General features: G+C 50.1%; 3 protein-coding genes and 1 long non-coding RNA gene across 10 annotated transcripts; 3 read left to right on the top strand and 1 right to left on the bottom strand.

Moving 5' to 3' along the window:
• Positions 1–10,184: 10,184 nt before the first annotated feature.
• Positions 10,185–12,702, top strand: Fth1 (ferritin heavy chain 1). Its single transcript, XM_059261088.1, has 4 exons — positions 10,185–10,482; positions 11,775–11,921; positions 12,166–12,291; positions 12,388–12,702. Exons 1-4 carry the CDS (start codon positions 10,369–10,371, stop codon positions 12,547–12,549), a joined length of 549 nt encoding a protein of 182 aa, XP_059117071.1. The 5' UTR covers positions 10,185–10,368; the 3' UTR covers positions 12,550–12,702.
• Positions 12,703–12,787: 85 nt separating this feature from the next.
• On the bottom strand, positions 12,788–27,938 carry Best1 (bestrophin 1). 2 transcript variants are annotated; one of them, XM_059261071.1, is made up of 12 exons: positions 27,788–27,938; positions 23,201–23,388; positions 20,571–20,665; positions 20,103–20,336; positions 19,341–19,495; positions 18,906–18,983; positions 17,932–18,084; positions 16,833–16,913; positions 16,354–16,505; positions 14,319–14,665; positions 13,838–14,012; positions 12,788–13,032 (listed from the first exon to the last, which is right to left on the bottom strand). In XM_059261071.1, the coding sequence occupies exons 2-12, from the start codon at positions 23,350–23,352 to the stop codon at positions 13,014–13,016; spliced, it is 1,641 nt and encodes a 546-aa protein (XP_059117054.1). In that variant the 5' UTR covers positions 23,353–23,388; positions 27,788–27,938; the 3' UTR covers positions 12,788–13,013. The 2 variants fall into 2 exon arrangements, with proteins under 2 accessions (XP_059117054.1, XP_059117060.1); XM_059261077.1 differs by lacking the exon at positions 20,571–20,665.
• On the top strand, positions 20,350–25,592 carry LOC131909458 (uncharacterized). Of its 2 annotated transcripts, none has more exons than XR_009378852.1 (4): positions 20,350–20,675; positions 21,596–21,652; positions 23,127–23,337; positions 23,882–25,592. It is a non-coding gene; the product is annotated as an uncharacterized LOC131909458 (long non-coding RNA). The 2 variants fall into 2 exon arrangements; XR_009378853.1 differs by lacking the exon at positions 20,350–20,675 and adding an exon at positions 20,682–20,794.
• A 59-nt stretch (positions 27,939–27,997) lies between the features above and the next one.
• Rab3il1 (RAB3A interacting protein like 1) lies at positions 27,998–67,604 on the top strand. 5 transcript variants are annotated; one of them, XM_059261041.1, is made up of 12 exons: positions 27,998–28,555; positions 44,119–44,173; positions 55,707–55,853; positions 55,943–56,198; positions 56,609–56,704; positions 56,795–56,872; positions 57,507–57,725; positions 59,231–59,359; positions 59,458–59,570; positions 61,494–61,593; positions 65,913–65,979; positions 66,586–67,604. In XM_059261041.1, exons 4-12 carry the CDS (start codon positions 56,139–56,141, stop codon positions 66,666–66,668), a joined length of 945 nt encoding a protein of 314 aa, XP_059117024.1. In that variant the 5' UTR covers positions 27,998–28,555; positions 44,119–44,173; positions 55,707–55,853; positions 55,943–56,138; the 3' UTR covers positions 66,669–67,604. The 5 variants fall into 5 exon arrangements, with proteins under 5 accessions (XP_059117024.1, XP_059117033.1, XP_059117015.1 ...); XM_059261050.1 differs by lacking the exon at positions 44,119–44,173; XM_059261059.1 differs by lacking the exon at positions 55,707–55,853 and having other exon boundaries at positions 28,521–28,555.
• The last annotated feature ends 1,439 nt before the right edge of the window (positions 67,605–69,043 follow it).

Genomic DNA, 69,043 nt, shown 5'->3' with positions numbered 1-69,043 from the left:
AAAAATAACCCCTTATAGCAAACCCAACATCTTCGCTGTTGGCACCGTCACAGTGAGCTCGGGAGTGGCAGCTTCTGGCTCCAAGTCTCGAAGCTGGTCCAGAGGGCCCTGACTCACTACCGCCTGGGGATCAGGCTACAGGAACTGCTGTGCACCTATGGTACAGATACAGAAGGTCCTCCGCTCTAGCCGCTACCTTCTAGAAAACCAAACTGTAACAATGACTATTATTGAATAATAATTAGAGAAAAAGAGCCATAATGTTGAGAGGTGGTGGGGGCACAGAGGTCCTTCTGCTCACAGAGAAGCACTAAGAGAACCAGAAATGTTAATCACACAGAGGTGTCTCCTCAGCGGAGGAGATAAAAATCAAATGCCTGTATTCCATCCAGAAAGCTGAGAGTGGAGGTTGTTAATGACCTAGTGACCGTTTTGCTATCTGTAGGGACAGACCTCACCCTGATTCCCCAGAATGATTATCCCAGACTCTTCCCTCCCTAGACCATTACCCATCCTTAGGGGAGACATCACGAGTATTTTGTGGCCTGCTGACCTCTGTGCTATTGGTCAGAGACCACACTGGATTCTAGGTCTTTTAGCTATGGAACCCACCCTCACAGTCACATGTACTTTGTAAGGGAGTCTCTATGTAGTCACACCATAAGCTTTATTGTGCATCTGGAATTGGACTGCTTGTTGCCTGGAAACCTTTTCCAATTTTTACTGTGTTTTAACTGTGCCAACAACAAACCACCTTGTATTAGACTCCCGGAAGTCTGGTCCAGGTGGATGAAGTCGGTCTACACTGGGTTTTCATTCTCATCTCTTCGAATGGTTCACTTCCCGGTATGACACCTGCAGGGGTCCCCTCAGAGAGGGATGGGGGGCAAGAAAGGGGTCGGAGGGAGGAGAGGGTAAATGATGTCACTGTATTTTAAACTTTCTGAAAAGAGGTGGGATGAAGAGATGGACCAGTGGATGAACTGAATTGTCTGCCAAGTAAACATGAGGATGTAAGTTGCATCCCCAGCACCCATGTAAGACTCCGGCATGGTGGAGTTTCATAACCCCGTGCTGCAGGGGCAGACAGCAGACCCCAGAGCTCACTGAGCAGTCTAACCAAACAGTGAGGACCCAGGTTCCAGGCAGGGCCTCGTCTCCTGCCGGCTGCACAACCTTAGGCCAGGCAGTCAGTGACTTCACCTCTCTGTCCTCAGCTTCCTCATCTGAGGACAGGACTCTGCCCATAGCCCTGGGGTCTGCCCAGCCTTCTCAACAGGGGTGTTGTCAGTTCCAGCCACAGGTGTCAACAGCTTTGTGTAAGCTCTCTGGCACAGTGCCCAGCACCACACTCACAGAGTGACAAAGATCTCAAGAACGTTCTAGTCCATCACCAGGAAGCATGTGGGATTTCCTAGTTGTGAACTTGGTAGAGAAATTCTTCACTTCCTCCCCTGGCCTCTGTGACACCCCATGATTCCTTCTAATTGAGGAAACATCTACATCCACGGGGCAGCAAAGGGGCTTACTTGGCCCTCAGAGCAGTGGAGCCCGTGACCATGTGTCATCCCACTATCCCCATAGCCCAACTGGTCCTGTCCGCCCTCCCATGCCTTTTTTACATCCTGGGGTCTGTGCCAGGGCATAAACCCTCAACCCCAGAAAGACCAGCCTATTCTCTGTATCTCGAATGTGGGAGGAGAAAGATCTGGTCTTAATTAGGTGAAGAGGGGAAAACCAAACCTCTGAGGCAAAGGGTGGGGTGACTGAGCTCCTCAATAACTAAAGTAAACAGTGAGCTAAGGCCCAGGTCAAGTCAACCTGTATTTCTCAGCAATCTAGGCTGCTATTTTGCTGGGTTCTGAGGTGAAGGGCAGGAAAAGCACTGCCATGATGAACAGGGCAGGCCTCCTTCCAATGGCGAGGGCTGGGAAGTGACAGCCGCTGCAGCAAGGCGTGGTACTGGAGACACTAGAGAGCAGGAAGCATAGAAATTCTCCCCTTGGCAAGGAGGGAAGCCACATGGGATATCCGAGCTGGGGATTGTTGAAAGCTAGGCCGTTTTTCTCAAATAAAGGCCAGAGGTAGGCAGTCTAGGCTGAGCAAAAGAGGTGTGAGGAGATCTTTGAAGGGAGAAGGCCCGAGGAGTGAGCAGTCCACAGAGAGAAAGGGGTTACAATGTATTTCTGGGGCAGGGGTGAGCTGTGCAGGGGTTTTAATCTGAAAAAGGAAATGCTTGCCTTTGCTTTCATAAGACGGGAATGAGGAGCACAGAGGATCCTGGGACACTATAGTGGCCCCACGATGACTGAGAACCCTTATGTACAAGCTGGTGAAGCCTTTGGGATCCTGATTCCTTCATGGGACTCTCAAATTCCTGTCTGCTGACCATCTGCTGGTCCACCTAGACACGCTAGTTCTTTAGAATGGCACCAAAGGGACCTTCATCAGCAAGGGAAAATCTCCTGGTTGTTCACCGGTGAAACCTGTTGACTTCCCACTTGGTCAGTCCTAGGTTTGTCCTTTGTATCCAACACCGTGCCCCAGGCTGCCAACTAGACTCCACTGAGTTTCTGTGTCTGAGAGGGCAGAGTAGATGCCATAACAGGCTGCTCAGTCTTCTGTCAGAGATCAGGCCTCAGTTTCGGTTTCCTGAGACTGAGCAAGCAGTTTCTCAAAGAGCCACGAACAATGGACGATCAATCTCTAATGCCCCCAACAAGGACCAGGGGAACTGCAGGTACCAGACCTGAGCTAGCTCCTACAGTAGCTCAAGGAAATAACCAAATAAGGACAGAGCCTGGGACTTGTAAAAAATTGAAAAACTGTAACCCTAGCCAGTCCCTGCTATCCCTAACCAATTGTTTAAGCCAATCGTAGATAGGGTGACCTATCTGCTTTAGAATTCCTTTAGCTGTGTATAAAAGAGCCTGCAAGCTTCTCTCGGGGTCACCATTTTGTCTTTGTGTTGGATGTTCAGCCCCAGCATGCTGGTACCTACTCTCGAGATAATAAATGATCTTGTTGATTGTATGCGTGGATGGTGGTCTTTTGTGGGACTTCTCCAGAACCCTAACAGTGTCCATTCCTTTTTCTTGCAGACCACTGCAAGTGAATCTAGAATTCCCACCCCCGGGCTCCGCAGCCAGACTACCAACTCAGGCCTCCTCCGTCAACTCCTCAACTTTGACCTGTTGTAGTGTATTTGTTTCACTGTGTGAAGGTGTGTCATTGTGACTGGTCTAATAAGAAGCTGAATAGCCAACAGCTAGGCAGGAGAGAATAGATGGGACTCTGGGAAGGAGAAAGGTGGAGAGACAGCAAGGAGATGTGGAGCAAGCCGAATGTACAGGATGGGAGAGAGGCAAAAGCCACGAGGCAGAACATAGATGAATAAAAACAGGTTAATTTAAGTTATAAGAGCTAGTTGGGAACAAGCCTAGCTAAGGCTAAGCTTTCATAATTAGTAATAAGTCTCTGTGTCATTATTTGGGGGCTGGCAGTTGACAGTAGATTTGCATAGCCTCCTCTGAATGGGCTGGCATCTCCTTGATGACAGACCAAGGCATCCAGAACCCCCATTTCCTCAAGGAGGTGTTTCCAGGCCCAGGAGGCTGAGGCCTTTGCCATGGCTTAGAAGTCATGTTTCTTCTCTTCCCACTACTGAAGCTGCTAGCTGTCACTTCTGCTGATCTGGGCCTCCCTGACTCGGCCAGGGTGGGCCCAGCCGAGCCTTGACTAGGTAAAGTAGGCACAGCACGTGGCTAGGTAACAGCTGATACAGCTGATAGCCTGTGACACGAACTGTAGTGTAGAGGGAACTGTGAACAAGGGCAGCCATAGAGAAGCTGCGCTTGTCGTTAGAGCCGGTGGACTGCCTAGAACCTCAGTGATTCGGCAAAGATTGGACTGTTGCCAGTCTAGAGCCTCACTGCAGAGCATCTTGAGCTCTCTTTAGCCCTCTTAAGTGGCCATTGATTGTACACCTTTGAATGCGGCCTAACAACCTCGTTAGTGTTAGATAAATCCTGGCAACATACAAACAGACCCCGTAGCTTCCCCCAACTCAAAACTGAAGAATGTCATCAGACAGCATCTGAGGCCTTTCTCGTTTTTTTTTACTGTAACTCACCTGTCACTGCTGTACTCACAAATATACTGGAAAAATCTGATATGACTTTCATTTGTTCTGTTATTATGAAAACTTCACAAAATGACTGCCATGCTGGAATGTCCTATTTAGGGTACCCTAAGTCTGAACTACCAGTTACCATTCTCATTTGGCTCCATGAGGAAAGATGGGGAGAAGGGTGGGGGAGACTGGGCTTCAGATACCATACCTCAAAACAGGAACAGAGCTCAGAGAGGCCACATGGCCTTTTGGAAGCTTCTGGGCTGTGGGTGGTGTCCAAGGGGGTCACTGGGAAGGACAGAGTAGAGCCCCGGCCTCCAAGGACACACAGGTCAAAGTAGGAACCGGACATTCCGTAGGTAGGATGACCAGAGGGAAGTTAATAAGCCGGAACCCGCTGGAGTGGAAGAGCCTCTGGCAGGGCTACCGTCTGGGGACAAAGTCCAAGTCCGGAGGGAAGGTGACCAAGCAAACAAACTGCCAGGGTCCAAGTGATATGGTCTCTGATAGAGACCACGGTGGCTCCCCAGACACAACCTGGGGAGGTTCCCGAGGCAGGAAGGCCTGAACTACTTTCTTTTTTAATTTAATTTTTTTTTTTTTTTTTTTTTTTTTTTTTTTTGTCTTTCGAGACAGGGTTTCTCTGTGTAGCTTTGCACCTCTCCTGGAACTCACTTGGTAGCCCAGGCTGGCCTCGAACTCACAGAGATCCGCCTGGCTCTGCCTCCCGAGTGCTGGGATTAAAGGCGTGTGCCACCACCGCCCGGCCTTTAATTTAATTTTTTGAGAATTTCATTTGTAAATACTATATGTACATTTCCACTCCTTCCCTACACTGTTTTTTAAATTTTGTATTTAGTGGGAAGGGTGTGCAACTTGCAGGAATAGGCTCAGTCCTTCAAGATTGAACTCACGTCAACCATCTTTCCAGCCCTGAATTACATTTTTTTTTTTTTAAGGGAGGCAGGGCTTCCATTACAGTTGTCCTCTAACATTCCAGGCTGTGAATCTCAACCTTAACATTCCAGAGGGATCTAGACTTTTAAGTCTACATGGCCTCATGAATTTTCAAGAAATGATTTAAGGACATACTCTCTGAATGACAGTTGCTTCATCTAGAATGTACCAGAATCTAGCTGAGTGGTGCTTTTGCAAGTGTCAGAATTTCCTGCACAACTCTCAGGGAATCCCATACTTTTGCAACATTGGCTGCTCAGTCTGGAAAGTCCTCAGCCCATTATCACCCGGCCTTTACCTGTTTCCAGTCCTGAAGTTCCTCCCCGGTAACTGACTTGCAGGGATTCTTTTGGACTCTGCTTTCTCACTTGACATTAGTTCATTTGCACACTCTGGCCACACACTCACCACACATTTGATGATCACATGACGTTTAGTGACGGCCTGGTGTTCCACTGCATACTCTGCTCCACATTTCACATCATGATCACATGACGTTGAGTGATCGTCCTGGTGTTCCATAGAATACTCTGCTCCACATTTTTAGACGGTGACTATTTCCCTGAGGAAGCCTCACCTTCTGCCCTACAAAGTAAAGTGATTTGTGAACTCTAGTGTCCCCTGGACCCTAATGTACCAAATGTCTAAGACTTATTGGATGTGGCGTCCTCAGCAGCTGTAACTGCACAGGGACCATCACTAGAAGGGAAAGAGTCCCACTATCTGGGGAGAAGTCCCCACAAGTGACAGAAGGGCACTTTGCCTTTCTGGTAAAAACATCATGCAAGCCTGGCAGGGTGATCCAGACTTCTTTATTCTTTTTTATTCTCAGTGCAGCTTCTGTGTCCCATGGGGAGATGGGGAGCCCTCACACATTCCCCCCTGCTCCTCTCCCTCTCCCCACTTCCTTTCTCCCACAGCAAAACCGCCGCCTTCCAGACTGCCCTGCCCCTCCATGACAAAGCAGTTTTGGAGCTCAACCCCTCAGGAGGCGCAGAGTGCTGAGTCACGGTGGAACAACAGCCCTCCACCACAAGGTTCCTCCACCCCCACCTCCTCCTCTGAACCAAGCTAGTATTCCACAGAACAGAGGGGCCTGCCTCTCTTCCGGCCTGCGTTTGCTCTGTGGCTCCTGGCTCTAGGAGGCCACTGTTCAGCCTGTTCTGGGCAGCTAGCCAAACTCCCTCCTCAAAGTCACGAGGAGTAGAGGCAGCATGGGGGTGGGGGAAGCCGAAGCCTAGTCAACAAAGGCCCAAAGACCCGGCCACAGCTGCAGAATCTGGAGGCTCGGATACCGCAGTTCTGGAACCCACTGCTTCCCAAAGGTGGGAACCGGACCCGAGCAAGGGTGCTCACACACTCCCCATTTCCCTTCAAGCCCTCCTCCTCCCTTAGTGACCTTCCACAGAACACCCTGTTCCTGGTCTGCTGTGCTGTTTACTGAAACTACCACTGAAGTACTTAACAAGCATGGAGCCAATACTGATTCACACAACTTGCTTGATGTGGCAGGCCAAACTTCCTTTCAGTGAGTCTAACTTTATACTGTTTCTGTTCACCTGGGACCCAGCACACCCAGTCCAAAACCAAGCTGACCTTTCCCAACAGCCTTCCCCCAAACTTGTGCTTCTCCTGTGTTTCTCTGGTACCATGCAGGGCTGTGGCAACCCAGCTGGCCAGGCCTGAGAACTGGAGGGCCTGGTCCCCACTCCCCACCTCCCAACCCACACAATATCCAACCATTCACCTCATCCTGTCTTCTCCATAATCTCTCTTCTGCTTTCTGTTTCCTACTCTCATGAAAAACCGTGGCAGCTGTCTCCCAACTGGTACCCAGCCCTCTTGTTTGACTGGAATCCAAACTCCACACAAAATGCATTCATTTGTTCAAGAGACAAATATCAAGCACCGAATCACAAGCACCTTGCAAAAGACTGGGTGTGCTAAAAATGCCTTCCTGCCTGGAGCTTTCAATCCACAGTAGTAGGGAAGTCAACCAAACAGTCCGTCTAAAAAGGAATGATTAATACAGATATTGCATAACCTGGTGCAGTGATACAATGGAGTCTGGGCACTAGAGAAGCTGAATTAAAGAGGGCCTCTTGAGCTTAGGCTTTCAAGAGTAGCCTAGACAATACAGTGAGAGCATCTTTATTATTATTATTATTATTATTATTATTTTGGTTTTTTCGAGACAAGGTTTCTCTGTGTAGCTTTGCGCCTTTCCTGGAACTCCCTTTGTAGACCAGGCTGGCCTCGAACTCACAGAGATCCCCCTGCCTCTGCCTCCTGAGTGCTGGGATTAAAGGCATGCACCACCACCGCCCGGCGAGATCATCTTTAAATAAAAAGAAACAACAGACTGCAACATGAGTACTTCAGTGGTAGAGCGCCTGGTTATTCTGCCCCAGGCCCTAGGTTCCATCCCTAAGACAGAAAAAAGCGTATATTACACAAGTGTACATAGATGTTTTGGCTCTTGACCTTCATCCTTTCTATAAATACCACCAGCCTAACACACCATTTCTATGTTAACCTCGTTTAAAATATCTTTATCTAAATCCTTTTCATTTTTAAGCATTTCAAACCTGCCAACTTTTGACAGACTCAAAAGAACATTCCCTACTCCAAATTTGGATAATCTTCTTAACAGTTTTCTTAAAACTTTATAGATTTCAACTTTAAGGATTGTATTTTTAATTCATCTGGAAGGTATTTTTAAATACAGAATGATTCATTTTTTCCACATGACAACTGTGTCGATATTATTGGTTAAACCCATTCTTCCCTAATTTGAAAGGCATGGCTTTAACTTATATCCAGTTCCCATACACATGTGGGTGGGCATAGTTAGATGTTGATCTCATCTTTCTGTGCCAGTACCATACTTTAGTGTAATATAACAAGAGTGTGTGTGTGTGTGTGTGTGTGTGTGTGTGGGTGGGTGGGTGTGTGTGTATCACAATAGATATCTCAAGCAAAGCTTCCCTGATAGCCTTTGTTTTCCTCAAAGGTTTACCAGCTAGTCCACTGACTCCATATGAATTTCAGAATCATACCCTACCATGGAAACACTGCCTTTTTCACACTTCGGACTGTGCTGAATTACAGGGTTAGAGCTGACTATCGTGATATGGAGGTTGACCCTTCAGGAAGATAGCACCTCCTTATCACAGTAACTGCTTTGTTCTGTCTCATGTTGTTGTTAATATTATTACTTGGTACTTGGAGTATATACTGCTGATGTAAGTGAAAATGTTTGATATCATCTCCCCCCACACCACACCATCATTCATCACATTTCGTGACGGTGGCTAAAAACAAATGGATATGGTATCTCCATGTTGCCTGCAGCGTAAAGTTTAATGACTTTTTATGGCACACCAATCTGACTGTATTCTTTCCAGCACTTTCCAACATGTACTTTGTTTTCCAGGCCAACAAACATACTTTCCTTAAGGTTCCTGGAATAGGTCAAGCATTTCCACACCTGCGCATAAGCTATTCCCTCCACTTTTTTGTTTGTTTGTTTGTTTTTGTTTTTTGAGTCAGGGTTTCTATGTTTAGTGAGTCAGGGTTTCTCTGTTTAGTTTTGGTGCCTGTCCTGGATCTCGCTCTGTAGACCAGGCTGGCCTAGAACTCACAGAGATTCCCCCTGCCTCTGCCTCCTGAGTGCTGGGATTAAAGGCGTGTGCCACCACCGCCCGGCTCAAATTTATATCAGTATCACTATCTTAAGGTCTTCTTGAAATTTGACGCTAGGTTATTTATTCAGCAGTATACTGTAGCTAGAGTACCACTGAAATCTTGCCTGATTTCAGCAACACACGTTTGTTTCAAAAGAATAAATACTATTAGTAATGCAGTATTTCAGTACACTATTTTAAAAGGGGAGAGGGGGTGTAATCCCAGCTCTCTGGAAACTGTGGCAGGAGAATCAGGAATCAGCCTGGGTTACATAGTGAGTCCCCGGCCAGTCTGGGCTGTACAGTAACCTTGTTAACATAGTCTCAAAAATGGTAATAACAAAATGTTTGAAAGTCCAGCTTCCAGGTTTGAGTATCTGGAAAAGCTTCTGCGGGGCTCCCACCTGTTCAAAAGACTAGACTGAGGGTAGCAGACATAAATGGTAGGGCCTAGCTAGATGCAGTGGCTAACCTCTAGTTCTATTACCTAAGAATTCACACCCATTTTGAAGCTGGGTCACAACTCCAGACACACAGTTGGCTTGTCCTTCCAATGTTTCATGCACCTGTCACCCGCCATTCAGCCCCACCAGCTTTTCTCCAAGGACAAACCCAAGGTTACTGAGAAAGATAAAGGAGACCATTTTGAAATAGACACACGCAGGTCGCTTCTCCTTTTCTTTTCTAATTCAGAGACCTCTCTTAATTTTAAGCATCACCAGGGACTTTCTCAGAAACCTAGATCGTTTGGCTCCAGGATTCCCCCATAGAAGGCTGTCCCTGCTCTCAGGAGAAAACGCCCGCCCAGCCTTTGTTTTTTCCAACTGTCCAGAGAGCCATGTTTGCTATCAGCAAAAGGCCTTGAGTGATTGAATCAGAATGACGGGGCAGACCCGAACTCCCTCCTCCCCAGTAGGCCCCCCACTCCTCCTTTACGCTTCTCTGCATAGACTCTGGAGGAGAGAAAGCTGGTCTTTCCCAGTCCAACTTATAACTCGTTCGCCACCTACAGCACCACGCTTCCATTTTCCTATTTGTAAGACGAAGTCACTGCCTGACGTATGTCACGATTTAACAACTCGTACTGAGCTAAGGGATGTCCTATGGGACTTGAAAATCACCCTCCTCGGCACCCTCTGTCCCCATGGATTCCGAGGGCCCAGATGCCACTGCAGTAGGGCTGGAGCCAACTACCGCCCGCCCCGGGGCACAGGAACAGCCTGCTTGTTGCCAGGCACTGCTCTTGGCAGAGAGGATCAGTGCCCACTGCGCAGCCTCACACACATAGATCCTCCCCGCCCGCGCCTGAGGGTCTGGGCAACACGCCCACCGGAAGAGGCGGGTCTCGGCGGCCCGCGACGCTGATTGGCCAGGACGCGCCTGACGCGGACTCCCGCTATAAGTACTGCTCGCTGGCCATCTGCGCCAGACGTTCTCGCCCAGAGTCGCCGCGGTTTCCTGCTTCAACAGTGCTTGAACGGAACCCGGCGCTCGACCCTTCCGACCCCAGCCGGCTGCTCCGATCCAGAACCCTTTGCAACTTCGTCGCTTCGCCGCTCCAGCGTCGCCACCGCGCCTCGCCCAGCCGCTGCCATGACCACCGCGTCTCCCTCGCAAGTGCGCCAGAACTACCACCAGGACTCAGAGGCTGCCATCAACCGCCAGATCAACCTGGAACTGTATGCCTCCTACGTCTATCTGTCTATGGTGAGCGCGGCCTGGCCTTTGGCGGGGCGGGAGTCGGGCGTGGCTTCACCCCGGGGCCACTAGGGGAGCAGATGGGGCACGGGTTGGGGCGTGGCCAGCTGCAGGCCTCCCAGCGCCCTTCTGGAAAATGGAGTTTGCTCCGGCTCTCTCCCAGGGCAGCCCTGGCGTGGCAAGTCTGAGCTATTAGCCCCTTGTGACTCTTGCGTAGACCAGGCGCGTCGTTCCACACCCTCCTGTACCTTGAGGTCTTAAGGCTGCACAATTGTCAATCCGTCCAATCAAATCTGCAGTTAGATGCATTTTTTTTTGCCCGCTCCTCTCCGATCACGTGACCTGCAGACTACTCTGCTTCGGTGTGCATCCAGCTCCAGTTCCCCTTGAGTATGGCGGGTCTGCTTGGTCATGGTGTCGAATGGCAGCGTTGGGACCCGGTGCAAAGAGGCTTATCTCTTGTGAACTTACCCTGACCCTATCTTAAGCAGCGGTCTCCACCTCTCTGCTCTGCTTATCACAGAGCCTCACTTGTATTGAAACATTATCTCTAGAAATCTTTCCTTCTGCAGGCATCAGCATCACCCGACCTTGCCCCTTCAAGGCATCCAGAGTACTGTGTCGGTTTTTGCATTAGAGAGTTGTGGCTTACTAATAGAAGCAATAGATAGTTGTTGGATAAAGCCCACCATCAGTTGCTGGGCAAGGAAGTTTTCCGTGCACTAATCTGTTTCTGAAAAAACAGGTTTGGGGCAGTGTAGAGAGAATCACCCTTTGATTGCCTTGTGATTGTGCAAATTACCCAAAAATAAGTGTGTTCCAAATAGATTTGAGATAGGCCTATGTTAGCTGGTTTTTTACGTGATTTGTGGAGGAGGAGGAGAAAAATGGCTTCCCAGTGCAGGGTACTTTAGCACTCTCCTCAGACGAGTAGATTTAATTTAAGCCTTGGCTTAAATTTTTTTACTCGACAGGCGGTAGTGGCGCACGCCTTTAATCTCATCGCCGGGGAGGCGGAGGCAGGCGGATCTCTGAGTTGAGGCCAGCCTGGTCTAGAGTGAGATTCAGGACAGGAACCAAAACTACACAGAGAAACCCTGTCTCGGGGGGAAAAAATTTTTTTTTTCCTCTGCACTAATACAGAACCATAGGACATTTGCTGAAGCCAAGTCCCAAAGTCCTCCCCTCCTCCTGTACTTTAAAAAAAAAGGCCGAGTGGGGTTGCAAATAGCCCTGCCACCTACAGCCCTTCAGCTGCCTTGCTGTGGGAACCCCATAACACGTACTCTTTCTGCTTTCAGTCTTGCTACTTCGACCGGGATGATGTAGCTCTGAGGAACTTTGCCAAATACTTTCTCCACCAATCTCACGAGGAGAGGGAGCATGCTGAGAAACTGATGAAGCTGCAGAACCAACGAGGTGGCCGAATCTTCCTGCAGGATATCAAGGTGAGCAGAAGATCTAGGGGTGCCTCAAATGAGCAGTTAACCCTTATGAGGCTACTCTGGGCTTTTGCCCTTGTCCCCTTTTTAGGGGACTGACACCAGAGTTGGCACACAGCAGTGAGCAAGCATGTTACGGGGAAAACTTGTCAGAGGAAACTCAGGGCAAAGAATGGTGGTTAGGTGTGAGGTGTTTACTACGGGTTGATTGGTAGAGACTGCAGATGAATTGACCTAATGTTCTGTTCAGAAACCAGACCGTGATGACTGGGAGAACGGGCTGAATGCGATGGAGTGTGCACTGCACTTGGAGAAGAGTGTGAATCAGTCACTACTGGAACTGCACAAACTGGCTACTGACAAGAATGACCCCCACGTGAGTATGGGAAACACGGGGCATGAATGGAGGTAGTCATTGCCACGGGGCTTGGGAGAGCTGGCCAATAACCTTCTCCCGTGTTCTCTTTCCTAGTTGTGTGACTTCATTGAGACCCATTACCTGAACGAGCAGGTGAAATCCATCAAGGAACTGGGTGACCACGTGACCAACCTCCGCAAGATGGGAGCCCCTGAAGCCGGCCTGGCAGAATATCTCTTTGACAAGCACACCCTGGGACACAGTGATGAGAGCTGAGCTGACTTCCCCAAAGCCACGAGTGACTTTACTGGTCACTGAGGCCGTGCATGCATGTCGGGCTGCCTTTATCTTTTCTAAAAGTCGCACCAAAACATCCGCTTAAGTTCTTTAATTTGTACCATTTCTTCAAATAAAGAATTTTGGTACCCAGCCGCAGTCCTTGAGATTGAAGGTGTGTCAGCTTCCAGCTGTGTCGCTATTGGTGTCACTGTTACTCTAATGACACTGAAACAACTAAAAAGAACACTTATATTTATTAAACTCCTTAGTTTGGGAAAGACCGTAAGACACAGGTGTGTTCAGACAGGACTCAGCACCCCTGGTTCTGAATTACTTGCCAGACTGTCATGGGAACATACTCTCGGGTGTCTCACACACTGTGTGCCTCTGACTGGGTCAGTGTCCTGCTGGCATTCGTGCAGGTGAGGACCAGGCCGTGAAGCATCAGTCTTAGGAACAGGTTAGGTGCCAGCTTCATCCCTGTGGAAGATTGGAGAAAGTTCCCAGCATGAGTTGGGAAGGTGCTTGATTTATGAGGACAAAGGTTGAAGCTGGTCTTAAACATACCCAGGTGATCTATAAAAGTTAATGTCCAGCCCCAGAAGCAAGATAGGAATTGTTGTTGCCCTTTTTTTTTTTGTTTCCTTTTACAAAAAAAGGGATGTTCTGATCACAAATGAAACCAAGAATGGGAAAGTGTGGGAAGTTAGGACTCCCCATGGAATGTTTCTAACTGGGCAAAAGTGTCCAAGAAATTTAAAAGAGAAATAACCATAGCTTTTAGGCTTTTTTGGAAGTATTAAATGAGGCCCCAAAGCCCTGAGAAGGTATCCCAGGAGACCTTATGGCCAGTGCCTTGAAAAGAAGTACAAGTGCTTGGGTATGGGCTATAGGCAAGTGTTGGCCATCCAGCTGATAGAGCAGTAAGGCTGGTCCTTGGGCTACAGCCTATCTAGAGTCTCAGGTCTGTCTCAAGGCTCTGTGGTACCATCCATCCATCCCCGCAAAAACTAAACAGTGTGGCCAACTGCCCCCTTCCCCAAGATAGCGCTCCCTTCAGCATTCTGTTAGCGCAGTTTTACTTTTCTGGAAGTGTTTCTGCTGATGTCAAGCTCTTAGGTGAAGTGGGCAAAAGGCCTCCCATCACATGGTTCTTGCAAGGTGGCTGTTAATAACACCCCCTAGTGTAGGGACATAAGTTCCCCCACCCATCAGCAATAATGGAATCTTGGGAAACTGGGGTCACAGGCATGGGGGATACAGCTCCTGGTCCAGGTGGACAGACCTGTTTTCCAAGGTGGGATGGGGCTCTACGTGCTCCTTCCGTGTAGTGTGTGTGTTGGTTGGCCCCTGGTCCAAATGGTGTTTTCTAGTACGTTCTGTGGGGCTCTTCTTCGGAATGTTCAAGTTAAACTCCACAGTTTTCCTCTTTGTTTGGTGCTCTCGGGAATGCCCATCACCTAGGAGCAATTCAAACGTGTTCTTGATGGGGCTGGAGGCATAGCTCAGCAGTCAAGAGCACTTCCTGCTCTTCCAGAGGACCTGAGTTTGGTTCCCAGCACCTGCATCCGGCAGCTCACAGCTGCCTATAACTCCAGCTCCAGCAGATCAAACACCCTCTTCTGGCCTCTGAGGGTTACCAGCACACATGTGGCATATACTCAAAGACTCACACAACGTACATAAAGTAAAAATAAACCTATAAAAGAAAGTGTTCTTGGTCTCAGAAGCCATGGGTGTTAGGTTTTTGTCTTTAGTGTCTATACCTGTGACTAAGTAAGGCTTGGAGGCTGCTGACTGCTCAGGAGGGAAGACCATGGGAGTATGGCTGAGTGGTGTCTGTGGGGCACTGTGGTAGCCTGGCCTTTCAAACAGTGGAGTGGCCCTGAAGGTATCCAGACCCTTAAGTTTCCAGGCATTATCTTCCTGCTTGGCCTTATGGCCCTCGAGGTAGGGGTCCTTCTTGGACCACAATAGTTTGGTCTTTGAATCTGTCCTGGGAGGATGGTGATCAGTGGACTGCAGCCCTAAGAAGCGTCCAATGATGCCGCCAGGGTTCTCCTCATCTTCATCATCCTCATTTGACTGAAACTCCATGTCTTCTTTGTCCAGGCTGGAAGGAAAAGGGATGCACAGGACTGAGTGGGTGTGTTGTGGGAATTTGGCCATTTGGTCTAATGACCAATGGAATGGAGCAGGTTGGCCCGATGGGTGTGGTTTTCTCTAAGGCTACCTGAAGCTTTAAGAATGAGGGAGAGGGTCGTGGGGCCCCTTGGATGGTGGAAGGCCTCCTGACGCCACAGCTCAGTGACCTAGTCTGGACCTTTCCCCATCCCTCCCTGGTGGATGAAGAGGCAGCAATGCTGTTTCATTCTGTATTCAAGAATATGTTACATCCATTTCATCCTTTAATAAATAAGGCCTGATCCAAGACTTCTGTGGACTGCTGCTTTATGGGTGGACCAAGAAAAGATGGGAGCAAGTGCCTGCCCAGGACCAAGGCTGCACAGCCTTCTCAGTGCCTCAGCTGTCAGCTCCCCTGGTGGATTCTGCACTTCCCAGGGAGTCCCTCATGGCCCAGCTCACCTTAGGCTCCCTCTGATTCACTGGCAACATCCAACTCCCCAGCCTAACATTACAGATTTGGGGTGTGTGTGTGTGTGTGTGTGTGTGTGTGTGTGTGTGTCCATATGTGGATGAGTGTACTTGTGTCTGCCTGTGTGAAGACCAGAGGACAATCCGCTTCCATCCTCAGGAAAGCAATCCACATTCTTTGGGACCAAATCTCCCATTAGCCTCAAGCTCACGGTTAGGCTAGACTATCTGGCCAACAGTCTCCACGGGTCTTCTGTCTCTGCCTCTGCACTGAGATTACAAGTACATGCCACCATGCTTGTCACTGGGACAGGTGTTCTGGAGATCAAACAGTAATTCCCTGAACCCCACCGGCTCCTTTTCATCAGCCCCCCTGTTCAAGCATCTTTCTCCAGGCAATCGGAACATCTATCTGCTCCTGGGGAAGCAGCTCAGATAAGCCCTAGCAGTGTCTAGGCAAACTGCAAATTTGCTTCCTGGTGGGGAGCAACATCTAACAAAAGGTGTTTGGCTTCCTGGCAGCAGACTTCCTGAGGCTCCAGGACCTTTAACCTGTAAGAAAAAGCCCTGGCCCTCATCCAAAGTCTCCCTGGCTTTAAGACCTAAGTGCAGGCCAGAAAGAGGTCACGTCTTAGCCAAAGGCAACCTCTGTTACATTGCGTCCTGCCCAGTCCTTGACCATGGGTTGGAGCCTGCTCAGCTCACTAGCTTGCACAGTCCCTGGAGGCAGGGCTTATGTATTATTACCCTTACCCTCTGGTACCCACCCCAGGTTCAATGCTGGTGTTCAGAAGAAACAGGTTCAAAACATCTTCCAAAATGTTCCCAGTTAATTCTAATTTCAGTTCAATGGACTGGGTCATAAACGAACAGAGAGGACAGCATAGTACAGTGTGCAAGCACATCAGATACTCCAGAGCCTTCTCCCCTGTCATCCAGAGGACTGTGTGGGATGGCCCTTTTGGCCCACTGTATCTGGGAGGAATTCAGATGAAATGGGATTGTACAGAGGAGAGAGCGGCCACTGTGGGTGGAAGGAAGCCTTTTCTCTGCAGGACAGTCTATTCAGGAGACCCTGTCTCCTACAGCATAGTCGACTAGCTAGCCCTTACTGGGCTTGCCTCATGTAATAGCAACAGCTGTTCCAAGTTGCTAGGAAGCCTTATACTTGAGGTTTTTCTCAACCAGGTCTCTGGCACTGCCTACCTGATGTTGAAGGTGGAGCCCAAGAAGGAAGGTCGACGATACTGGACAGAAGCAGCTGTGTAGGGTGGCTGAGGCTCTGCCTCATTCCAGTACATATCACGCTCCATGGGAGGCAAATCCTGGTGCATCTCATCCACAGACAACAGGGATACCTGGTTGCCAAGGACAGAGGTGGGTATCCAATAGAATGAGTAGCCCAGACGGGAACATGAGCTTGCCTGATGCCTTAGGAATCATCAGTTTGCTCTCTCCGGGCCTCAGTTTCCCCACCTGTGGTACTGAAGAGACTGATGCTTACTTGCAGCCTCCGAAGCTGAGATGTGAATCCTGGGAGTGAATGATTGACTGAGAAAAGGGCTGATGTTTGAGAAGGGGAAGACAATTTACTGTAGGGTCTCCCTGGAAAAATGCTGAGTCCCCTCTTTGGATCCAGTTTGAGAAGGGTCCATGACACAGCCCCCGCCCCCACCCCCCCATACCTGCAGGTTTCTGTCAATGATCCAGTTGGTCTCAAAATCATCGTCATCCTCTCCGAAGGGGTTGATGAGCTGCTCTGCCACCTTTGGGGATGGGGGTGGTGGTGGGGGGTGAGGCTCTGAGAACCTTGACACTCTGGTTTCCATCCTAAGCCTTGGGTCCTGCCATAGCCACTCCCTCACGATGCCTTTCCTGCCTAACAACTGTCTGCAAGGCCACAGTATTGGGCCCCAGCACCCTCCCCATGGGGCTTCCATGTTCTTGGTCTCTCCTCTGAAGACCACAGCTGTCCCTTCCTGTGTCACTCAGCCAAATCACCACTTTGATCACCCATGTAACTAGCTCACCTCAAGTTGCATTGCTTTTTGGTACACTTATTTATCTTCCAATATGCACGTATTTGTTGTTTTATGGTATTAGAGATAAATGCTGAGGCTGTGCTGAATTACAGTGGCCAGGAGGGGAGTTTCCTGGACACTAATATCTAAAATACTAAAGCAAGGGCTGGAGAAGTGGCTCAGCGGTTAAGAGCACTGGCTGCTCTTCCAGAGAACCTGAGTCCAATTTCCAGCAACCACGTGGGCACTCACAACCATCTGTAACTCCAGTTCCAGGAGCTCCAGTGACCTCTTTGGGGCACTGAATGTGGACAGTACACTTACATACATGCAGGCAAAACACTCATATGGATAAAATGAAAATAAAAAAAATTTAAAAAAATACTAAAGCAAAGCTCCACAGGGGTGATGATTGTTCTGTGGGTCCAGGGCACATCCTGATAGCTAGTGAGGCACCTCAGATAATTTTAAGCATAAAGGTAGTATAAACTAGTTAAGTCTTTAGAAAACAAAGGTAACTGGGAGAAGGTATATTAGACTAGAATCTCTCCTTCTCCTTCTCTCTGTGTGTGTGGGGTGTGTGTGTGTGCGCGCGCGCGCGTGTGTTGGACAAAATAGTTTCTGTGTATTTGCTCACGCATGTGTGATATGCGTGACCTTCTTTTTTAGCTGCTTTGTCTTCCTCTCAGGTGGCTGCTGGCCATGACCCCTCTGGCCATGCCGATCGATCGCACGGGGCAGGGCGGTATCCGGTGAGGCCTACCTTCAGCCAGCCCATGTAAAATAGGAATTGTAGGATGGTGAAGACAGGCACGACGAGGTCCATCTCGTGGCCGGGGTAGTTCTTGGCCGGGTTCAAAAACTGTCGCCCCACCAAGCATGCGAGGAAAAAGCTGTACACTGCCACTGTCACCACCTGGGAGGGGAGGAGCCACAGGGGACAGAAAAGGGCTAAGCAGAGACCCTGGAGTTGGAAGCTTTGAGTCCAAAGCCTTGCTCTGACCACACTCACGTGACTGGGTTTCTGTTTGTCTTTCTTTTCTTTTTTTTCTTTTTCTTTTTTCTTTTTCTTTTTTTTTTTTTTTTGTGTGTGTGTGTGTGTATGTGTGTGTTTTGTTTGCTTTTGTTTTTTGAGGCAGGGTCTCATGTAGCCCAGGCTGGCATGACACTCACTATATAGCCAAGGATGACCTTGAACCTCTGATCCTCTGGTCACCAGATCCCTAGTGCTGGAAATACAGGTGTGTGCCACTATGTCCAGTTTCATGAGATGCCGAAGATCAAACCCAGGGAGGGATTAATGCATGTGGCAACACTACCCAGTGAGCTTACCCACTCCATTTGCCCCCTCTTTTTTTTTTTTTTTTTTTTTTTTTCCTCCGAGACAGGGTTTCTCTGGGTAGTTTTGGTGCCTGTCCTGGATCTTGCTCTGTACACCAAGCTGGCCTCGAACTCACAGAGATCCGCCTGGCTCTGCCTCCCAAGTGCGGGGATTAAAGGGTGTGTCACCACCGCCCGGGCCATTTGCCCCCTCTTAAGACCAGGATGGTCTCACTCCCTCTGCTGGGCTGGACCAGACAGGGGCACAGATGCTGACCTCAGTGCTAGAAAGAATTTTCCAAGTCCAGACCTAACTCCCAGGATGAGAGCTGTACTCAGTCCCTAGGGAAGTGTGCTTTCTGGATCTTCCTAGCCACCCATTTCCCACAGGGACAGCCTCACCAGTCTCGTCTTTACCTGTGTGTACACCAGTGGGATGCTGATCCAGTCGTAGGCATACAGATGTCCACACTGAGTGCGCAAGGTGCACATCTCCTGGAGGATGGGGGAGAAGGAGCAGGTGCTGGCCACCACCTGCTTCCCCAGACTCTCCCGCAGCTCTTCCCCAGATATAATGCAATGGTGTTCATGGAACAGCCTTGGCTGTGTGGTCATAGGCAGCTCACTAGACCTCTCTGTGTCCTAGTAGCTTCATCTAGCAAAAAGGAGCCAGGACTTCACAGTCTCACTCAGAGAGGGGACAGAGGGGAGATTTGGAGAGGGGCCACCTTGTGCTGTGGAATCTTGTTGGAAAATATCATACACCACCAGGACAGGCTGTGGGCAGAGCCTCCAGCCTTTTCTTTAAAGGAAGCCACAACACGTCCCACTGTATCCCATCTGTGGGCTCACGTTTATCATGCTCTGGAGCAAGACAGTGTCCCGGATTCGACCTCCAACATAGGCCTTCATTGACAGGTTGGCAAACCACACCCAGGGCACCCAGAATGAGTTGTGTGGTAGGCCCAACTTCTGCAAATGCTTATACTCCTCATTGGTCATAAAGCCTGCAGGGCAGAGTGGACAAGGAATCGGGTAATCCTGCAAAAGAAGCAGCCTGCACCGGGAAACCCAGCCAGCCTGTCTGAGCACCTAGGGATTTCTGTGCTCTTTTATCGTTTATTTCGGCACTCAAAATTACCGAGCCCCAGTTAGGCGCTGTTCTGGACCACACGGGACAGGAGGTGGGAGTGCAGAGGGCTTTCTTATTAGCTAGAGTCAGGCCCCGGAAAAAAAAGTCAAGGGAAAGCTAGGGACCCCTGTCAAGCCATCAAGTCGGGAAACCGGAGATCAGGACAGGCAGAGAGAAAGGAGGTAGATCCGAATTCCATTAGTCCCCAAGCCCCAACTTTTTCCCTTCTCCCTGAAAGGTTCTTGACCTTTCTCAAATCCCTACCTTTTTCGTTTATTCTGGCCTCGCCCCACTTCTAGCACTGATTCTGGCCTGCCCAATTCTGTCCCAATTCTGACCCCATCAGTCCTGCCCCACCTCACCCTCTTCAAGTCCGCAGGACTCTGGCTCCACCCAGCGTCAGCTCCCGTCACTCCGAGTCTCAGGCCACGCCTCGGGTCAGCTCCGGCCCTGCGGCCCCGCCCACTCCAGATACTGCCTACCTGCTCGCACCAGGTGCAGAAGAGTGGGAAAGCGCTTGAAGACCGCGGTGCTGACGCTGCGCAGGATAAGCACTTGGCCCAGGATGGCATAGCGGATGAGTGTGCGCCGCAGCAGCCGACCTTGCTCGTCCTTGCCCTCCACGAAGCCTGACACCTGGCTCATAAGGCGGTCCGGCCAAGGCAAGCTCTCGTACTGGTTCCACCAGCGGGTCACCACCAACGTCACATAGAAACCTGGGCAGGAGGGATGAGGGCCGAGGGCCGAGGGGCCGGGCTGTGGCCAGAGACCAGCGCCGGGTGAAGCGCCGGTCTCTCCGACTTCCTGATACATGTGGGCCCAGCCTCAACGTTTTTAGAAGGCCACTGGCCCACCTTACCCCACTCCCCGCCTCTGGTGGAGGTCCGCCCGTGTGTGTCTGGGGCTAGGGGGCGACCACTGGACCCCAACAGCCGCAAGGGGGCGCTCACCCAGAACAAAGGATATAGGGATGAGCTGAATGTAGCTGTCGCAGTACAGAGCCAGCTTCTCAAACAACAGCTGCTGTTCATTCGAGAGAGCCATTCTGGGAGTGGGTGAGGCATTGAGAGGAAGTGTCTAAGAATGTGTCCCTACTCCCGGCCCAGGGGAAGAGCGGGGCTATCTGGGTGATGTCCTTTCAACTGGTCTGGCTCAGGGTCCCCCTCTGGCTGAGGTGGGTTCTCGGAATGGGTTACTTCCAGCATTTTGAACGTGTGTATGTGGGGTGGTGGTGGTGGTGGTGGTGGTGGTGGTGGCGGTGGTGGTGGTGGTGGTGGTAGTGGTTGGTGTGTTGACACGTTGGTAATGGAACCCAGCCCTCGCCTATGTCAGGAAAACACTCCAGCACTGAGATATATTATATACCCAAGTCCTTTACTGACCCTTTTAAACAAGCCCAGGGACAGTTGTTTAAAAGTGGTTGAGGGGAGCTAGAATGATAGCTTAGTGGTTAAGAACACTTGTTGCACTTGCAGAAGAACCAGATTTAGTTCCCAGCACCCACATGGCAGCTTAGAACTATTTATAACTCCAGTTCCAAGGAGATCTGATGCCCTCTTCTGGCCTCCTTGAGCAATGCACATACATGGTGCACATACATGCATACATACAGGTAAAACACTCATACACATAAAAATAAATAAATATTAAAAAATACGTAAAAGCAGGTAGAAACAAAGTGTTTGGTATTTTTAAAAAGTATAAGATAAAAGGCTTGGTAGCTCAGCTGGTATAGTGCTTGCCTAGCACAAGTAAGTTCATAGGTTCAATCTTGGCACCATATATGGGATTGAACCCAGCCATGGTGTCACACCACACACACACACACACACACACACACACACACACACACACACACACAAAGTGGAGAGGGATGGCCAGGCTGAGCATTGAGTTTTAGGGCAATGAAGTGACTCTTGATGATATTCTAGTGGTACATACATGTCATGTAAGATACATCTGTCCAAACCCATAGGATGCAGGACACCATGAATGAACCCTAGTGAAAACTATGGACTTCTAGCAACACAAGGTAAGTTCACTGACTGCAGCGAATGTGCCAGTGTGCAACTGTGCTTTGCTAAAGCAGAGGGTGGAATGGGCACAGAAGAGAAATCTCTGTATCGTCTACTTAATTTTCCTACAAACAAAATGCTTTTAAAAATAACTTTTAGAGTTCACTTTCTGTTGCTTGCGCAAGATGTAGAACTCTCAACTCTTTCTCCAGCAGCACGTCTGTCTGCACACATACCATCATGTCCCACCATGATAATGGACTGAACCTCTAAACTGTAAGCCACCAATTAAATGTTTTCCTTTATAAGAACAAACAAACAAACTTTTAGCCCGGCTTTAATCCCAGCACTCAGGAGGCAGAGGCGGGTAGATCTCTGTGAGTTCAAGGCCAGCCTGGTCTATATAGAGAGTTGCAGGACAGCCAAGGCTAAGTTAGAGAGACCTTGTCTCAAAAATAAATAAATTATAAATCAAGTAAGTTCTAACTTGGTATGGTGGCTCCTGCCTGTGATCCTAGCACTTGGGAGGCAGAGGGCAAGTGAAGCACCCCACTGCAAGTTTGAGGTGACCTTGTCTACATAAGGGTTCTAGGATAGTCAGGGCTATATAGCAAGACCTTATCTCAAAGAATTAATTAACTGGGGCCGAAGAAATGGCTCCCTTGTTGAGAGTACTTGTTGCTCCTGCAGAGGACCTGAGTTTGGTTCCCAGCACCTACATGGCAACTCACAGTTATCTGTAACTCCAGTTCCAGAGGATTCAATGTCCTCTTCTGACCTCCACAAGCACCAGTCACATACATGGTGCACAGACATAAATGAAGGCAAACACTCATACATGTGAAATAAAATTTTAAAATCTAAAAAAATTAAAGACAATTAATTAAATTCTAATTTTAAAGTACCAAATAACAGTGTACTGTTATTAGAACAAACTGCAAGTATTTGATATTTTTCAATACATAGTAGACATGATTGCTTTTAAATTTTTTATTTATGTATTTATTTATTTTTATTTTTATTTTATTTTATTTTATTTTTGGTTTTTCGAAACAGGGTTTCTCTGTGTAGCTTTGCACTTTTCCTGGAACTCACTTGGTAGCCCAGGCTGGCCTCGAACTCACAGAGATCCGCCTGGCTCTGCCTCCCGAGTGCTGGGATTAAAGGCGTGCGCCACCACCGCCCGGCGTATTTATTTCTTATATGTGTGTGTGAGAGAGAGATCAGGGGTGTGTGTGTGTGTGTGTGTGTGTGTGTGTGTGTGTGTGTTGGGGATCGAGCCCAAATGACACACATACCAGGCAAATATTTCTCTGAGCTACATGCCCAACTCTGGGTCTTTTTTTTTTTTTTTTTTTTTTCTCCCTAGCCTCACTCCAGTGGCCAGGGCCTGCCCAGGAGTTCAGCTCAGCCTTAGAAGCTAGCTGGAACATTGGACCCACTCCTCCCCAACTCCTTGATGCTCTCACCCCATTTCCACCCCACCTGCAGGCCTGGAGACCCTGCCTCCGTGAGCTCTAGACCCCACCCCCAGATGCTCCGCCCCTTCTTCCTGAACCTCTTACCTATAGACTCCACGGATGGCGTAGTAGAGGAACATGAAGATGAGGAATTCCCCACACAGCAGCTTGTAGATGCTGCCACGCCAACACAGGAGCAGGCAGGAGAAGGAACCGAGACGGGCATTAGCTACTTTGTTTGTGTAGGTGACGGTCATGGCTTGGCACTGTGCAGCAGTAGGTGGGCTCGGGTCCTGGTCAGCAGGCAGAGGGTGACGTGGGGAGGGGAAGGAAAGAATCAAAGACTAAGTTCTGGTCTGGGACGGACTCATAGGAGTTGAGTCCTGCCCTACCCGGGGCCTCCATTTTTCCAGCCTGGGACACAGAGGGATGGGGTAGGAACACAAGAAGACACTGGGCAGGTCTGGGAATTGCCATGTGCCCTTGGTTTTGCGGCTGCAGGGCAGCATCAACATTCACACAGAGCTCAGGGTCTCAGAGCCAGGCGGCGTGAGTTCTCAGCCCAGTTCCCCAGCTTCCTCAACTACACTGGAGTGAGTAGCTCAGAGACTCAGGCTAGCCCTGTTCACAGCCATGGCCCCATCCCCAGCACTTAGCCTGGCAGGAGGGAATGCCCTACTAATGGTGACTGAATGGCCACCCCAGGGCCTTTCCACCTGCTGATGTAGCCACCTCAGGGGACGGATGCTTTTCCTGAGGTAATCCCACGGCTCACTTCCACTTTAGAACATCTCCTAGGAAAAATGTCCCCAGCCATCCTACTGGAAATAATGCCTCGGTTGTCACCAGTGGTGCCTTCCCAGTGTGCTCGATCCTTCTACATGGTGTATGTCGTCGCTACTTGAAGTCATGTGACACAAGATACTCCTGCCTGCTGTTCGTTCTCTTCTCCCACTGGAAACTCTTAGTGTGTTCTTGGAGCAGATGCTCAGTACAAACTGATTAAAACCATGACTGACTACCCCCTTTCCACCATCCAGAGTCCACCTCCCCCCACATGTGCTGCCAATATGTGCCCATCACACCCCCGAATACACAAGAGCAGTCATCCACCCCTAAAGGCCCGCAAAGCCCTGGCGCTGTCCACCTGGGGCAACCCCTACTCACAGGTAGGGTTCCGGCAGTTCAGGCAACCTCATAAAAGTTCTGGCCACTGGGTTGCTGGGACTCTCTGAGACCCTGGGGCGGGTACCCCTGTCCATACTTGGAGGCTGGCACTGCCCACCTACGTATGTGCTGAGTTGTCACCTGACTTTCTAAGCCAAAGCTTCCACAAAGGAGTCCTTGTCTCGGCCCCTCTTGTAATCTGCTCAAGAGCAGCAACCAGCACCGCCCGGGCAATGTTCCTCTAATTCCTTCCTGGGGGTGGTGAGCTAAGAACAGGACTGGAACTGGGGTTCACACCCCCTCTTCCATGGCTCTAAACTTTGGAATAGAGAAATTTGTGCCACCACCACTTTGTCCCCACTCCTGAGGTCTTTCAGAGAAAGTTGGGGGCAGGATTGAGCCTCATCTAAGGTACCAGGACCCCAGGAAAATTAGTCTTGTCCAGGCCTCTGGGAGCCCCTCCAGAAAGAACGATAGCCCACTGCTATACGTCACTGGCTTCTAGTGACCTGTGTGCTAGCCCTCACTGGGCCTCAGCATCCTTGTCTCAAAAGGTTATGTTGCTTTGGAATTTCATCAGCATAGTAAGTAACAGCAATCTGCATATACTGGTGAGAAGCCCTGATTGGCTGCTGGTGACATCATAGGTTGTGGTGGCTGTGATTGGTTGGCAGGGCCTACTAGTAGGTACCTCAGGTAGAGAAAGAGAAGAGGACAGGAAGGCCAGGTGTGGCGACCGACCGGGCTTAGTGGGAGAAAACTAAAGGCCTGCTGTTCCAGCCATCTAATCCCAGACAGCCTGAGAGAGAGAAAGGCAAACACCCGTGCCCCCAGGGGCAGCTGGGTGGCATCTCAACAGCCGGGCCGACCTTAGCACACCAGTCTTTTCTGAAGGCTCTCCTGAGCACCTGGATAAGATACACGAAGAGCACAGACTCCAGGGAGCACTGGTTCTCAGTCTTCACTGAGTGAGACAGTTGCCAAGACATTTACCAAACACGCAGCTTCTCCGCATCTCTCTCGGGAGTCTGGTGCTGCGTCCTTGGAGACGTTGCGTTTTTATCAAGTACTGCAGGAGCCTGTGAGATTTGGGTGGTCTTGGGAACCACACTTCCGGAAGCCCCGATTTACAGTTTGACCCTGAGCCTTAGAATGAAGCCAGCCTCCTGCTCCCTGCCTGGGCCTCCCTCCTCCCGCCTCTTCACTCCCTAAGGAGGCTGAGCCGCAGGTGATTCTGGACTCGGTGTAAGTCCAGAAAGGGGGGAATAGCTTTTTTACCATGACCTTGACTGCTTTTCTAATCACAGTGAACAATAAAGCTGGTGTTATCCCGAGAGTCTGCTGAGACCCGGCACAACCTTGGAGGAAAAGCAGCCACCCCTCCAACCACCCTGCCACCCTGTCCCTGTCCTTAGTTAGACAGAGACGGGACAGGACTGATGTGGGCCTCAGTCTTTTCATCTGAAAGGGGGGTGAGAATAAGTGTTTCTCTGCTGCAGGATGAGAGTGAGGAATGACAGACAAGTCAGACCCGGGGGAGATCTGCAAAGCACGGTGCTTGGGCCCTATCGGACAGGTGCAGACTCTCCTGGCCCAAGTGCTACTTTGCACTTGTAATGTACAGCCTGGGCTGAGAATCGCTGTGGATTCTTTCTTTGCTTTCCCTCTCTGCCCCACCACACCCTGACACTCAGAAGAGAGCCTACAGGTGGTTTTACACACACACACACACACACACACACACACACACACACACACACACACAGATGTTTGCCATGTCCACATGAGGGTATGAGTTTGGATCTGCAGCACCTACCCATGTAAAAAGCGGGGTATGACATGCCTCTATGACCCTGGTGCTGAGTGGGACAGACAGTAGGATACCTGGAACTCACTGGCCAGCTGTTCTGGTCAGTGTGGGCTCCAGGTTCAGTGAAGAGACCCTGTCTCAAAAAAATAAGGTGGTGGTTAGGTGTGGTGGCATATGTCTCTAATTGCATCCCTTGGGAAGCAGAGGCAGGCAGATCTCTGTGAGTTCAAGGCCAGCCTGATCTACATAGTGAATGTCAGGCCAGCCAGAGATACACAGTGAGACCCTGTATCAAACAAACAAATAAGGTGGAGAGCCATGAGACAGACAACCAACAATGACCTTGGTCTCCACATGCATGTCTGTGCACATACATATGCATACCCCCACCGTCAACATGTTTTATTTGAGGCATGTTCTCATGGAGCCCAGGATAACTATGAATTTTTTGTGTTTCTCAGGAGAACCTTGAACTTCTAATGCTCCTGCTTCTACTTCCTGGGAGCTAAGATTACAGGTGTGAACCACCATACCTAGTTTATGCAGTACTGGGGATCCAGTGCAAGACTTCATGCATATTAGGCAAGCACTCCTCCCACTGAGAAATAGCCACAGCCTAATAAATACATATATATTTAAATTAAAGTTGAACAAGTTCCGGTTACAGTGATGCTAGCATTGTTTTAGATTAAAAAAAAAAAAAAAAAAAAAGCAAACCCTGACTTTGATGGATTCCTGCATCCCTTATGTTGGCCACTAGAGGGAACCATTGACTTGGTTCTCGCTGGGGAAGCCTGCCTGGTCCAGATGGCCAGGTGTCAGTGAAGATGGGAGCTGGCTTTAGAAGGCTCTATTGTCTCCCGAGCATTACCAGTAGCTATAGAATCCTTTGAAAGAGCTGGGAGGTGCTGGATCCCTTCTTCCCTTTTCCATGAAACCCATGCTCCTCACCATTAGCCCGGCAATCCCTACAGACATCTTCATGGTGCTGCTCCCTGCCCACCCTAGACGTGCCAAGATGTCTCCAGAGACACTCTGTGAACAAGCTGCTCCTGGACCCACTCCACTCTAGGCACACTCCAACATAAGACATGGTCTCCCACAGATCTCAGACACGAAAACGTCTCCAGCCAACCAAGCAGACCTCAGGTAAACAGTAAAGCCGAAGACATACCAGGGAAGATGCAGGACCCCAGAATGACTCCTGTAAGGAGAGTGCACAACTCAGCCAAGACCATTCTTTTTTATTTTCCATGCCACAAAGAAGTTATTCAACAGAACATCTCTGATGCCAGCATAGAATCCATTCTAACTCCTGCCTCTAAGAAGTCAGAGTTGAGTGACAATTAGAGAAATATTTTAAAACCTCCTGCAGAAAATGAAAGCAACAATGTCTAAGAGACCAGGGAAACTTACAGAGTGGGAGCATTGGAGTTGGAGCTTGAAACAGGAATAGGAGCTCACAGAACTGAGATGTAAGTGCAAAAGAACAGCCCATGGCAAGTCATAGAGGCATTACTGGGGGACAGTTGAGTATAACACACTCAGGGGACACTGGAGCGCAAGGCAGACCTTTTGCCTGAGGTCACATCACTATCAATGATCTAAGACTAGGACCTGGGACTCTAAGTCTTCTGACTTTGGATCCTGGGCCCTTTCTACCCCCAACCATGACCTCTGCTCTGGAAGGGGGCTATCCAGGACCTGAGACTTACCTGTTAGGGTCTCTGTTGGGGTTGAAGGGAGGTCTGAGGAATGAGGGATATGCAGAGAAGACTTTGATGGTAGCAGAGTCCATGCTCTTGAGCCCCCTGGTAGAGAACCATGTCAGGGAGCAGGTAGAGCACAGCTGGGCTAACGGGTGAAAGTTCCAGACCCAGAACATTATAGCCTTCTCATCTAGGATCACCATAGCAACAGGAGCATCACAGAGGACCTGACCTCTGCCAGGCAGGTAGAAGAAGACCAGACTTGGCAGAGGGCAGTAGGCAGGAGACCCTGGGGTGGGCCCAGTGGGTCTGGCTGCTGTCTCCAGGCTCTGCATAGGGTGCCTGCCAGCCCACTTTCCTCCCCTGGGCCAATCACAGAATAAACAGGGCAGAAGCCAAGAGGAAGAAAGAGGTAGATGAACACAGCTGGACAGGGAGGCAGAGGACATATAGTAGTGCCACTCCAGGGACAGGAAGGAAGACAGTCAACACCTCTTCCCTGACACCAGGCAGACCTGATTGCTAAAGCTCTGGGGACTCTGACACATAACCTCTGACCCCTTCAGAGGGACAATGACAACATAAGGCAGGGAAAGGCTGGGATACATCAGTCCAGCATCACCAAAGCCATATCAGGCCAACGAGAGAGTACAGAACAGATCAGAACCAACAGAAAAAGAGTCACAAGGTGAGAATTCAGCACAGCCCGGGGGAGAGCTGGGATCCCTGAGCTGTGCTCTGCTTCACGGACTGCAGCCTGTGGAGACCAGCCAGGTGAGGCTCTGACCATACCCCCACCTTTTCACTCCATCCCCACCTGTTCAATGAATTTGTTTTAAAAACCAGGGCCCCTGCATTCTGAGAACATACTGTAATGCTGAGCTGAGTAATTTGTTTTTATTTTTTTGTTTTTATGCGTATGGATGTTTTGTCTGCATGTTTATCTGGGTAACACATGCATGTCTGATACCCCTGGCAGCCAGAAGAGGGTATAGGGTCCCTTGAGACTTGAGTTATAGACAGTTGTAACCACTATGTGGGTGCTGGGGTTCAAAGCCAGGTCCTCCGGAAGAAGAGCCAGTTCTCTGAACTGGTGAGCCACCTCTGCAGTCCCATGAATGAGTTCTTGATGGAACTACGTACTACATAGTCTAAGCTCCCGGGGTTCTAGAAGGCATAGTTTTTTCTCCAAGGGCTTCAGTGAATTGCTTTACATGTCCGTCTCCTCCTAGAACATGGACTCTTACGTGGAGACCCTTTAGCATGCACACCATACAGAGGTTTGTTAGAGATGCAAGACTCTCGAGCTCCACCCCAAAGCCCCTGAGTCATAGTCTGCATTTACTTTTTTTAATTACGTTTATTTACTGGTTTGTGTGTGTGCATGCTTGAGTACCACAATACACGTGTAGAGGTCAGAAGACAACTTTTGGGAGTTAGGTCTCTCCTTCCATCGTGTTGGTCGCAGGCATCCAACTCAGTCTTGGCTGCAAGCACTCTTCTGGGCTGAGCCAGCTTGCCAACTGGGAATCTGCATTTTAAACAAGTTCTCCAGCTGAGTCCAGTGTACAATCTAAATCAAGAGGTTGGCTTCAGATGATAATGAAAGAGAAAAGTCTGTTATTATTTACATTTCAAAGCATTGAACTCTTTTGTTTGTTTTTTAGACAGCCCCTGAACTTGATTTGTATCTGAAGATGACCTTGAACTCCTAATCTTCCTACCTCCATTTCCCAAGTGTTGAGGTTGCAGGCCCAATTTATGCCATGCTGGGGATCGAACCCAGGGTCTCTTGTATGCCAGGCAAGCACTCCATCGACTGAGATACACCCCAGACCTCTTTACACTTAGTTGAAAATGTTCTTTGACACATAAAACTTTTTACTTTTCCTGAATTTTGATCTTGCCAAATCTAAGGTCCTGGATATTTGCTTACTCCCGGTTTTCTTCCAAGAATTTTACGCTTTCAGCTCCTACACTTAGGATCTGACACATTTTTAGTTCATTTTTGCAGATGGTGTGAGGTAAAGGTCCAAGGGCTTATGCTGCATATGGATAAGCAGGTGTCCAAGCACGCTTTGTTGGAAAGCTTTGTTTCCCTCATTGAATGGTTTTGGCACTGTTGTTAAAGATCAGTCTGTGACAGATGTATCTATTTCTGGAGTCTCTGCTCAATTCCATTGATCTCTGTGTCTGTCCTGAGGCCAATACTACACTTGTTGTTTGTTTGGTTTTGGTTTGGTTTTCCTTTTTCTTTTGCATGTGCATGAATGTGTAATATGTATGTGTGGTGTACATATGTGTATGTGTAATATGTGTCTGGGTATTTGTGTGTGCATGCATATTGAGGCCCTAGGTCGATGTCAGTGTCTTCCTCAATGGCTCACTACTTCACTTACTCAGGCAGGCTCTCTTGCTGAACCCAGAACTCACCAGTTCTGGCTAGGCTAACTAGCCAACCTGCTACAGGGATACCCTGCCTCTGTCCCCCAAGTGCTAGATGACAGGTGTGTGTTAAGTCTCAAATGCTGGGACAAATGGCTGGGGTGCCTAGTTAACATGTCAAAGTGAACCTGGCCACCAGGGTCTCCCAGCATCTCTCAGCCCCTAGCTGTTAGGGCTCCTACTGGCTTGTGTACCCCCTCCCTCTACCCTGAACTCTCCAGCCCAGGGGGATGGGCTGCTCTTCCCTGTGTAATGCAACTGTTTTAGTAACCCACCCCTTTAGCACCTTTGAGCCTCCTGGGTGCTGCACCGGGTTCCTCTCTCTCCCCTCTCCCTTCCATCAAACACCTTAAATGCAATAATCAACTGATCTATGAAAAGTTTTGAAGACCATTATCTATTAAGTATATCTGATTTTAGGCTTAACCTTGAAACATACAGGAGGCTAAATAAAGCTTGTCACTAAATGAATTACACAACAATTTACAAGTTAGTGGCTTTTATAAGATTAGGATCGTATAGCTTCATCCATTAAGTTCGAACTTTAAAAGTTTGAGTTGGATTTAATTGAAGATAAACTTTTACCATTACAGAATATCAGGGTTTTTTTTTTAATCCAAATAGATAAAGCTTAACAAATGAAGCAAAGACAACGAAGCTAGACAACTATTACTGTGAACCTGAGCAGACCTTAGGAATTTATAAATCTCATTTATCAAATCTACCTTATTTATCCGACGTATATTGTTACTTACCTAAATTTTCTAGAAGCTGGATGTTGGTCAGTAAGCACAGACGTAAGTAGTTAGACATGCATCTCAGGTCAACGTTTGTTAATCTGCGTAGACTTCTGTCTTAGTCAGGGTTTCTGTTGCTGCAACAGAACACCATCCCCAAAAAGCAAGTCGAGGAGGAGAGGGTTTATTCTACTTACACCTCCATATTGCTGCTTATCACCAAAGGAAGTCAGGACAGGAACTCCAGTGGGGCAGGAACCTGGAGGCAGGAGCTGATACGAAGGCCATGAAAGGGTGTTGCTTACGGGTTTGTTCCCCATGGCTTGCTCAGTCTGCTTTCTTATAGAACCCAGGACCACTAGCCCAGGGGTGGCCCCACCCACAGTGGACTGGGACCCCCATCAATCACTAGTTAACAAAATGCCTCACAGCTGGATCTTATGGAGGCCTTTTCTCAGTTGAGGTTCCTTCCTATTCAGACAACTCCAGTTTGCGTGTCAAGTTGACATAAGAGTCAGTACACCTTCTATAATCTTAAGTTTTCACCATCATATACAGTCTTCTCAGCCATTTGCCCCAGACTTAACAGCATGCGCCATCAAGCCCTTATTTAGACAGTGGCAGGCAGTGAGTAGGCATGCTGTTTTGAAATCAAAAAGTGTGAGTGAGGCTCGGTGGGTAAGATGACCTAAGTTCAATCCCCACAAGTGGAAGGAGAATAAGTTGTCCTTTGATTTCCACACTTGCACCAATGCACATGTGCACCAACCTTCCCTACGCCCCTACACACACACACACACACACACACACACACACACACACACACTAAGCAAATGCAAAAAAGAAGTATGGGTTCTCCAACTTTAGTTATTTAGGATGTGGCTTGGGTTCATTTCTGTTACTGTGATGAAACACCCGACAGAAACTCTTTCAGGGAGGAGGGCTTGTTTGGCTTATGATTCCAGGTCACAGCCCATCATTTTGGGGAAGTCGAGGCAGTTGGAACTTGAAATAGCTAGTCATATACATAGTTAGGAGCAGGAAAGAAATGATGATCCGTGCCATCGGCTCAGCTTTCCTTGTCTGCCCTTATGCGGTCCAGGACCAAACCCCAGGGAATGGGGTCTCCTACTTTCAGCCTGGGTCTTCCCACAACAATTAATCAAGAGAATCCCCCACAGGCATGTCCACAGGCCAACCTGACCATGACAATCCCTCTTGAAGACTCTTCTGAAGTGATTCTAGATTGTGTCAAGTTGACAATTTCAGTGAACCATTGCCTTGACATTCCTATGAATTTTAGGATCCCCTTGCCACTTCTGAAGAATGACAGAATTGTGACAGGATGATTTTGATTCTGTAGGTCACTCTATCATGTATATCATATTAGTCTTCCTGCTGTGGGATGTTCTGTATGTCAAGTGTGTTGCTGATTGGTCAATAAACAAATCACTGATTGGCCAGTGGCCAGGCAGGAAGTATAGGCGGGACAAGGAGGAGAATAAAGCTGGGAAGTGGAAGGCTGAGTCAGAGACACTGCCAGCCGCCACGATGACAAACAGCATGTGAAGATGCCAGTAAGCCACGAGCCATGTGGCAAGGTATAGAAATGGATTAATTTAAGCTGTAAGAACAGTTAGAAAGAAGCCTGCCACGGCCATACAGTTTGTAACCAATATAAGTCTGTGTTTACTTGGTCGGGTCTGAGTGGTGGTGGGACTGGCAGGTGAGAGAGATTTGTCCTGACTGTGGGCCAGGCAGGAAAACTCTAGCTACATCTTCCTGTCTGTGAACATGGGCTGTCTGTTCATTTACTTAGGTCCCTTTCATTTAACAATAGTTTGTAGTTTTCATTGCGTAAATTTATTTATTTATTTATTTATTTATTTATTTATTTATTTATTTATTTATTCATTCATTCATTCATTTGTTGATTATCTATCTATCTATCTATCTATCTATCTATCTATCTATCTATCTATCTATCTATCTATCTATCTATTTTGAGACAGAGTGTCTCTACATAGCCCTGGCTGTCCTGGAACTAGTTCGACCAGGCTGGCCTCAAAGCCCCAGAAATCTGTCTGCCTTTGCTTCCCAAGTGCTGGTGTTAAAGGGCTGCACCAGCATGTCTGGCACAGTGTGTAAGTCTTACACACCCTCTTGGTTAAAAATCTTCTCTTTTTATTTTTTGATAGTATTGCAACCAGAATTGTTTTGTTGACTCATTTTTGGAGTCTTGCCAGCAGACAGAAATGGAACTGCTCCGTAGCTGTCCTTCTTTGTCAGTGTCACATTTTTTTGTGTTCTGTGTCTTGTACATGCTAGACAAGCTGTCTGCCACTGTACTATATCCAAAACCCTTAGTATCATGAGGCAAAGTATGTAGGTCAGGTGTAGCAAGTCTTTCTCTGGACTGCCAGCTCCCAAATAATGACACACAGAGACTTATTATTAATTATGAAAGCTTGGATTTAGCTTAGACTTATCCCACTAGCTCTTATAACTTAAATTAACCCATTTATCTTAATCTATGTTCCATCACATGGCTCGTTACCGCATCTCTTCCTACAGCTCATGCTGCTGTCTCCAGGTCTCTCTGGCAACTCTTCTTCCCTAAGTCCTCTCTGTGTCCCCAGAAGGCCCGCCTAACCTCTTCCTGCCTAGCTATTGGCCATTCAGCTCTTTATTAAACCAATCACAGTGACACATCTTCACACAGTGTAAAGAAATATTCTGCAACAGTCAGGCTGGCCTTGAATTTGTGATCCTCTTAGCTTATGCCAGGACTTCAAGCAACAACTGATTTTTTTTTCTTATAGTTTTTCAAGATAGAGTTTCTCTGTGTAGCCTTGGTGTCCTAGAACTCACTCTGTAGACCAGGCTGGCCTTAAACTCAGAGATCCATCTGCCTCTCCCTCCTGAGAGCGGGAATTAAAGGTGTGCAGCAACTGATTTCTATGTTTGCTCTTATATCTTGCAATTTCACTGAATTTATCTACTAGCTATAACAGATTTGGTGTGACTTTTATTTAGTGTCTGTGTGTGTCTGTGTGTGTGTGTGTGTGTGAGAGAGAGAGAGAGAGAGAGAGAGAGAGAGAGAGAGAGAGAGAGCACATGTGTGTGTATGTGTGTGCTTATGTTGTTAATCCAGGACCTTGCACATGCCAGGCAGGCATTCTGTCACTAAACTGTATCTCCAGCTCTTGTTGGGAGTAGAGCTTGGTATTTGGAATAAAATCCTGGTATGGATCCAGGCTGGTCTGGGACTTGTATAGCCCAGGTTTTGAACTTGCAATCTTCACTCACCTGGCTTCCAAATGTTAGGATTCCCAGCATGCAGCATCTTGCCTGGCCCCTTCCCTGATGTTTCCCAGTTTTCCATGTTTAGTCTGTCTGTCTGTCTGTCTGTCTGCCTGTCTCTCTCTCTCTGTAACTTGGATCGCTAAGTTCTCTTAGTAGTTGTCCTGGGAAATGCCTTTACTGTCTTTATCTTGCTCTACTTATTTTTGAAATGAGGTCTCTCCTTGTAGATCAGGATGGCCTTGAACTCACAGAAATCCACCTGCCTCAGCCTCCTGAGTGCTGGGATTAAAGACATTCACCTCCATACCTGGCTCAAATTAATCTTTGGCTACTTTTGAGTTCAAAGTCACCTTGGGTTACATGAGAACCTGTCTCAAAATAAATAAATAAAATTTAAAACATTTCTGTCACCAAGCTGGAGCCCATGCCTTGAGCACATGAACATTTGAGGAAACATGTCAGACCCAAACTACAGCACATGTGTAGATAACCCAATAGCTCACACAGCCCCCCCCCCCAAAAAAAAGAAAGAAAAAAGAAACAAAACAAAACAAAAAACCTTAAAATATAGCAGTGAATGGGTCTGTGGTGGTGCAAGCTTTTAATTCCAGCACTCAGGAGGCAGAGGTAGGCAGATCTCTGTAATCGGATGTTTCTTGTCCCAATCGCCTGTTTCCAAATAACCAGTGGCCACTTCCCAAATTACCATACAGGGGCTTATATTAATTATAAATGCTTGGCGGTGTCTCAGGCTTATTACTGACTAGCTCTTAGACTTAAATTAACTCATAATTCTTATCTATGTTTAGCCACGTGGCTTGGTACCTTTTCTCAGTATGGCATTCTCATCTTGCTTCTCTGCTGTTTTGCTGACGACTCTCTGACTCCCCCTTCCTCTTCCCAGAATTCTCCTAGTCTGGCTCTCTCACTCAATCTCTTTCTACTCAGCTATTGGCCAATCAGCTTTTTATTAGCAAATGAGAGTAATACATATTCATAGTGTAGAAAAAGATTGTTCCACAGCAGATCTCTGTGAGTTCAAGGCCAGCCTGGTCTACATAGTGAGTTCCAGGACAGCCAAGGCTACACACAGAATTTCTGTCTTGAAAAACAAACTAACAATACCCCCAAACCCAACCAAATAAATGCTTCAGTGTTTTGTTTCCATCCTCCATCCTTCCTTGTTCCCATCTTGCTTCTGGGATTTACACATCACCATATTTCTAAAAAACATCTGTACTGGTGGCTTTTTAGTGATCAGTTGAGATATTAGCTCTTGGCTTCCTATTTGGTAGATGAAGATGTCCTCCAATTAGCACCAACAGAAGACGGGGTGAGAAGACAGCCAAGTTAGTAAAGCACTTGCCTTGCAGGCTGGAGGACCTGAGCTGGGTTCCCAGAAGCAATCCTAGAATCCACGTTGGAAAGTCAGTGGTGGTGTGCACACGTCTTCCCATTGGTGGATGTGGGGTCAGCAGGTCTTCTGTCACTCATTTTGGAATCTTTGCTTGCCTGCCTTGCTTGCTTTGAGACAGTCTTGTGTAGGTCAGGGTCTTCAGTCATTTTCTTTCTTTTTTCTTTTTTCTTTTTTTTTTTTTAACTTACTGAGTTTGGTTTCCTTCATATTAGGAGGCTTCACACAATTGGTTGATAATCTTCGGTTGCCTGTTTATAGCCAAGAACTCTGGAAGTGGAGCTGGCAAGATGGCTCACTGGGCAAAGGCACTTTCTGCCAAGCCTGATGACCTAAGTTAAGTCCCTGGGACCCACATGGAAGGAGACAACCAACTCCCACAAGTTCTCTTCTGACTGACAGGTGTGCACTGTGGCACACATGAACCCCTACCTCCAATAAATAATATAAACTTGTTTGTTTTGTTTTAAGACAGGGTTTCTCTGTGTAGTCCTGGCTGTCTTGGAACTCCCTCTGTAGACCAGGCTGGTCTCAAATTCGGAGATCCGTCTGCCTCTGCTTCCAGAATGCTGGGGTCAAAGGCATATGCCACCACTCCCAGGTATAAGAATAATTTTTAAAGTTAAAGAACTTTTAAGGGGCAAAAGAGTATCATGGAAACTCCAGGGCCAGCTTGGGCTACACACATAGCAAGACCCAAGAGCCCGCCTTATGTCTCAAAAATAAAAAGGTGAAAGCTCGGTGTGGTGACACCCGTGAGAAACAGAAGCAAGAAGATTAGAAACCCAAGGTATGTGCTCTGGGCTCTATAGGGAATTTGAGTTCAGCTTGGGCAACATGAGATCCCCCCCCCCTCAGTACAAAACAAAACATTGATGAGATGTTCCTGTGATAGTCAACCTCACCATATACTGTTTTTGTTGTTGTTGTTGTTTGCTTGGTTGGTTTTTGTTTTTTGAGACAGGGTTTCTTTGTGTATCTCTGGCTGTCGTGGAACTAGCTCTGCAGATCAGGCTGTCCTCGAACTCAGAGACCTGCCTGCTTCTGTCTACCAAGTGCTGGGATTAAAGGCATGCACCACCATGGCCCCCTTCCATACACTGTTCTTAGCCAGATGGTTACACTAGTCTTAGGCTTCTTTCTCAGGCTGGCCAGAGTCCTAAAGAGAGGTGTTTGGAGGGTAAAAGTTTGACAGTCAAGTGAGAGAAGGGGTGTGTGTGCTTGTGAGTGTGCGTGCGTGCGTGTGTGCGTGCGTGCGTGCGTGCGTGTGTGTGTGTGTGTGTGTGTGTGTGTGTTGGATCTCAGTGTTCAGCATGCCTGCAATTGCTAAACTCCCTCAGGCAGCCGCAGGCCCAAAGACATTCTGTTTTACTATCTCCAGAGAGTAATTTCCAGTCTTATGCAGGATTCAGAAAGGGCAGCTGCCCAGTGGCATGAAGGAAACAGACTCGGTGATCCGATTGCTTCTCAGTTTGCTTGGAACCAGGGCGCTATGCTTAGGCCATTACTGCAAACGCAGACATCTCTGCTGCCGCCAAGCCCTGGCGTTGTTCCCCAGCTCCTTCCATTAGTCTGCTGATACTCATCCCCGATGGCAGATTTAACTAATCGCTCCTTGCAGCTCTTACAGTTTGTGCTTTAAATGTTTTATTAGGTATCTATTAATTTAGAACTATATTATCTTTTGGATGAATTTAACTTCTATTGTTTTTTTATTTCTTATTCGTTGACAGTTTCATACATGTATATATTGAATCTCAACCATTTCCACCTCATTCTCCTCTCGCACCCCCTTCCTTCTCCCTCCCAGAAGGTGTCCGGCCGCTTCTGTGTCTTCTTGCCGTCTGTGACCCACAGTGTTTAGTTAGGGCTGCCTGCGTGAGCACTGGTGGGAGATTACCCCCTGGGGTAGGGACAACTTGTCAGTGGCTGCACCACTGAAGAAAATTGCTCCCTTCTCCCCCAGCAACCATCGGCTGCCGGCGGTCCATCAGGGATGAGTGGGACATCATAAGTACTTCCGCCATCCAAGAGGAAATGTTGAAGGGCCCACTTTTTTTTTTTTTTTCCCCGAGACAGGGTTTCTCTGTGTAGCTTTGCATCTTTCCTGGAACTCACAGAGATCTGCCTGGCTCTGCCTCCCAAGTGCTGGGATTAAAGGCGTGTGCCACCATCGCCCGGCAAAGGGCCCACACTTGTGCAGGTACCTGTGAGTTCATGAGCGCAACAGCTGTGTCGTGTCCAGAAGACAAAGGTTCTCAGCACTCCTCCCAGCTCTTACATTTGGATATAGCCTCCAGAGATTCAGTTCTCTCTCTTGCTCTGTCTAATTCGTTGTTTAACCCCTTATTTTGAAAACATAAATATTCATTTGGCCATTTAAATTCTTTTTCTGTTCTCCTTAATGATCTCATGTTGCTTATTAACCTTAACTTCATCTATAACCTTTCTGCTTTGCATAAAGAAGCCTAATATCTGGAGCCCTAAGGCACCCAAATCTCACTTAGTGGCTAGCATCTTTATGTGCTGGTGATCTCGGACTGATAGCTCCCTGCTCATTGCTGACTAATGGGAATTCTGCACAAATAAATTCAGATACTCTCTCCAAAGATTCACATATAGTTGTATCAAAGGATGTCACCAACATGGAATACTGTGGCTCTCCTCAAGGACTCTGGGTGCATGTAGTTGCTCCACATCCAGCTCCCACTCTCCCTGCTGGTCCTGCTCCCTGCTTCAAATGCTTCATCCTTGCTTTCCTTTGTAAGGAAGGAGATGGCTTTTGGAGATCTTGGCAGACAAGGTCTCAAATAACCGTGGTGTCTCTGTAGGATTTATTTGTTTGTTCAGAGTAACATTACATTGCACAAGCTGGTCTTCAACTTTGGGCTTAAATCATCCTCCTGTCTCAAGTAGCTGGAATCACAGATGAGCTCTCCCATGCCTGGCTTAGGGTATTCATTTTCAGTAACAGAAGGGCTCCTCATTGCTTCAAGTCAACACATAGTGAGGAGCAGAAATGTCCGGTGATTCTGCATGCCTTCTAGGGGCCTTCTTGCTTTAAGGCAGGATTTCAGGAGGCCCAGGCTGAACTTAGATTTATGTAGCCAAAGCTGACCTTGAAGAATTCTTCATCTTCCTGCCTTTACCTCCCAAGCACAGGGGTTACAGGCCTACATCACCATGCTTGGCCCTTAGAGCCCCCCTTTAGACATGGAAATCCAGTCACATCACACATCTGCCTAAATCTCCCGATGACTTCCCTTTGTCCTTATGTACAAAGCCTAAACTCAGGATATACCTCCACCACTCCCATGATCTGGTCCCTAATTCTCACATTAGCCCATATCTTCCAATAATTTCATTCCCTCTCTCTAACTTCTGTCTTCAACATTTTTTTTTCTGGACTCTAGGTCTAGGTTAGGAGTTGCTGGGAGATCCTCCAGAGTACCCCATACTTCCCTTATCTGGGTGTCTTCCACATGGTGCTCCAGTCAGCTGTCTGAACCTCATCCCCTACACACCACCACCTCCCAAGTTGTACTTCATGAATGGAGAGATGCTCTCTTGGTCACTAACATATCCTACTCTAGAATCAGGTCAATTTAAGTGACTGGCTGAGCATCTGCTGGGCTCCCAGTGTTGTTCTTAATGATTCTTGTGAATTCTTGATCTGTTAAAGATGTGGCCCCTTTGCCATTGGCTGAGCATGTTCCCAGATTATTTGCCTTTTAGTGTTGGTTACTTTTGTCATGGATGATGAGGGTGAGAGAGAGGGCTTGGAAAACTTTTCAGGGTTAATATGAACAGATCAATTGATTCTCTTCTGTCTCTATCCTGTCCAGTATGCCCAAGTTGACCAAGTCTCCCTCACTGGAGATTTGATGAGTAAATGGTCACTTTTATTTTCTGCCAGCAGGGCCTGGATCATTCCACTCTCTTGCTAATAGAATGAATGAATGAATGGCTAAAACAAAATGTAAACAGTGCTCCTAAGAGCATTTAGAACAAATTCCAGGAGGCTGAAGTGATGGCTCAGTGGTTAAGAGCATTTGACTGCTCTTCCAGAGGTCCTGAGTTCAATTCCCAACAACCACATGGTGGCTCACAACCATCCGTAAATGAGATCAGATTCCTTCTTCTGGTATATACATAAAAATACACGAATAAATAAATCTAAAAAAAAAAAAAAAAGAACAAATTCCAAATTCTTTAGCTTGGTCTCTGAGGCTCCAAGCCTGATAGTCTCTTCCCAGCCTTTTCTGGATGCTCCCCGACCCCCCTGCATTGAGCCTAAGCTCCAGGCAGGGATGAAGGCTCTCTCTCTCTCTCTCTCTCTCTCTCTCTCTCTCTCTCTCTCTCTCTCTCGATATGTTTGCTTTTGCCACTCCCAAATTTGCTGGTCCCTAAGCACGAAATGCCCCATTTCTAAGTAGATCTTTAAATCTTACATATTCCTCAAGTTCTACTGTTTCTAAAAAGTCTCACTTTCAGCCCTCAGGAGCTTGAGGCAGGAGTGTTGCCATTAGCTCCAGGCCAGCCAGGTTTCACAGTGAGACCCTATTCCAGAAAAACAAGAAACTTGGGCTGATGAGCTGGCTCAGTGGGTTAAGGGCACTTGCTGATAAGCCTGACAACCTGAGTTCGATTCCTGGGACCCACAGGTGGAAGGAGAGAACTGACTCTCTAAAGTAGTTCTCTGACACGTGTGCTGTGGCACATCCCCTCCAAACTAAGTAAATGTGAAAACAAAAACAGAGACAGGTATGGGGATGTAGCTCAGTCGATAGAAGGCTTACCCAACATACATGAAGCCCTAAATTAAATGCTCAGCACATATAAACGGGGTTTGGTGTCACATGCTTGTGATCCCAGCACTACAGGAGTTCAAGATCATCCTCAGTTACCTAGCTAGTTGGAGGCTAGCCTGGGCTACATATAAGACCTTCCCCCTCTTTCTGGAAAGGTGGAGAGATGACGAAGTGAGCTTTGAAGTCAGCCCTGAGTGTCTCCACTTGTTAGCTATTGGCCATACCCTTTGGCCTTCTCAGGGTCTTCATCCCAACCCCTTTCTGCTAAAGATGAAACCTGGGGTCTTATGCATGCTAGGCAGGTGCTGTACCATGGGGCTATGCCTCTAGACCCCAATTCCCACTTTTAAAATAAGAACCAAAAGCATAGTGGATGGGCGTGCGGAAGATGCTGTGTTGGCAGGTCAGTGCCGCTCCCCACATTCCTTTATCTGGACTCTTCCACTCCAGTCAGACTTTTTCACAGTTGTCTTTCCCTGGAGGTCTGAACAGCTCTCAAACTCTTCCATCAGGTGGGTGGCCTTTCCCTCTGGGCAGATTTCATCTCAGGGAACCAGCCCAGGCTCCAGGGGCACCTGGATGAGTTTCACACACCTATTTAGCCTAAAGCAACCCCTTCCTTCCTTTCCCTCTGTCTGAGCTCCAGTGATTTTCTCAGTCTCCATATTGAGTCTCCAAAGAGGTCTACCAGCACCCAATCAATACCCCCAGCCACCAGCAACCTCAACACAAAGGAATTAAATGAAAGATAACCCCACCCCATTTTAAGGTGGATAAACTGAGTCTCAAACCAGCATTATTATAGTTGGATCTAGAGCTTGTGTTTTCAAAGCCAGAGAAAAGGATTTTCTCATGAGGTCCTGGGGGTGGGGAGGGCTGGGGGGGGGACACAAAGCCTGGACTACAGAGCAAGAGATGGCGGGAGGTGTCCTGGCTCTCCGAGCCCCTCCCCTGGTCCCCAAAGCAGCTGATGGCACACTCTCAGAGGCCACCCTGGCACTCAGTAGCTATTGTTTCTTGAACATTGATTACCATATACTAGAGACTGTCTCTCTTGTGTCTTTTGAGGAAGAGCAAAGATGATGTGTGTCTCTAGAGTTGAGGATGAGGACTCCCTGGACACCGAGAAGTGCAAGTTTAGCATCAGGAGACCTGGTTCAGTTTTAGGTCTAACTAAGCATGCTGTGTCCACTTAAGCAAACACACCTGCCCTGGGACCCCGGCTGTCCTAGCTGTAAAACGGAGAGGCTGTGGGACAGAAGGTCAGTGCTAGCATGATCTTCACATTCTTCGAATTCTCCAAGAGCTGCTCCTCACCCAGCCCAGGCTGTCCCCAGGGTCTGACTTCATCATTGGCTTGACCAAGTCCTTGACAACATACAGCTGCCTCCACTGGCCATCCGGCCTTTCCCGAGGATCCTGGCTGGACTTCAGAGCCTCAGTGGAACAGGGGTGGCAGGCAGTCATCTCTGTCAGGCCTGGGGGCACAGGGACTGGGGTGTCCAGGCCTGTGTTTGAATGCCCCAGTCTCTTCCCTCTCCTTGGAGCCAGCATCCTTCCCTCCCTCCCTGGTGAAATCTGAGCTCAGGGATCCAGGGAGAATTCTGGCGGCAGAACATTCCATCCAGTTGTCCAAACACTGCACAGCTGGCAGAGGGAGGGGCAGCCAGAGGAGGCTTTAGGAGCCCAGAGGCCGTGTTGTTTTCATGAAAATGAGGGAGACCTTGCTGGGGAAGTTGGGGGGCCGGGTGGGGTGTATGTTCAAATCCTTGCTGCCTGGAAAGTCTCACAGGACAAGGAAGACAAACAGAGCAGTCCCCTCTGCTCACACCTTCCTCAGCCTGCTTGTCCAAGGTCACCTTGTGGAGCTCCTGCAGAAGTAGATCCATCTACCTCAGAGCCTGCCCGGCCAGGTCTGGGCAGCTACCTCTCGCCTTGGGAGTCTCCCCCTCGTGACCAGGCTCCAGGCTCAACCTCAAGCAATAGGGGGAGGGCAGGCAGGGATGAGTATGAAACAAGCCCCAGAGAGACTAGATGACAGCTCTGTTGCCAGCTGGCCCGTTCCCAACTGTCTCCCGGTGCCCACTCATCAGTGACCCTGGATGACTCTTCAAGCCTCAGTCTCCTGATTTGCAAGTGGAGAGGGTTAACCCCTTACTGGCTCTGGCTAAGGACTTCACAGACCCTCCCTTCTAAGCAAATGCCCAGAAAGTATCTTGTTTCTTTATGAGGTCCCCAGCACCTCTGACTCAGTTTCCCCACTGAGGGTCCCTCCCTCCCCCCACCAGTGCCTTTTGCCATCATCCAGGCCAGGGTGAGTCAGGGTGGTAGGAGATGCACCCCCTTTCTGCACATCCTGTTTTCTGCTAATGGTTTCCAGGTGAGGCCTTGGTTGCCCTGCAGAGGAAGGTGGGGGCACTGGAGAATTTAGTAGGGGGATGAGCGAGAAGCAAAAACAGGAAGGGGGTGGGAGCAGGCCATGGAAAATTCACAGCCAGGAAAACCTCCGCCAGCATCTGGCTTACATTAGGCTAAGCAGGCTTCACAGCCCAAAGCTGAGCAGAGATACTGTTATCCGCTGGCCGGCTGGGTGGGGTGCGGCGCTGGTGAGGAGGGGCCCAGAAGGACCCAAAGGCTGACCAGAGACAATAGTGTAAGCAGAAGAGGAAGGAGTTAGGGGTACTCCTGTGACACTAGGGTAGACCCTCCATGAAGGTTACTGTCTCCCATAGGGGAGAATAGTTCCCATTTTATAGACGAGGGGCTGAGTCCCAGAGAGGCTAAATCACTCGTCCAGGGTCCCACTGCCAAGGAAGAAATCTTTTCCGTTTTGAAAGGGACAAAACGCAGTGGAAGTTGGAGTTAGTTGTAAGGATTGGGTGTGTGGCTCAGCATTTGCATGTACAAGGCTCTGGCTTCAATGCCCAGCCTTGACCACCCTGCGCAGAAGACAGGGAGAGAGCGAGCGAGCGTGGGCAACAACTTTTGGAAGGAAAAGGCAATGACAGCTGGCTGGATATACCTTAGAGGCTGGCAGTCCATTTCATGGAAACTGAGGCACAAAGCGGCTGAAGCTGCATTGAATTGCCCTTCGGTGATGGTACTTGAAGGTCTTCAGGGGCTACGAATACCTGTCCAAAGGCAAACAGCGGCCCATGCTAACGGGGCCAGGTTGGACGTCTCAGCCAGGGAGGGCGGGGAACAGGCGCGCTCTAAGAGATCTGAAGCCCTGGGCATCAGCACGGGGGAGTAGCTTCCCTCCTGCTCCCAGGTAGATCTTGTCCAGCTCAGAGCCCATAACCCAGGAAAGAGGCCCATGTCTTCCGCTGCCCGCTGAGTCTCAGGAGTTAATAATTAAGGGTTTAAGAAGATAGAAGCCTGTCTGGGAGGCCCCGCCCGGCCACTGGGCTGCTGCTTCTGAGAGATAGCAAAGGTTAGTTAGTGTGAGGCTCTGCCTGGCGTGGAGGCAGGCTCTGCTGCCTGCCCTCCTCGTGGTGCCCAAAGGGGCCTCAGCCTGGCCCCTAGACATGGAAGCCTCTGAGGAGCCCAAGCAGTGCCCTGCCCGAGGATCATGCCCGGTGTTCTTGGCCATGAGCTCAGGCGTTGTCCGCTATGCCCCATCAGGTTTGAGTCCTGTACCTGAGAGGAACTTTAGAGAGGAGCCCTGGGATGCAAACAGGTGAGCTCTGGTCTTGGGACACTGAGGGGAGGTGGGGGGATGGGTCTTGCCACTCTGCAGGGACGTGAGGATCAGAAGTGGCTTTTGAACAATGGGCTGTTTTGAACCAGAAAGGATTTCAGGAGCTTCCTATAGGATGGGCACTCAGAGAGGAGCCCTGATTGATCCAGCTTGAGGGTTAGACTAAGGTAGAAACTGAAGCTCAGGAGGGTAAGATACTCATCGTAGGTCATAGCTAGAAACAGAACTGCAGAATCTGGGACTGATTCATCCAGGCTGTTTCCCCGAGTCTCATGTGCCTTCAGCCTCAGCCTAGGGTCTGTGGCTAAGGGTCACGAGCTGGGAAGGAGAGAGTGGACAGGAGGCGGTGTGGAAGGAGGGAAGATGAAGCTTTCTGTGGTTAGTGATTACAGACACGGCTTTAATTTTTCCCTCCCCACTGGCTGGGCCCGGTATCTAGTAGGTGTTCAGTAACCCTCCGAGGGCTGGCTGTACCCAGCTGCAGCTTCCAGCAAGACCAGTGGCTCTGGGTTGTCTCTTGGAAAAACTGCCATAGAGAGATTCCACCTCCCCACCCCTGGCGGGGAGACATCAGTTCCTTAACTTCTCTGAGTCCGTACTTTTCCCTGGGATGGGCTTCCACAGGAGGGTTCCTGTGCTACCCAGAGGAAACTGTATGGCCTGGAGTTCACAGAGTCTAGATGTACACATGACAAGATATTTTTGGTTAGTAATTGCATGTCAATGCCCTTGGGTGGTGACCACACATTTGTCCTTTGAGGCCTTCCTCAAGGGCTCCCAGGATGAGGCCTCTCCCTGGGCACCTAGACCTTTGCTGACACCTCCTCCCCTTTATCTCCCACTAATCCCACTTCCATAATTTATCTTTGCCCTAGCTTTTAAAGACTTGGAAGGCAAGGACCCTGTCCTGGACTCTTTCTGTGTCATCTTTTCCTCCTTCCCCTGGATAATGACCAGAACAAGGAACAGGAAAACAGCATTTACTCAAGGCTTAGCTGGTGAAGGGTTCAAGTCAACAAAAATATGTTGACATCTGCTTTGGGCCAGCCCCTAAACTGGGCTGGGCTGGGTGGAGGAACATAGTCCCAAGAAGGGGTTGGTCCTTACCCGGGAGAAGTCCTAGCCTGATAAATAAACACTCTGTAGAGAGTGAAGGAAGGACACAAGAGACCTGGGCTGAGAAGTCTGTCAAGGTAAAAAGGATGCTTTGGAGAGCTGTCCAGATTCTTCATGCCCTAAGATGCCAGCCACCAGAAAAGGCATGGATTCCAGCCTGGTTAAGTCCTTGTTCTTATAAGCTGGGAAAGGAACACTCTTTTCTATTTTTAAAAAATATGTTTGTATATGTCCATGTGTGGGTTTGTGCACATTCATGCAGATGCCCTCAGAGGCCAGAAGAGGGCTTAGGATCTCCTAGAGCTGGAGTCAGAGGAGGTTGTCAATTTCCTGATGTGGGTGCTGGGAACCAAACTTGGGTCCTCTGCAAGAAAAATGCATGCCTTACTGGCTGAGCCATCTCTCCAGCCTAACTCGTTTTTGTTTTGAAAGGAGACACTATTAGTTGGTGAATGGGTCCTAGGCAAGTTGAGACCCTGGCAGAGGCCCTTGAAAGCATGTCCCCCACCTATTGTCCACCATACTGGATTCTGTAAGTCAAGCATGGTGGTACGTACCTGTGGTCACAGCCACGGAGAAGTTGAGGGAGGATCATTTCAGCCCAGAAGCTGGAAATCAGCCTAGGCAATATATGACTCACACCCACTGCGAAGAGGGGATTAAGGGAGAGGGAGGGAGGGTGAAAGGGAGGGAGGGGTTCCAGCCTGGAGGGTTTCTTGCTTTTTCAAGGGTCCTCAGACAGCTCAGAAGTCCTCAGACTGCCTCTTTGTGTGGATGGATGAGTGAGATGTGTTCTCAAAAGCCCAGAGGGGGTCTGCAGACCCTGCCTGTGGCAGTTCCACAGGAGCACTCCAGGAGGGGTTGGCTATGGGCTCTACTCACTGGATCCTAATCTGAGGCTGAACTTCATTCAGGTCAGTGGTCAGGGCCAGGGTAAAAGCAGGACAGAGGAACGCAGGGACAGGTGACCAGTGGCTAGGGATTCAAACCTTATAGAGACTTTAAAATTTTTTTTATTTTTTTAAATACCTGGGACTGACAGGTGCTTGTGAGGTTGGTGGAGTAGTCTCCAGAGCTTAAAATGGCTGGAAAGGCTGGGATGAGCAGAGAGTCCAGAGGTACATGGGGAGGGCTCTGGAAAGCAGAATTGGTAAGTTGGGCCCAAGGAGTGCCCTCTGGGGTTAACTGCTCAACGAACGGGACTAGTTTGGGGTCTACCCCACCTCCTTCCCAGAAGTCCAATGTCACACAGGAACTGATGCAGAGCTCCGCGCTCCAGAGACTTGTAACAGGGCTAGAAGTCTGAGTGAGTGTGTAGGAGGTGTCTGGCCGCTTTGAGTGACAATCTGCGCGAGAATCAGAGCTTGAGACCCCCGGGAGCCATTGTAGGAGCACCTCAAGCAACGGTGGTCCAAAAGTGCGAGGCAAAGAGTACTGGGAAAGGCCGAGGCCAGCTCTGGCTGCGAGATGACCGGACCAGTCCTGCCCTCGCTCCGCGGGATCACGGTACCCACACAGCTAGAGGGACCGGGCTGGGCCGGCAGAGGGGCGGGGCCGGGCACGTGGCCTGGGGCCGCCTCTCGAGCACGTGACCCGCCCAGGGCAGGGGAAGGGCCAGGGTGGGGCGGAGCCGTGAACCTTGGCGGCCAGCGGGACAGACCGGCGGTGGAGCGATTGACAGGCTGCAGGGCAGCTCTGGGGCCCGGACAGAGTTGGCTGTGCGCGTGGACGCGGCTGCGGCAACGCGGAGAGCAGGGAGCGCCGGGATGTGGAGCGGGTAGGTCCCCGCACGCCGGTGGCTCTGCGCTTGGTCTGGGCCGCGCTGGCCTCCTGGGTGGGAGAACAGGGGGTCCCCGCTGTTGTTTGCATCCCACTTGGGAGATGATCTGTACTCCCAGCCCTGCCTGCAGCGGAGGGTGGCATTGTACCGTGAGGACACTCTGCTGCCTAAGAGCTGAAAGGACCTTGGCGGGACCGGTCTGAGTTGCCCCAGAGAGGGAAGGTGACAGCGCCAACTCCTCCTAGCTCCAATGGAGCTCATGAGAGAAGTGGGGAACGGGGACAGGGGGCGGGTGATGAGTGGTAGTATGTATACTGCAGAGTAAATCTGGGGCACGCATTTAAAGGAGGGAACACCCATGAACTCTGGGGAAGCAGTGCAATTGAGAAAGCTAGCAGTGTCTCTCCAAGGTCCCCGGCCAGTTGATTGGAACCTTGTGATTCAAGATGTGGGATGGGTCTGTGCTGACTCGCAGTCTGGAGGAGCTGAACAGCACAGACCCTGAGACTTGGGTGAGCCCTTTCTACATCCCTCACCACCTCTCACATCTGTTAGGACCATTTGGTTCTTAAGACTGATTCCTGTTCTTGGTCAATCTAATAGGAGATCCTGCCCTGTGTTCATAAAGGTTGATGTCCTTTCTTGAATTTAGGCAAATACCTTCTCCCTGGATTGGAGGGACTAGGTCCTGGGGGGTGTTCCTACTAAGGATTGTCCCAGGATAGAAGGAAGGAGAAAAGCCCCTGGGGGAGGGGAACAGGTGAGATCTATTTACTTTCATAGACCCCAGCTGAGCTTGACCTGAGGTGCTAGGGGAGAAATGGGGCTTCCACTCCAGCCGGGGCACCAAACCTGAGCTCATGTGCAGTGTGGACAGGCTTGGATCTTTTAGAGGGAGCAGAAACCAACCTGTGTTTGGAATTTCACTCCAGGGAAAGAGGCTTGGAAAGTGTGTCGGGTGGGTTCCTGGTGCCTGCAGAGGTTGATGCAATCCTGCTTGGGGATGCATGTGTTTGATCCTGTCTGGGGCTGTGTGTTTGAGGAGCAGCCTGGTCTGAAGGAAGTTGTGAGCCTTTATGCTGGGTGGACTGAGGCAGTTGCTGTATGACCGACCATAAGGGTGCAGGTCCCTTCTCTGGGCTGGGGCCAGATTGAGGTGTGTGTGTGTGTGTGTGTGTGTGTGTGTGTGTGTGTGTGTGTGTACATGGGGGTCAGAGGAGATGCCAGGTGTCCTGTCTCTCTCCACTGTATATTCCCTTGAAACAGGGTCTCTCACTGAACCTGCAACTTGTTTCCTGCTAAGCTGGTGGCTGGTGGTATACCCTAGTGATTTTCACAGTGCCGTGTGCCCTCACAGTGCTCAGCTTGCAGGTACATATGGCCAACTGGGATCTGAACCCAGGTCCTCATGCTTAAGCAGCAAGCACTCTTACCCACTGAGCCATCTCCCCAGCCCTTAGACATAGGGACCAGAGTCTGACCTTCTTAGCCTGCACTGGGGTCTTGGGAGCCTTGGAGCAGTCCATTCCCTGCAGCAGTTAAGAGGAGCCATGCTCAGGGTCATACATTGCTAGATCTTGCTATGTGACCCCCTAGAAGCTCATGTCAGCTCCAAGAGGCATCTCTTAGGAGCTGTGGATCCTAGTCCAGAAAGAGTTGGGGACTGGCAAATCCAGGCTTTCTGGGGCTTAGCTTCCTGCTGTAAGATGAACCGAGCATCACTCTTGGGTGTTTGTTAATGGCAGGGTCCTAATGGGGCTGAACACAAGTGACTGGACCCTGTTAGGAGCCAGGAGTAGAGATCCTTCTTAGGATTCTAGAGCATAAGCCTTGAAGTAAATGGCAGCTCCAGTCTGATTTTTGGAGTGGGGGAAGTGGGTACAGAGTCTCATGTAGTATAGGTTGGCCTCAAACTCCCTGTATAGTCAAGGATGACCCCTTCTCTCCATTTCCCAAGGACTAGGACTCAGGCATGAGCCACAATGGCTGGTTTAGGTGGTGCCAGGGTGGGAATGTAGAGCTTTGCATGTGCTGGGCAAGTACTCTCCCAACCGAACTGCAGCCCCAGCCACAGTCTCCTTTTGTTTTGCTTTGTTTGTGGACTCAGATTCTTGCCACATAGACGAGGCTGACCCAGAACTCTTTTTAAAGAATTTTTTATTAGTGTGCAGGGTGAGTGTAAGATAGGGGAGGGAGCACATGGGTGGCTGCATACATGTTGAGGTCAGAGGACAACTTTATGAGGTTGGTACTCTCCCTCTACTTTTACATGGGTTCTAGGGATTGAACCGAGGTCCCCAAGCTTACACAGCAAGCACCCTTCCTCACTTAGCCATCTCACTGGCCCTGGCCTAGAACTCTTGATCCTCTTGCCTTAGTTTTCTTGGTGCAGCACTGCTATGCCTAGCTGTCCAACATCACTTTAAGGGGCTGATCCTCCACCCCCGCCCACACCCCCACTCCAGACTGGGCTTCTCCTCCATTTCCTGTAGTTGCATAGGTATATGGTCTTGGGGGCCACGCCCACTCTAAGTAATGGAGTGAGGATGATACTTTGAGATTTCTGTATCCAACACAGTCCGGGACACTTTACATTTGGTCATCAGAGTCCAGAGTCTGGGTTCTGGACTGGTTCTGTGGCACTGAGCAGCTATATAACATTGGTGTGACCCTCTGGTCTCAGATTCCCCACTCGCTGGATGGGACTAATTATAACTATCTCTAGGGAGGCCCAAACTCCAATGGACTGCTGAGAAAAAAGGTTGAGCTCACCCAGCCTCCCAGGTGTTGAGGGCCGTGCCTTTGCCCCAGGCCAGTGACTAGGGAGTTCCACAGTTGTAGGTATCTAGGTTCTGCAGTCTTGAGCAAGTCACTTAACTGTTCTGGGCCTTCCCTGCTCTAAGGACTCCTGCCCTGAGACCTAAGTCACAGGGGACTGAGGGCCCCAGGATCAGGCAGATAGGCCTTCCCTTTGGGAAGGACTTGTGCAGCCTCCATGAACCCTCCCCCCACCCTGGCCTTTCGACAGATGGAAGTATCTTGCCTGCCATTCCTTGCCCAGCATGTTTGTGTCCAGGATCAGAGCAGACTCTCAGTAGAGCCCTGCCGGTCCTCAGCACTGGATATATATTTAGTAATCCTTGGAGAATGAGGAGGGGAAGGTACATCGTGAAAAGGGGAGGGAGAAGGGATGCCATGGTAGCCCCTGGAAGCTTCCTGGCAGCTATGGAAGGGTCAGGATGTGGAAGCTGGCAGGGTAGGCGCTTACTAGGCACATGCTATATGTCAGAGGTTTTAGAGGTGTGTGTGTGTGTGTGTGTGTGTGTGTGTGTGTGTGTGTGTGTGTGTGCATGCGTTTGTGTGTGTGTGTGAAATCTTGGACTAAATGTACTGGAAGTCCCCCAGAAGCCTATATAAGCAGAACATGTGACCCTCACTTATCCAGGCCTGGCTTGGCTCTTGGTGGAGAGACAAAGGGTTGAGTCCCCCCTTGGGCTGGCCTGGCTTGGCCTGGGGGCAGTAGCAGGAAGAATCTGGCCTGACCACCTACTTAGTCTCTTGATCTCTTCTTCCCACTAGGGCCTGCTGCTGCTGCGCTTGAAACCCTTTCCCATCGGCGCCCTCCCCCATCAGTGGCCTAACATCCCTCCCACCCTTTGCCCTAGTCCTCTCTAGCAGTGGCTAAGGCCCACCCTGTCTCTTGCCTGTCCCTTATGCCTGCTTGTCTTGGCTCACTGGATTCTGACCTAACTCCAGATCCCTACCATCAGAGAGATGAGATGTGTCTCTGATTCACAGGGTTCCCCCTCTGCCACCCCTCAGCGCAGGCTCAGATGCTGGCTGTTCCCGCTGGTACCTCCCAACAGCTGCCACTGTCCTGCCTTTTCCCTCTAGCCACCCACAGCACCCTGTAGTTCCCAAAAGCCCAGGCCACCCCCTTTCGCTTCCCTGAAGACCCCCTCCCACTTCCTCATTCCCATCCCACTGTTCTCACCGAGCTTTCCCTTGGTTTTAAATGAGCTTAGTTAATCAACTACTGCGCTGCTGCATATTTTACCTGCCCTCCTACCCAAGTCCTGCTCCACCCCTGCCCGTGCCCATGGGCCCTCTACAATGCTTTGTCTGTGTGTCACCCCCAGTTCATTCCTGCCTGGCAGGCAAGGCGGCCCTGGGCATCACCACTCTGCCCTTACTTGGGCACCATCTCTAACTTCCTCAAACCCCATCTGCATCCTGCCTCACTTCTCCGAAACCTCCATTCATTCCTGCTTGTGAGGCGCAAGTCACATGCTGTTTGTGCTGTGCCTGCAGTCTGGGTTCAGTTCCCATCCTACCAACGCCTTGCTATGTATTCCAAGCCAGGGCATTAACCTTGTCTCATGCTGGGTTACCTTGTCATTAAGATTAGACTGTGGAGTCCTCTCACTACAATGCTGTCATGACACCCGTGGTGGTTGAAGTGGTGGGCTGACCTGGACCTGAACCAGGAACCTGGAAACCCTATGTACTTGTTGGTTTGGGCCTGAAGACTTAGGCTGTTTGCTGGGCTTGTAGGCTGCTTATAGAGAGCCACAGACCCTTTCCTGGCACCTTGTTGCTACGTGAATGTGTGAATGTGAATGTCATATGTCTGTCATTCTTAGTCTCCTGAAGGAGTCTGAATCCCGCCACAGTACCATGGCACTGCCCCACTGAGAGTCAGTTCTAGGCAAGATTTCTGTAGCTTCCCTGGGCGGGCGGCGTAGGATGTGTGCTCCCAGTCTGGTCCTTCTCTGGTTCCAGAGCTGCGCTCAGGGCCCCCTCTGCTGTTTATTTGGTGAACCATTGTGGCCTGGAAGAGAGAAGGGATTCTTTTGTTCTTTTTTCTCTTCTTTTTTTTTCTTTTTCCTTTTCTTTTTTTTTTTGTTTTTGTTTGTTTGTTTGTTTGTTTGTTTGTTTTGAGACAGGGCTTCTCTGTGTAGCCTGTCCTGGATCTTGCTCTGCAGACCAGGCTGGCCTCGAACTCACAGAGATCCCCCTGACTCTGTCTCCTGAGTGCTGGGATTAAAGGCGTGCACCACCTCTGCCCGGCTGAGAAGGGATTCTTAATCGTAGAAAGAGCTGTAGAGGGCCATGCCCACTTGCTGAAGAGCCCAGAATAGGCTGGTTTGTTCAGGCTAGGCAGGTTAGAAGCTCAAAGGGGTTCAAGGGATCCTATTTAGCTCCTGACCCAAGAAGGGTTTTGAGTGTCTGAGTGACTAACAGGCTGCAGAGTTCAGTTCTCCTTCAGTTATGCTTTGAGGATAGGGACAAAAACCCCTGGACAGGCCTGCACAGGACAGGCCTGGTGGACTGAGGGTTGTAGCCACTGCATTATATTTCCGGGGGAAGTGACCTAGGAGAGCACTTCCTGTATGTGGGGGCCCTAGGCTCCTAAGCCAAATTCAGGATGGGGGATGCTGGCCACCCCATCTGCCTCTGACCTTGACTCTTTTTGTTTGTTTTTTGAGGGATGGTTTCTCTGTGTAACAGCCCTAGCTATCCTAGAACTCACTTTGTAGATCAGACTGGCCTCAAACTCACAGAGATCTGCTTGCTTCTGGCTCCCTAGTATGCGCCATCACACCTGACTCTGATCTTGACTCTTAGTGTCTGTCATCCCTAGAAGATTCATTCCCATCCCATAGTATGCCTCACAGAAGACTGTCTTCCCACAGAGCCTGGACTGAGGAGGTACAGGGATGTGGATCCTTGACCTACTGGAGACCCGAGGGGTTGACATGCAGATTGAAGTGTGTGGGCAGAGAGCCCTGCTCAGTGGGGCCTGTGGAACCCTTTCTTTCTTCCTCTGAACTTTATGGATCACTAGAACTGGCCTTGAAGCTGGAAAGTGAAAAGGAGGCTGGTCTGCAGGCTGGGTGTCCACCACACACATACACACGCACACGCACACGCACGCTGTATCCTTCCCCTCCTGCTGTTCCCTTGCTTCCTACTTCCAACCTTGGAGCATTGAACTTTTCTACTAGGAGGAAAGATGTCATGGAGACCCTGCCTCAGGCCTTCTAGATTGTCTTCTGGCTGTGAAATAGGGTCCCATCACCCCGGGAAGTGGGCTAAAGTCAGAGACAGCTGGCAGAATGGTGGGATCTCCTCCATCTAACCCTAAACCCTACCTGTGTCCAAGCCACACTGCTGGATGAAGCTGGGTATGACTAGCCAGAATGACTGTGACTATCATTTTCTATTGGAGAAGGTAGGGTTTGGCCCCAGGTCTCCAGAAGACACCTTTCTACTCCCATGGGATACAGTGCCTGTAGGTTCAGCTGCAGGACATTTCAGGCATCTCTGCCCAGTAAAGGTTGATCCCTGTTCACCTGTAACAAGTGACTTCCTATTTGATCTGATAGCACCCCTCTGCCTGATGCTTTTTCCGCCCATCTATGGGGAAAGTAGATTCCAGGAACTTCAGACATTCCCAGAGCAAAGCCTGTCTGTGATCTTGGTCATAGTCCTGTTCGCTCCCTTCATTGGCCATCATTCTAGTCAGGATGCTTTCTGGGCCAGAGCAAGAGTCCAATAAACTAATTTGAGCTGAGACTGGGTAAAGCTTCCCTGCTATAACTCATAAAGAGCCTACTGTGTTTCCCTGGGCCCAGAAGCCCTTGATCATGAAGCAGATGTGATGACTGCAATACTCACTCCATACCAGGCCACTTGGCCAGAAGCTAAGGACAGTGGCTGAAGACCTGACTGCCTGTCTCCACATTACCCCTCACCAGCTGGGGGCTCCCACAGAAGTCCCCCTCCTCTCTCTGAGCTTGCATCCCCATCTATAGGAATGGGAAAAGGCTACAATTACTGTGTAAAGAGTATTTAAAATAATGTATGGGATTGGAGAGAGAGCTCAGTGATTAAGAGCATTTACTGCTTAACTAGAAGACCCAAGTTCCCAGGACCCACATCAGGCATCTCACAGTTGCTTGTTACTCTTGCTCCAGATGAGCTGATGTGTTCTTCTGGCCCCTGTGAGTACCAGCACTCATGACATACATGGGCAGAGGCATACGCGTGCACATGAATACAAATAAATCTTAGACACACGCACACTCACACACACACTCACACACACTCACTGGGGCTGGGGAATTGGCTTAGTTGATAAAATGCTTGCTAGGCCAGCGTGAGGACCTGAGTTTGAGCCAGGCATGGTGGCATACTCTTGTAACCATAGTCCTGGGGAAAACAGAGGCAGGAGAATCTCCAAGGCCCCTGTCAGCCTAAGCAATCAGCAAAACCCAGATCCCAGTAAGAGACCTAGCTTAAACTCCAGAGGGGCAACATCCAAGGCTGACCTCTGGCCTCCACATCCGTGTACACACATGCATGTACCATCACAAACACAAAGACACTAACACACAGACAAAACTCTCAGTTCCTAGGCAGAATTCTCATCCCAAATACAGCTGCCACAGCACTGTTAGGGGGCTCAGGCCTCAAGGATCCTGTGTCAACAAGACCCTCCCCCCAAACAATGGTATTGGGAAAATCTGCCACACACACTGGTGGAATGGTGAATCTCCGTCCTTGCCTTATACTCACTGAGGCCCAGTCCCTGCCAAGCAGGGCCCAATTCCAGGAGCCTCAAGGCCACATGTTGGGCCCATTCCAGGGCAGAGAAAAGTCTGGGCTGGGCAGTGGATTCACTGCTATTGTCTCGAAGATCTCACTTTCCTTATGTTACTCAGATGGTTCTTTGGTGAACTTCTCAGGGCCTTGAGGACAGGAGATAGGGATAGTCCCCCGAATTTCCTTTCAATTATTCTAAGACCTAGTCTCATTGGCCTTGTGTTCTTCCAGTGCAGGCTTGGCTGAGCCCCCTCCCCCTCACTTCCCACTGTTATCAGTCAGCCCAGCCGCGCCCCCCCCCCCCAAACCCGCCAAGCCACTGCCGCCCTGAGGCTGCTGGCTCAGGAGCCCCAGATTTTGCTGAGCAAGCGAATCCGGAGGTGCTGTGCTCAGCACATGGCCACTGACCAGACCTTCCTCTCTTCCCTCTTCAGGGTCTGCTTTCTAGGGGTTCTGTAGCTTGGGGGTGGGGCTGGATAAGGGCAGAACCCCAGTGCCCCCAGGGCTTCAGCATCAGCCAGTGGAGGGTTCTGAGACTTCCAGAAGAGGGGGTGTTTGTCTGAAATCACACAGAAGGCCAGGGAGAGCTGGATTTTTCTCTCACAAAATCCAGGGGTGGCAGGAAGTGGGTCTGTTATGCCTGGGCTATTTGTAGAATCCTGCCTGCCTGCTGAGGCCTGGTGCTTCCTCTCTGGCCTGCCTTTGTGAATTTCTGTTATATTGACATTTCCATTAACGATGCCATGTTATTGATAAAGTTTGATTTGCTTTAACTGTGTGGATGAAGGCTCCCACTTAACTGCCTCTTCTGTGTCCAGGTTTTTTGCTCATCCCCTTCAACTCTTGGGAATGGCAATCATTGGGACAGTACTTACCTATGGTGTAAGAGCAGAGACTCATTCTAAGCATTGATACATTAATATTCATCTGTCTGCTCAACAAATGTGAATTGAGTTTGGACTTAGTGCTGGCCACCTGCTACATACCAAGCACTGCCCTGTGCCCTAGGTTGGGGACAGTGGATGACAAAGATGTGTGAGCCCTGCCTTGGCCCCTAAGAAAGTTCGTGCTTGGTCATTCTGCCCTTGTGACATTCCAGTTACAGCTTGCAGTGGCCCTGTTTTACAGATGGACAGACTGAGGCTCAAGTGGCAGGTATACGGCCTAGGGTTGGTCCCTGAGCTCAGCTCGGCAGGTCTTGAGTCCCCAGCCTGTGTGCACTGATGTCTTTGTTTGCCTTGCAGCCCACCCCAGCCAGACGAGGGCCTCCCTACCAGCCCCTCAGCGGTCTCAGTCCCCTGGAAAAACCTTGGCCCCAGCAAAGGTCATAGGGAGTCCCCAGGGGGCTTGGTGGAAGCTTCTGCTTCCCGGAAGGAGGCCCAGGCTGAAGAACACTCAGCAGCCGCTCCGCTGGACGTATCGCGCCTGCGCAGCTCCTCCATGGAGATCCGGGAGAAGGGCTCAGAGTTCCTGAAGGAGGAGCTGTACAAGGCCCAGAAGGTGGGTGCTCCAGAGTGGGGTCGAGGGCTGAGGAAGAGTAGTCAGACTGAGCAAGCCCAGGTAGCTGTGGAAGGGAGAAGGGTCATCACTTGCCTAGGTTACATGCCAGGCCCATGCTGCAGTCCTGGGAACTGAAGAGGCTGGTTTAACCCCGGGGCTTCAAGCATGCTAAGCATGCGTTCCACCACTGAAGTCTCAGAAATCCTAAATGTTTTCATACCTCTTGACTCCTCCGGAAATCTGCTTCCAGCTCTGCTGGGCGGCTGGGCTAGGGTTTTCACCTTGTGCATGGGCTAAAGTACCTTAGATTGGCAGCTACCGGTGAGGTGAGCTGGTGGGCTAGAGCTTCACACCAGGCTGGGAGATGGAGCCTGGCTAGGGCAGGCTGACAGCCTCCTGCCTGCACCCAGGAGCTGAAGCTGAAGGACGAGGAGTGTGAACGGCTTTGCAAGGTGCGTGCACAGCTGGAGCAGGAGCTGGAGGAACTCACAGCCAGCCTGTTCCAGGTACACTGGGCAGCCTGGGAATGGGTGGCCTGGCTGGCCTGGGTGTCCGCTGTCTTGTGATCACTCATGCAGAGGTGCCCCCTCTTCTAGGAAGCTCACAAGATGGTTCGGGAAGCCAACATGAAGCAGGCTGCGTCAGAAAAGCAGTTGAAGGAGGCCTGGGGCAAGGTGAGACCCATCCCTGTGCGCCTAGGCCAGCTCCAGGCTCCCATCACAGCCATTGGTGGGGTATACTGCCCTCAACTAACAGGTTCCTCACAGACCTACTAGGCCTCAGGAACAAAAGAACACAGGTCTGGGACAGGCAGGGTGGGTCTAAAATTAAGTAGCCCAGGGCCCCCAGACTCCGTCAGTGCTCCTGTTGCACCATAGAGACTTTTTTGGGGGGTCCTCTGTAGTCCAGGAGGGCCCAGCGGTTATTACAGGTTCTCCTCCTGACTTCAAAGCAGAAATGTGGGCCTTGGCTGTAGAACACAGGCAAGCAGCTTCCTTTCTCATAGTGTTTGCCAATCAGTAAATGTGAAGCTTGGCCTGTTCTTGGGTTCTGGAGATCCCTGAATACGCAGTAGGAGATCCAAGAAGTTCCCAGAGAGCTCCTCCAGCAGAGTCTCAGGATGTGTCCTGAGGCAGGCCGTGTCTCCTCCCGGCCTTGGTCTCCCTATCTATAGAATAGATGTCTTAGAGGTTGTTCCAAGGGAGAGGGGAGGGCTAGTTACTGCTGGGGCTGCTTGGCTGACAGGCTGTGGTAGCCATGGTGACGTTAACCCCACATTGGGGTTGATGGTCATCTTGTCTGGGCCAGATTGACATGCTACAGGCAGAGGTGACAGCCTTGAAGACACTGGTCATCACGTCCACACCAGCCTCTCCCAACCGTGAGCTCCACCCACAGCTGCTGAGCCCCACCAAGGCCGGACCCCGAAAGGGCCACTCACGCCATAAGAGTACCAGCAGTTCCCTCTGCCCAGTTGTGTGCCCCACTGCAGGGCATATCCCCACCCCAGACAAAGAAGGCAAGGAGGTGAGGCACAGGCCATGGTGGGCTCACAACAGGGAAGGGTGATCCTGCTTAACCCGCCAAGTGAGCATCCTGGAGGAGCCAGCCTGACCCCTCCTGTGGGACCTGCCACCTGTCTCTCCCCACTCTGGGCTTCAGGGTCCCTTGAACTGTGAAGGCTGGGCAGGCTCCTCTGATTCCAAGCAGGAGGTGGTAACCTCTGAATTTGAGCTGTCTTAGATCCTGAAGTTCCTCTATCAGGAAACCTCTTCAGAGATGCACTTCCTATGCGAAGAGTGACAAGACCGTGCCCCTGGACATCTAGAGAGGGGCTACCTGGTGTTTTGTGGCTACAGGCTTGAGGTCTAAGACCACTCCATACTTGTTTATGTATTTTCTAGGGTCCTCAGTGCCTCTGGCTGTGGTGCTGAGGCAAGTATGACCTTAGAGAAGCATCTCTGTCCTGCCTCAGTGGGGAAAAGCGGGAGGGAGGCTTGGTCCAGGCTGGACTGACATGACCACAGGTCCTTGGGTAGCTGTTAGCACTTCCCACACCGCATGCCCGCCCCCCACCCCTCTGGGAGAGGAACTGAGGACAGGAAAGAGCCAGTTCAGGCTGTATCCGGTGAACACTGGGGAGACGTGGGGTGAGATCCAGCTTCCTCGGGCTCTCGCTCAAGCCCGTCCTAGCTCAGAACGCTCTTCATCTGTCCCCTGAGCTTCCAGGGAGGTGCAAGCACAGCCCTCTCAGTCCCCTTCTGAGCACTGAGCTTCCCATTGGACACTGACATCTCCTCCTTCCTCCTGTCTGTCTCTGTATGTCTGTCTGTCCATCCGTCCACCCATCCCCTGGCCCAGCCTGGGCTGCCCCCTCTACTCTCCCTGCTCCTGTGCGTGATCCCCAGCAAGGCCATCCACCTCACCTACGAGCCGACCTGGCAGCTCCCATCTGGGGAGCCGCCCATGGCCCCCAACTCCGCTACCTCTCTCTCCTTTTCCCGACAGGTAATGGCTCCTTAAGGGGCCACCCCTTCCTCTCCCATCTGGGCTTCACTTACTGTGCATGCAGCCCAGGGCAGGCCATCATTGCCTCCTCAACTGGGCAGCAGGGAAACCTTTGAATGTTCTCTCCTGTGTGCATGTACCTATATGTGCATTCTAGATGTACAGAGACCCGTGGGTGCCTCTGGGGACCCACAGGTTCTTACAGGCTTGCTCTTGATGTTTCTTCCAAAAGGAGTCAGTAGCAGAATTCAGGCCAAGGCCCTGGATCCAAGTCTGTAATTTTGCAGTGCCAAGAAACTTAATGTACACCCAGACCCAAACTGTGTTGTTCTAAATCTTTGGTGCAAAGGGCAGACAGGACCTCTTCTTCCCTGGACTCTGCTCCCCTGCATGGCTGCTGAGGACAGGCCTGATGGGCCACTGCGCCCTCCTGCTCCTCCTGTTCTCCTCTCCATCAGCTTTGCCTTCTCTGGGGTGCTCACCCTCGTCCCTGACTGCCCCCACTTGGCTCCCCTCCCCTGCAGGTGGATACGACCCTGTTTTCAGAGTTCCAGGCTTGGAGGGCATCACCTACCCTGGATAAGGACTGCCCCTTCCTGGAAAGAGTGTACCGGGAGGATGTGGGCCCCTGCCTCGACTTCACAGTGCAGGAGGTGAGGTGGGCTGGGGGGCCAAGGGTGGCCAGCTGGGGACCCATCCTATGAGTTCCCAGTCACCCAGCATCTCACTGCTGTACCCTGATCTGCTACAGCTCTCAGCTCTGGTGCGGGCTGCTGTGGAGGACAATACACTCACCATCGAGCCTGTGGCTTCACAGACACTGCCTGCTGTGAAGGTGCCCACTGTTGAATGTCACATCACCAAGTAAGCTTAGTGCCCTAGGCCCCTTCCCGCCCATGCGGGAAGGTCCAAAATGGAGCCTTGGGCAGCACCCTAGGGGACTGGGATAGGCGCCTGAGTCTTGGGCCTCCTAGATGGGCTATAGAGTCCGTCTAGGTAGGTAGGAACAGTAACATTCAGGGTGACAGTCTCCCATGGTTTTTGACCTAGTCTAGGGACTCCCAAGACATGGGGCTGGGGGTATAGCTTACCAAGTCGTTGACTAGCATGTACAAAGCCACAGAATCCATCCCCAGCACCTTGTAAAACCAAGCAGAGCGGCATACATCTATGATCCCAGCACTTGGGGGGTAGAAGCAGGAAGATCAGAAGTTGAAGATCATTCTTGGCTACATAGCAACTTCAGGACAAGCCTGGGCTACACAAAACCCTGCTTTAAAAAAGTGAAAACACGGGAGGAGGGAGGACAGGGGAATCCGTGGCTAATATGTAAAATTAAATTAAATCATAAAATTTTAAAAAAGTGAAAACACTAAACCACAAGAGAGGAACAGTCATCACTCTCCCCACTTAGGTCAAGGAAGTATCTTTGACAAAAATTCCTGCTGCCAGCTGGGGTGTTTCTTCTGGCTGGTATCGTCCCGTCCGTTCTTCCTCTCCCGCCTCTTCTGCCTCACAGAGATCCTGGGCTCTGATTGGCATATAAGTGATTGCTAGGCTGGCTCGACCTCCTGCCAATGCATTACTCACAGCCCTGGCAGTTTACCTGCATGCTGCTCAGTCAGCACTGGGCAAGGGTAGCCACAGAAGTGAGCGGTCGAGGTGGATGGAGGGTCGGGCAGGTTTGCCCCCTGGCATTCTAGAGCTGGCTGGTGGGGCTGGTCCCACAAAGGAAGCCTGGCCACACAGAGGGAGCATCCGAGCCAGCTTTACAGGCAGAGGGAACAGGATGAAGGAAGGCCAGGGAAGCTGGAGTGTCATCAGCATGTGTTACCTTAAAAGAAAGTCCTCTGGTGAACTTTCAGTGAAGGTTCAGCCTCACAGTGAAGGAAGAGGCAACGAACACTATCAACCGTCCTTTACCTGAGAGTCTGTATTTCCTGAGCAGTAGGGAAGCCACAGGGAAGGATGATGAGATGAGTTAGACATGGCCTTTGGAGGTGCTCCTGGCTGTAACATAGAGAAGAAGAAAGGGTAGAGAAAGTAGAGAGTAGTTGGAAGGAGCTGAGGGAATCCAAGCAAAAGGAACGATGTAGGCTGAGAACATGACAACCAAGTGCAGGTGTGGGGGAGGGAGCATTGTAGGTGACGCTCTAGGCCTCTTCACGAAGGCAGGGACCAGTGGAGGAACAAGATTTGGGAGTGGGAGGCTGGACAGTGGGCTCTCAGGACCATGGAAACCTAATATGTGGGTAGCTGAAGGTACTAAGTGGATTTCCCAGGCCTGGCTGAGGAGAGAGGCGATGTGGGAGGGGGTTCTTAGTGAGGCCTGGTGGGCAGGAGATGACATAGGGATAGATGAAAAACCCTGGTGGGGGGATGTGGGAGGCAGTCAGACCAGAATTCAGTTAGGGAAAGAGGTGATTGGGCATAAGGTCCCCAGTAATGTGGCGTGGGGCAGTTTAAGAGGCTGCAGAGGGAGAGGCCTTGGAATACTTGGTATGACATGAGATTGACCAAGCTCCTCTGCCTGTGTGGGAAAAGGAACTGGGGTGGGGTGTGGGCATGGATCCAGCTGCATTTCAGGTCTTTCCTGAGGACTCTTGCCCCATCCCACATATTTGTTTGGCCCTGAGCTCCTTTGGAAGTTGGGAGGGGAGGGAAGAGGAGGCCAGGTCCTACTTCCTACCTGCTTCCTGTGCTAACTGTCCATGCACCCTCTAGCGTGCACACATCCCTGCCTCTGTAGCCTTATTCAGCGCCTTACACTTGCTCTGTTCTCCCCAGCACATGTGCCCTGAGTGGACTGGCCCGTACCTGCCACCACCGAATCCGCCTCGGGGACTCTGAGAGTCATTATTACATCTCTCCATCATCCCGGGCCAGGGTGAGTCATCCTTCACAAATGTCACTTGGATTCTTTGGGACTATAGGGGCTAGAACTCTGGACCTCTGGCTGGGATGCACTGCCTGAACAACTCTCAGAGGTACAGAGGTTGATCCCGACCATAGCCAGGCCAAATGCCTCATTTTCCTATTGCTATGTGACAAATAACCATAAATATAGGGGCTTAAGATAATATGCTAGTTTTTCTAGCCAGTTTCTCACAACCCAACTTAGGATAACCTTGAACTATGATCTGTAGCTACAGTTTTCCTGCCTTGCTCCCAGTCAGGACAAATCTCTGTCACCATTTCCATAAATCTATACCTTGCCACATGGCTTGTGGCTTACCGGGATCTTCACATGCGGCTTGTCATGGTGGCGGCTGGCAGTGTCTCCCTCACCCAGCTTCCTGTTCTCTCAATCCTCCTCTCTGTTAGTCCCGCCTTTAATTCCTGCCTGGCCACTGGCCAATCAGTGATTTATTTATTGACCAATCAGCAACACATTTGACATACAGACCATCCCACAGCACTTCCCCTTTTCTTTTCTTAAAAAGGAAGGTTTTAACCTTTACACATCTCCAAAGTCAGTTTGGTATATTTGGGAATTTGGGCGTAGCTTCTCTTACTACTTCCTGCTGGAGGAGGGCGCTGTATCTTATGGGGACACAAAGAATATTTTAGGATTATGGAGTAGTCCATGAGGGTGTATCGTCTGAGCCAGTTGCCTTGAAATGGTTCTGGATGTTGGATCATCTGGGCCATGGTGTCATCGGAGACCTTTCAGGTGGTCTTGGCTGGTCAAACCTGATGTATCTTAATCTGGAACAAATCCATAGCCTCTGGCTTTCTGTGGAAACAAAAGCAAAGCCTCCTTTCCAAAGCAACATATCCTTACATCCAAATTTTGAAGTCAAGGTACCTTTAAAATATACATTTTGGCATAACTCAACAGCTTTTGTAATCAAATGTTTTTCTTCAGTTATGAATATCAAAGAGAACATAATTCAGATTCTCTGTGTGGTAGCCATCTTTACGTGGCTTATTTTTTTTATATTAGCTTGAGCCTATTGCTTTAAACTGCAGCCTTCTAAGCCTGAAAGGGCGCTGGCGCTATGGCTGCTGGCTCTGCCCACTTCAGCTTCCCAATATGGCGGTGGTACGTTTTTCTGCCAGCTCTGGGAGCCATCAACTCTCAGAAATAGTGGGTCTATGCTTCTATCAAAGCAGCGTGTAGCCCAGAAACCTCTTTTTTTTTTGTTTTGTACTAGCAAAGGCTAAATCCACCACATAGCTTATTGTGCCACTTGCAGAGGCCTCATTCCCGCCATACTGCAGGTCGAGCATGCACGCCAGGAACCCGCCATAGTAGCTCAAACACGCAGGCTGATGCTAGCTTGAAAGAGACAACTAGGAGCTGTTTTTAGCTCCGTTTTAGAATCTTTTTACTCAGGTTTTAGGTGGAAACTCTTGCCCCACGTTGGGCGCCATTTGTAGCTACAGTTTTCCTGCCTTGCCCACAGTCAGGACAAATCTCTGTCACCCGCCAGACCCACAGCCACTCAGACCCAACCAAGTAAGCACAGAGACTTATATTGGTTACAAGCTGTATGGCCGTGGCAGGCTTCTTGCTAACTGTTCTTACAGCTTAAATTAATCCATTTCCATAAATCTATACCTTGCCACATGGCTTGTGGCTTACCGGGATCTTCACATGCGGCTTGTCATGGTGGCGGCTGGCAGTGTCTCCCTCACCCAGCTTCCTGTTCTCTCAATCCTCCTCTCTGTTAGTCCCGCCTTTACTTCCTGCCTGGCCACTGGCCAATCAGTGATTTATTTATTGACCAATCAGCAACACATTTGACATACAGACCATCCCACAGCAATGATCTTCCTGCCTCCACTTCCCAAGTGCTAGAATTATAGGCATGCTCTACCATGCCTGGATTTTTACCATGTTTACCAATAGGCAAGCACACTGCCAATTGGCTATATCCCCATCCAAAAGGTTATTACCCTTTTTTTGTTTATTTGTTTTGTTTTGAGACAGGGTCTTTTCTTTTTCTTTTTTTTCGAGACAGGGTTTCTCTGTAGTTTTGGAGCCTGTCCTAGAACTCGCTCAGTAGACCAGGCTGGCCTCAAATTCACAGAGATCTGCTTGTGTCTGCCTCCTGAGTGCTGGGACCAAAGGCATGCGCCACTGCCATCCGTCAGAGACAGGGTCTTTCTATGTAGTCCTTGCTGTTCTAGAACTTGCTGTATAAACCAGGCTGACCTTGAATTTAGAGAACTCCGCCTGCCACTTCCTCCCGAGTGCTGAGATTGAAGGCTTGAGCCATCGTGTCTGGCAGTTAAACACTCCTAGTCTCTCACCTTCCTCCTGGGCCGGGAGCCTGGACACCGAGGCACCAGGCAGCCTCAGCTCAGGGACCTATCAGCCTGCAGTCAGATCTCAGCTCAAGCAGGTTCCTTTCTGAGTTCAGGGCCCTTTCCAAGCTCCTGCAGCTGTTAGTAGAATTCAGTTCTATGTGTCCCTAAAGCTCCTTGTAGGCTAGGGACACCCTCAGCTTCTACCACATGGCCTTTTTTTGTTGTTGTTGTTTTTCGAGACAGGGTTTCTCCGTGTAGCTTTGCGCCTTTCCTGGGACTCACTTGGTAGTCCAGGCTGGCCTCGAACTCACAGAGATCCGCCTGGCTCTGCCTCCCGAGTGCTGGGATTAAAGGCGTGCGCCACCACTGCCCAGCCTATCACATGGCCTTTAAAAATAGGGCCGGGGTGTGCTCCAGAGCCACACAGCCTAGACCTGGAGTCTTTGGACTGAATTGTCTGCAGCTCCTACTTTGTATCTGCAGGGCACCCAGAGCCTTGTTCTGTGACCTCAAGTCCCCTATATCCCTTCTTAGCCCAACCCACAGGTCAACAGAAGGGCTATCCTTGTGTCTTGCAAAACTATACGCAGCACTTTCTTTTATTGTGACCTTGGTGTCCGGTTCTGCTGGGCAAAGCTGTGTAGCAGAAGAGAGCGGAGCTGAGGTCTAATGGTTTGTATGTGATCCTTGCTCAAACAGACTGAGGGATGAGGTGTTGACAAAGAGCACAGCCCAGGGGAGAAACTGTACCACTGTGCCACTCCCACTCAGTGCTCAGCCCCCTGTGGCTGCCCACTGCCAGCTTGTTACCTGGCCTTGGAGTTGCGCTGTCCCCCTTCCCAGCACCAGGCCCAGCCACACCTGGCAGATGCTCCTATGCTTTCTCACACCACCCTGCCTTTGGCAGCCTCCCCCCAGCTCCAGCTCCCTGCACCCTCTCTGGCCTCCTGGCAAGTTTTATGTTTGGAGGCCTAGCAAGAGCATCACCCCTCCCCGCAGTCTCTTGTGCCTGCCAGCCTCTGGGTGCCTCACATGCAGGCCTTCCCTGTCCCAGAATCCTGGATAGGGCTCTCGTGGGCCCTGCTGCCTGCTACCTCCCATCTTGGCTGGTTTTCTAGATGCAGAGCCTGCGTGGACATTTCTGGACCTTCTCAATGGAGTGAGGGAAGCAGGGTGAGGCAGGGAAAGGAGGCAAACCAAGACAGGGCTTAGCTTTGGCTAGATCCAGAGGGAGTCTGGGGCACAGAGCTCCCTCCAGCCTAGCTAAAGAGCTGGCCTTGTGTTCCCCCACAAAAGTAGGCACCATGGGCTCAATGTCGCCTAAACCCTCAGAAGCTGTGACATGAGGCCAGGCCTGGGGGTGGCCTCTGGGCAGGATAACAACACAGCCCCCTCCTCTCTGTGAGAGTCTTTGGGGCTGTGCCTCTGCCAGTAAAGGGTCACCAGAACTTGGCAGGGAACAGGCCTCAAGCCATACAAGGGTCCTCAAGCTTAGGGACAAGGTAGCCTGGGAAAGCAACTCTAATTGCCTTTCGTGGAATTATACATAGCAGCTGGTGGGCCTGGACCTCCTTGCTCAGAATGAGCAGGTCCACAAGGGACTAAGCTTGGATGTTGGTGCAGGCTGCCTGATTTCATGTCCGCTTGACCACTTCCTAACCGCACACTTTACCAGTCTTTATCACTGGTAAAATGGGCATGGTGAGTGTCTGTGTCTTGCTTGCTACATTGCTTACAGGCATTGCAACAGTCATTCTTGGGAGCTGTGGGTGTCTTGCTAGTGTTAATTCAACCTTGGAAGCCCAGCTCTAGCAGAGTCAGCAAGCACTCCCCTGGCTCTGCCAGGTACCTTTGACTTACTGTTCTGGGATAGGGTCTACATTGGCTTTTGGAGGAGACCCTAGAGTCTGGGGAATCTGGTGGGTCACACCCTCTCCATTCTGCCCACAGATCACTGCAGTATGCAACTTCTTCACCTACATTCGCTACATCCAGCAAGGCTTGGTTCGGCAGGATGGTGAGTGCCCTCTAGTGTTCTTTTCCGGGATAGTTTCCAAGGGAGGGAGACCGGGCAGAATGGGGTTGGTTAAGCGCCTTGGAAAACTGCCTGTCCAGCAGCAGCCGAGACAGGAGTGTAGGGTCCCTTCAGTAGAAGGCCAGCAAAAGGGAGCATTGTACATTAATAAAGTGTCCCTAGTCCTCCTTAATGATGGGTTCTGCTTCATTGGGCAGCAAACCTGGTGCCTTCCACACGTCTGGGCCATGCTGCTTTTTCTTCTGCCTAGAAATCCTTAGGGCCAGCAGAGATATCATTCCTGTTACTGGCTTGGACATTCAAGGGTCTTTATGATGGGTCTCTCCTGTGACTCTTCCCTACTTCTTCTTGGCCACCAGAACATGGGTTCCCTGCCTTCTGGATCCTTCTCCAGACACAGGGACTGATACCCTGGGCCCTGCTCACTGCTCTGGGTCAAGGTGGGAAAACATTTGCAACTGGAGAAGTGTAGTTCTAAGCCCATGATGAAAACAGCTGTGGCAGAGAGTGTCTGAACTCCCCTGCCCAAAGCCAGGGAGGCCAGGGCAGTTGTCTTAAGTGACCATGAATTGTCCTCTCTGTCTGCAGCTGAGCCGATGTTCTGGGAGATCATGAGGCTTCGGAAGGGGATGTCACTAGCCAAGCTTGGCTTCTTCCCCCAGGAGGCCTAGGGCGTGATCCCAGGCCTGAAGTAGGCTCTGAGCTAGAGCAAACGGCTGCCTTGGGACAGACAGTCAAGAAATACTGGAGCCAGCTTGAGCCAGAAGCTGAAAGGACAGATAAACAGCCAGGCTGTAGAGACAGAACTAAGCCAGTCCCATCCATTCCTCCTGGGACAGACGGAAGGACAGCCTGCCCTGGACTTCATGAGATGACCCTCTTGACCACTGTTCTCTGTAGCCACCAAGAAAATTTCAAGAAAGCACCAAAGACCAAGGAGCTCGGAGCCATACTGGAGAGAGACTCAACTCTAGGGAGGGGACCCCTGAACAGCCAGTACCCCCTCCAAAAGTCCCTGCTGTTTACCAATGCTCTGTTGCTGCCCTGTCTTCAGAAAGGGACTGTTCTGTGGCTGATCTCCAGAGTATGCTCCACCGCGGCCTCTAAGCTCTGGGTCACCAGCACCCCCTTGTGGCCATCTCTCACCCTGTTCCCAAGTGGCCTCATTAGACTTCCCCAGTGGTAGGGCAAAGGTCTCCAATCTGAGCACGGTGGAGGGATAACTGCCCCAAAGTGCTCTGAAAAAGAGTAAGACCCTGTCCCATTCTTCTGAATAGAGGCCTCTCTGACCCTCCCTCTCTACTTCAACCCCATCTTCAGGAGGCCCTGGCCCTAAAATTGCCAGGGGCCTGGCCTCTTTCTTCTCAAAGTGTGCCACAGGGGAGCCTCAGGATGTAGTTGTGGGCTGCCATCCAGACCACAGGGGCCCTGTATGGGACTGGATGGAGTGGCTACATAGGACCTGGACCCTGCCTTACCCATCCATCATAGCCCACTGGGAACTGGGCTTGGGGTATCCAACCTGGACATATCCCTCACCACGCCCCTATTTCCTTCAAGTGGAATGTAACACAATCTCTGTTTAATAAAGGAAGGCTTTGTTGGTAGGGGCTAGGCAGCAGTGGCCTTCACTCCTGCGCCCTGGGGCTCTGGCCAGGGCTTGGGCATCTGAAGGAATGAAATCAAATCCTTTCCTGACTGCCCTCGTGCTTGGGATTAAACCCAAATCCTGAAGCCACCCCACCGCTACCACCGCTGACTTGCTGTTGGGAAGACTGTTGGAGTTGTCCTTAGTATTTCACGGGGCTATGGGGTAGTGGAGTGATTGTTTGCCACTCTATGTGTTCAGTTCTGTGAGTCCCCTAGCCCTCAGCGATGACCCCCCAGTCTATTAGAAGCCTGGACTCAAAAGCACTGGAACTTCCTGGGGCTTGGCAGGACAGTGCAAGATTGATTGGTGCTACCTGCCATAGGACAGTAGGGGCTACAGAAATGCTGAACTGCCTCACCCCAATCTTAGATGGGTTCTTAGCAAGGCATGGCAGACACAAGTGGAAAGAAGTGAAGGTAACCAGGGTCCTCAGAGACCTCAAAGAAGGACTGAGGAGATGTCCTGTGGTTCCTGCCTCTGCCCCACCTATAGGGCTCTGTGCTTTCTTGGAAGGAGGATGCAGCAGATTCTGGGTTGGGTCAGAATCTACAGGAACTTCTCGATTGGCCTGAGGCCCAGGTGCCACTCAGATGGTAGATCGGGGGTGGGGGGGCTGGCCAGAGCTCTGTCAAGGTCCTTTGCCTTCACACGTTCTCTGGCCAGTAGCCTGTTCCCAGCACTCTTCTGCCTCCGCTGCACCTCTGTGTCCTCACGTCCCCTTCCTGCTCCATTATGACTCCAATCCTTTCCTGTCTTCCCAGTCCCCATAGACACCTGGTCACTGACTAGACCCCTGTCACATCTACTCATGCTGGACGTTGGCAATAATAAACGTACGAGTCATACATCCAGGTCACTGGATGGAGAAAAGTGAAGACAAAGGAGAATGTCAGGGAAAAACTTGGTGTCCCAGATGGGATCCCCATGGCATCCTCTAAGTATGTCAACCCTTGTTCACCTGGGGACAAGGGAGGATGAAAACCTGAGTGCTGGACTTAATCAGTCCCTAACTTCTGTGTTCTGGGCTCAGCCATATGCAGGACCAAAGAGACACCAGGAGGCACTCCGGAGGCCCGTGGGGGACCCTACTCCCCTGACTTACTTGCCTTGCTGCTACAAAACTTTGACCCTGATCAGACCACAGGTGGGGCCATCAACACAGCCACACCTTGGTAACAGCAATTAATAGCTTAGCACTAGTCATAGCTCCCAGCCCTCTCTGAACCCATTATTTCAGCCTCTTAGCAATGTTAAAACATGCTGTTCTCCCTCATGTGAATGGATAGAGGCATTGGAAAGAGGCCCCAAGGTTGGGGTTTATTTACCTCAGTGGTAGAGGCTTGCCTAGCAAGCACAAGGCCCTGGGTTCAGTCACCTGGAAAAAAAAAAATCACA

The sequence above is a fragment of the Peromyscus eremicus genome, chromosome 1 (genome assembly GCF_949786415.1).
Source record: "Peromyscus eremicus chromosome 1, PerEre_H2_v1, whole genome shotgun sequence".
Classification (NCBI taxonomy): Eukaryota; Metazoa; Chordata; class Mammalia; order Rodentia; family Cricetidae; genus Peromyscus; species Peromyscus eremicus.
Note: the sequence above shows the minus strand (reverse complement) of the source record. Positions and strands in the feature narration are given on the sequence as shown.

Excerpts from the sequence above, each read along its gene's own strand:
- Fth1 (XM_059261088.1), top strand. The coding sequence starts at position 10,369 with ATGACCACCGCGTCTCCCTCGCAAGTGCGCCAGAACTACCACCAGGAC. Across the intron at positions 11,922-12,165 it reads TCTTCCTGCAGGATATCAAG|AAACCAGACCGTGATGACTG; the intron begins GTGAGCAGAAGA and ends TGTTCTGTTCAG. Across the intron at positions 12,292-12,387 it reads CTGACAAGAATGACCCCCAC|TTGTGTGACTTCATTGAGAC; the intron begins GTGAGTATGGGA and ends TCTCTTTCCTAG.
- Best1 (XM_059261071.1), bottom strand. The coding sequence starts at position 23,352 with ATGACCGTCACCTACACAAACAAAGTAGCTAATGCCCGTCTCGGTTCC. Across the intron at positions 14,666-16,353 it reads GGCTCCACCTTCAACATCAG|CCTGGACAAAGAAGACATGG; the intron begins GTAGGCAGTGCC and ends TTTTCCTTCCAG. Across the intron at positions 14,013-14,318 it reads CAAGCCTTACTTAGTCACAG|GTGATGGGCATTCCCGAGAG; the intron begins GTATAGACACTA and ends AATTGCTCCTAG.
- Rab3il1 (XM_059261025.1), top strand. The coding sequence starts at position 44,022 with ATGGAAGCCTCTGAGGAGCCCAAGCAGTGCCCTGCCCGAGGATCATGC. Across the intron at positions 56,199-56,608 it reads AGCTGTACAAGGCCCAGAAG|GAGCTGAAGCTGAAGGACGA; the intron begins GTGGGTGCTCCA and ends GCCTGCACCCAG. Across the intron at positions 56,873-59,230 it reads TGAAGGAGGCCTGGGGCAAG|GTGGATACGACCCTGTTTTC; the intron begins GTGAGACCCATC and ends CCTCCCCTGCAG.